The sequence below is a fragment of the Lactuca serriola genome, chromosome 7 (genome assembly GCF_051521515.1).
Source record: "Lactuca serriola cultivar US96UC23 chromosome 7, Lser_US96UC23_V15, whole genome shotgun sequence".
Classification (NCBI taxonomy): Eukaryota; Viridiplantae; Streptophyta; class Magnoliopsida; order Asterales; family Asteraceae; genus Lactuca; species Lactuca serriola.
This window is the reverse complement of record NC_136414.1, coordinates 20,669,404-20,741,492: the sequence shown is the minus strand read 5'-3', so window position 1 is coordinate 20,741,492 and position 72,089 is coordinate 20,669,404.

Sequence of the window (72,089 nt, the reverse complement as noted above, 5' to 3'; positions counted from 1 at the left end):
CCAATTTCCACCAAGACAAACGAAATATATTATTAGGTTTTAATTGGATTTGAAACTCCTAGATCTTTTGAGATTCATTGAACTGTTCAATGGCATGTTTCAATCTCGAGTGTGCCCTTCAGGTTTTGTTACTGGGATGCCGAGGATCACAAAACAAGGTGTGAAGTAACCATGTAAATTATTGGGTACCCTTAAGTGTTTACCCCTCAATCGATGTGCCGGTTAACCACACACGCTCCATCGATACTATGATAAACATTAAGTTACCCTTTGCCTACCATGTTAAATACGAGTTAGTGTGCCGGTTAACCACACACGCTCCACTAACCGACTTAAACAAAGTGCAAAGTGTAATTTCATGGATTAGCACCTTATTCACATTTTCCTAAGTAACTAAGATTGGGTATTAATAAAAGGTTTAATTACTTAGTATTTATCATTAATACTTTTAATGAAGGGAGAATTATAGTCCTATCAAACACGTTCGGCTAACGACCCTCCACCAGTCAAGCAAGCGGTGGGTGAGAGTGGACACCCATTAAGTTGCCATTTTATAGGCAACAACCATATACCCACCTTATAGACCGGCTTCGTGAATGAGGCGTACTAGCGGTAAGACAGACTTTAATCTTATACATATATATAAATATTATTAACTTATAATATTATAAAGTATAAGGGTTAAATTTTAACTTTTAAAATTCTAAGGGCTAACTTGGAATTAAAGTATTCATAAGTGAAAACTTTTCAAATTCCAAAAATTGAGGGCAAGTTTTGAAACTATTCAAAACTAATTAATTCCATAACTTATGTGTTTAAAGTAGTTTTAATCCAAAAACTCTTCAAGTTTCATAACTTGAGGACAAGTTATGGAAGACTTTAAACTAATAAAAGAATTAACTTTATTATAACTTATGGAATTAATTAAGGTTACACTTATTTATTTATTTATGATTTAATGAAGAGACTCTTGGTTCTCCATAACTTGAGGACAAGTTATGGAGTCATAAAACCATTTAATTAGAACTAGACTCTTCATTTTGTAACCTTTGCCAACTTTTATGAGTTTTATGAAACTTAAATGTGACTTTTCATATCACTTGAGGACAAGTTACAAAAACATATTTTAGAATCAAATCTTAGATTAATTTGGATTGAGAACAACTATTTCACTCAACTTTTCTATTAATCTAAGCAACTCACAAGAACAAGATAATTCAAATCAAACTTTTTCATGTAATTAGTCTAAACCTTAAACTAATACAAAACATGAATCTATTGACAATTATCTTTGAAATTGGATTAGAATGAACATTACCACATCAAAAACAAGTTTATAAGTCCAAAAACAACTTAGGGTAATGTTCCTAGTCTATTTCTAGCCAAAAAAGTCGAATATATGCTGTCTGGGGCTCCAACTCGTCGAGTGCACGAACCAACTCAGCGAGTTGGATGCATTTTGCCTTGGACTCGGCGAGTCCCTTCATGGAATCGGCGAGTCCCTATGGTGTACATGCAACCCTATAAACCTTGGATCTATGTTTTCTCTATAATACATGCAAATAAGAACTTTCCAAGGCTTTAATCCTAACTAGCATATTATGATGTTCTTATACTACAAAGTACTAGTTAGATGACATACCTTTTGATGTAGCTTGATGTATTCAAGCTTTAAGAGCCTAGTCCCAATAGCGTGGAAGCCTCAAATGGAATCACAAATCACCAAAACACCTTGGAAGACTTTAGATAATATGGATACTTGGTTCTCTCTAGTGAAATTGGCTAGCCCTTCTTAGTGTACCACACTAGTGCCAATTTCACCAACCAAGGACATCTTTATATAGTGTGGAGGATTAGAGTTAAACCCTAATACCCATGACCTTTCATTTCCTAGGATCCATGGGTTAAACACTCCATGGAATATCCATCAAAGCTTAGCCCAACCTAAATGAACTTGGCTCATTCCATATATATATGTAAGAGTCCATATTTAATTAGTTCCTTTTGATCACTTAATTAATTCTAAATTAAGTCTTGATCAATACTAATTAAATAATATGATTCCATATTAATATATTAGAACTTATAATATATTAATATTAATCATAAATATACTATTCTCAAAAGACTATCCATATAAATTGTGTCGGTGAAATGCAACCCAAATGGACCATGCCGGGTCGGGTCAAGTACATACCAAATATAGTTATGGACTTAGACATTAATCTAACAACAACATGTAAACCCTAATTGACATGGCTTTCAATATTCCATGATCCATGAGTTTATAACCTCCATGGACTATCCATGGAGCTCCTTATGGTTTTTAGCCCATTTCAATAAACGATGGATCATTAGCCCACTATAAAAGAATGGATGATTTGCACATTTAACCCCATATATTTAATTAGTCTCCTTTTGATCACCAAATTAATTATAAATTAATTCTTGATCAAAACTAATTAAATAATATTATTAATATATTTGAACTTATAATATATTAATAAACCATAAGTGTCCTTTCCCTCATTTAGTCTATCCATGTGTTGCAATGCCATGCAACCCAAAATGGACCATGCTAACCGGGTCAAGTACATTCCAGAAATAGTTATGAACTTAGACACCTAATCCAATAGTATTATCCATTATCAAATGCAAGAGATGATTTCCATGGAGGTATCTCAGATTTTGCAAGAAGAATTGTTTGTTGTCGTGAACTAGGACACCTCCAGGGTGATCGCCAAGATCAAGGAGCAAATTGCAACCCTGCAAACTGTGAGAGACGTTTCTATTGGGATGAAAACTGAGGGAGTGCCGGTTGTAGGGTCACAACTGGGAAAGAGGAGGAGGGACTTTTCAGCAGAGGATGAGGAGTTGGAGGCTGCTGACCTGGGTGCTGGAATTCAGGAGAGTCAGGAGGTGTCTGGCAAGTGTGGGGGAACCCCATGAATTTGCTTGTTACAAATTCAGGTGCTCTAAATGCAGAGAGAGAGGGCATGTTACAAATTCACTGTCACAAGCCATGTCATTTCATGTCCGACAATCCTACGTTGGGCGCAGAAGGAATTCGGATTCCAACGGTCATCGTTCCTCAGGAGGTCAAAATCTGGCCACAAGGAATCTATGGTATGTAATTGGACCCCTCATTTTGTAATAATATTATGGTCTAATTGTCCTTCATCGGTGTTTTTCTTTCCTTGGAATCTCGTTGAGTATGGGTGAGCAGCAACTTCAAAATATTTACCCGTTTTGTCTGATCTATGTGTTGCGGAACTTCATGAGTCTTTAGGTCATTAGAGGTGTCAAGACAATTTAATTATCAAAGGATTGTAGGTAGTTAGAGTTCAGGGATTCATTAGAGGATGGGAAGTAGAATGGTTGATTGATGGATTGGAATTTTATCATCTATGGCAAGAGTTATACCCTTTCAGTTTTTCCGAGTTCACCGGAGTGAGCATGCCTGTGACCCCAGGGTCAGGTCATAATTACAGCCCAGGGTCCGTTGGTCGCAAGGGTTGGTGGCAGTATTTTCAGTGCAGGTAAGCGCAGGTGGGTCAATGTGGCATGAGTATCTTGTGAGGCAAGTTAGGTACCATATTCTCGGGTACGTCAGGTGTCGGATTGTCATTTGGATTGCAAATACAGACTAGTTAATGTTACATGGGATCGAAGGGTAGAATTGACAATTCTTAGATAGGACATCAGCTATTGAAGGTTTTGTCTGATGCTATATGGATAACGGTTTCCAGAGAGGTTGGGCGATCAAGCAGGAGGTCAACAGTTTCTCCAAGAACATATATGGAGGCGATCTTTTTCGAGTATATATGCAGGTGTTCAAAGTAGAATTCAGGGTTTGGTTCGACCTATGTGTATGGTTAGGTGGTGATTACAGTCTACGAATTGAATCGAGAGTCCGAACCCCAAGCGGGGGAGAGTTGGTTATTTACGGAAAGGGCACCAGGATGGGTCCAGGATTTTGGCACAACATACCTAGGCCAGTCTGGATAGACTAAAGGCCCCATGGGGCATACCAGTTAGACCAAAGGCCCGGAGAACAGTCCAGACAGGATGAAGGCCCGGAGAGGCGGTCTAGACTTGTTGAAGGTACTGAGAGTGGTCCAGATAGGCTGAAGGCCTGGTGAGGCGGTCCAATCATGCTAGAGACTATGTATGTATTTTTTTTAGGTCTACGTTTTCGTATTGAGCATGCTTCTTTGTGATAATAACATGTGGAATTTTACGTTCCGTACTTGTTGGTTATCACTTATAGAGTACCCTTAGGGACTGCCGATGGTCACGTAGGAGAGCCTGGAAACTCTTCAGTAGAAACCTGTCCCAAGATGGGAATCATGCATGCTAGAGTTTTAGTATTGTGATGCTTATTTGGTGATGTGAGCAATGTTGAATAGGCCTTTTGTACAGCAGAGGAAGGTAGGTACCTTCAGGCGGAAGGAATGGGCCATTGACAAGAAGGCGACAACGTCGATAGGTTATCGGAAGCGTTCTAGTCATAGGTTGTGGGCCAAATGATCTTAAAGATTCATTCCCTCTGCTTGAGGTGTTCTCTGGATTGACGCGTTGATGGGGGCCTAGCAAGTCGTAAGTCCGTTGGTTGGATAAAGGAAGCAGTAAGGACTGAGGGGAGTATCAGTCAAGTATCAAAATGAATCCGGGAAATGTTTGCCCCGTATTCCTGCATGTTCTCAAGTTGTTGTTATGGATCGGATGTAATGTGGATGTTCTTGGTTGATCATTTTCTTTCGTCGCTCCGAATATTGGTAATGGCATGGTAAAGAGTCGATGGTTATACTAAGGTTTTGGTGTATCATATGGATTCAGATTGTAAAATGTTTGCTATTGACCTATTTGAGGGTCTTCTCTGCATGATTTGTGGTATTTTCAGTTAGAAACTTGGCGCGGATTCATGGACGACCATTTGTGGATGGCTTATAGTGGAAACTTGTGTTGGGTAATGCAAGTGTATCCGTGTAAGGCATGTACTCTTGAGTTCAGTGAGGTAAACGGGGGAACCTTTTGGTTGTGGGGTGAATCGCGAGTTACAGGCAAAAGGTATAATGTCATCAATGGGAATTCGAGGGTTGCTAGGTTAAAGCATCCCTGTCTGTGACGTTCTAAGAACCGGGTTAGATCTTTATCCTAATTATATATGGCAACACATCATGTTGGGAGGGTTGAGGCGGTCCTTCTCGATTCAGTAGGCCAAGATACCCGGTGTGGGCCGACAGTAAATCGTAGGCACAGAGACTCAAGAGGCATGGTAGGGTTGAGGTGGTAGGCCAACAAACCCTGAAAATTTCAATCCGGTGGTTGATTGGATTCAACATATTAATATTCCAGCCCTAATGCTGATTGGGCGAGTCATAGGCGTTTGTGTTTATGCGCTAGTAGTTGGTATTATCATGTCAGCGCGACAAGGGTTCATCTCCAAGTTTTCCTCCTATAGTCCGTGTTATCTCGGAAAATTCAGTCATTGAATGAGTTCCCTTGAAAGAATATATGTAATCTCTTTTCCAGCAGAAAATTATCGACACCCATGTATGATCCATGATTGTGTTTTGCCAAGGACTCCACGTTTCCAGGGTGTGATCCACTTCAGGAAGAAGGGAATTTGGGTTCCCGATATATCAGGCCATTTCGGGTTTTTCTAAGGATAGCAAATCAACGTATCGATTGAGTCTCTCGGAGGAGCTTAGTCAGATTCATAGAACTTCCCATGTCTTGTTGTTGCGAAAGTGCATGTCGGGTGAGGATGCCGGGGTATCATTGGGTGATCTTCAGGACGATGAGCGCCTGAACTACATCGAGAGGCTGGTGGCCATCTTGTGATGAAAGGTAAAGGCATTGCATAGCAAGGAGATACATTTAGTAAAGGTACAAGTGGTTGGATCGGAGGGGGTCCACGTAGGTTTGGGAGTCGGAGGCTGGAATGCAAAAGCATTGTCTAGGTTTGTCCACTGTAAAAGGCTTCGAGGACAAAGCCTAGTTCAAGTGGGGGAGAATTTTAACATCCTGATTTCCTAGAATGAGATTTTAGGGATTTCATGCAATTAAAGAAGACTACTCTATAAGTTGGAGGCCCCAACTCGTCATGTGGAAATTAATCATCCTGCGTGATTTGTGAGGTCTACTCGACAATTCGTAGGACCCCAACTCGACAAGTAGGAGCTGGAAAATGAAACCTTAATTTCTAGAGTTTTACACCCTATTTAAAGGGTCACTCGCCTCCCTATACCCCCCTTATCAACCCCCTTGAGCTCAGAAAACCATAATTGCACCTTCTCTCTATTTTTTAGAGTTAATAAGCTTGGAAGGTGGATTTTGTGAAGAGAGCTTGAAGTATAAGGAGCTTGGAGCAAGGAGAAGCTTATGGATCTGATTTCTACTTCATCTTAGCATCACCTTGAAGGTAACAAGTCGTTACCTTGGCTTCTCTCTAGTTAGATCTCTTCATGCAAATGTTTAGGGCTATTTCTAGTTTGTTGTGGGGTTATTTCTAGGTTTGAGGATGATCGAAAGTTGTAACTTCAGATCTGGGCTCCTCTAGCCCCTTATAGTTATAAAGTTCTAGTCTTTAGCAAATTATGGCCTTCTCCCTACATTAAACTTCTTCTTTGGCTTGTTTTTGGCCTTTAAGACCTTGCATGCACATAAAGTTTGCAACTTTATGTGGTAACTATGCCTTGGGAACCTAGATCTACAATTTGGAGATTTGGGGTAGCTTAAAAATGTCTGAATGAGAAATAGACTGAAGGGAGTTGAAAAGTTGCATTGTCAACTCGACGAGTAAGATGAAGATTGGCCATTTTCGCTTTGTGCATGGACTCGGCGAGTCAGTGAGATGAATCGACGAGTCATTTAGGGTTTTCCCAACATTTGGACACTGCATGGACTCAACAAGTTTTCTAGAAACTCGGCGAGTCAACTAGGGTTTTAATGATTTCTCAAGTTCTGGAAGAACTTGGCGAGTCAATGGGCTACATTCGATGACTACTGTCAACATGGACTGCTAACCTTGACCATTAACTTTGACTTTGACCAAGGGTTGACTAGTTTGACTTCTAGGGGTATTTTAGTAATTTGGAAATTTATGAAAGTGGATCATTGGTGGATGTAGGTGATCGAGTTTGGAGATGTATTTGGGGACTTTGAAATTTATCCTCCTGGGCTACTTATGAGGTGAGTTCTCCTCACTATATCAACAGGGTCGAAGGCACCAATGTCGGCCCTTTTTAGATTTATATCCGGGTTTATTGCATGATATGCTTATTGATTTCCATCCTGGTAGTTAGGATGGTGATATGTTTAGTGACCTGGAATGTTGGTATCCTGATATATAGGATGATGATATGTGAGTGACCGATTAGATCGATATCTTGGTTATAGGATGTTGTTATGATTAGTGATCTGTTAGATCGGTTTGACTGTTATATATGCTAGCCAATGATATTTATGTGCACATGATTTTTTGATTTGGGGATTGAGTTGAGGCGGACCTGCTTTGTGCTGAAGGTTAACATACCCAGCGTGGACCAGATAGACTGTAGGTCTGGAAGGGCATACTAGTCAGGCCGAAGGCCGACGAGCAGTCCGAATAGGCTTATGGCCTTGAGAGGCGGTCCAGACATGCTGATGGCTCGAAGAGTGGTCCAGATAGTATGATGTCCCTGTGAGGCGGTCCAGTTAGGTTGATGGCTCATTTTGCATGCTGTTTGTTTATATGATATTGTTATGGTTTGTATGACGTTGGTATTTTGGGGGAACTCACTAAGCTTCGGGCTTAGAGTTGTTGATTTTGTTTTACGTTCCTCTAATGACCGCGGGAAGGCGAAGGTGTGATCGTGCACCTCCTTATATTTTTATGATTAGTTTCTGGAATACTCTGACATCAAACCACTTAGAAAACATTTTTGTAATAATTATTGGTTTTGGAATGATTTAAAAAGTTTTAAATTGGCATGATTTTTATGGGTGTTACAGATTATGACCCTACCTAAGGGTGTTAAGGATTTGTGGCCTATTGTTATGCGTCGATCACGGGTTTGGGTGCAGTTCTGATGTAGAGGGGTCACGTTGTTGCTTACGCGTCAACGCAACTGAAGCCTCATGAGGCAAACTTCCCCACACATGATTTGGAGTCGGTGGTTGTGGTGTTCTCCCTCATGATTTGGTGGCACTATGTCTATGGGGTTCGTTGTACTATCTACATGGATCACAACAATCTGAGGTATTTGATGGATCAACAGAACCTAAACATGAGGCTGCTTAGGTGGTTAGATGTGGTGAAGGATTATGATTATGAGACCCTTTATCACCCAGTGAAGGCCAATATGGTGGTTGATGCTCTCAGTTGCAAGACAATCACAACCCTGATCAAGGATATATGTTTGACGATGATAGTGATTACACCACTCATGGAGCAAATTTTAGAGGCTCAAGTCAAGTCTATAAAGGAAGAGCACCAAAAGAGTGATCGTATTGTGTGTCAGGTGGCTTCCTTTGATTTTGATAGTCGACGGTTTTTGATTCTCCATCGGAGGGTGTGGGTTCCATATTAGGGAGGTGCGTGACAGGTTTTGATGGAGGAGGCATACAATTCAAGATTTTCAATTAATCTCGGGGCGACAAATATGTATAGAGATCAATGTCCCCATTATTGGTGGTCATGTATGAAGCGGGACGTAGCTTGGTATGTATAAAGGAGCTTGATTTGTAGGAAATTCAAGGTCAACATTAGCGGCCGCACGAAAAGTTGCAGCCATCAGACATTCCCGTATGGAAATAGGAAGAGATTACCATGGATTTTATTATGAAGTTTCCACGTATGAAGCACGGAGTGGATTCAATATGGGTCATCGTGGACTGATTGACCAAGAGCGCACATTTCATTCCGATCCAGGGGAGCATTTCGGCATAAAATCTAGCTGATATCTATATCAAGGAGGTCGTGGCACGACATGGGGTGCCGGTTTCTGTAGTATCCTATTTACTTCCAGGTTTTGGAAGAGGATCCCTAAGGAGTTGGGTACTCATCTGAATTTCAACATAGCCTTTCACCCACAGACGGATGGTCAGAGCGAGTAGAACGTCCAGACACTTGGGGCTATGTTGCGGGCATGTGTTATGGATTTCGGTAGTAGTTAGGATATGTATCTTCCATTAGCAGAATTTTCATATAACAATAGTTATCATGCCATCATCGATTGACCTCCTTTTGAGATGCTCTATAGGAGGACATGTAGGACTCCTATATGTTGGGGCGAGATCGGTCAACAGGTCATGGGGAGTATCGAGGTGATATTTAAGACGACCAAGATGATTCAATAGGTTCGGGGTAGACACCAGACAACATAGAGTCGGTAGAAGAGCTATGTCAACAAGCAGATCTAGAGTTTTAGGTGGGAGATATGGTCCTCCTGAAGGTTCCTCCTTGGAAAGGTGTCATCCAATTCAAGAAGAGGGGCAAGTTGGGCCCCATGTATATTTGTCCTTTCAGGGTTTCGGCTCGGATGGGTCAAGTGGCTTATCACTTGGATCTTACGGAGGAGCTTAGTCAGACTCACAGTACTTTTTACGTCTCTCACCTGTGGAATTTTTTGGTTGATGATTCCACAGTGGTTCCATTAGAAGACATTCAGGTTGAAGATCACCTGAATTATATCGAGAGATAGGTAGCGATCCTTGATCGAATGACGAAAACCTTGAGGAACGAGTTTTTTCAGTTGGTAAAAGTGCAATGTCAGCACCTTAAGGGTTCTGAGTGGACATAGGAGCCGTATGAAGAAATGAGGGAGAATTACTCTGAGTTATTTGTGAGAGTAGACTTTCGAGGACGAAGTATGATTCAAGTAGGGGAGAGTTGTAACGCCCGAATCTTCCAGGTAAATTCTTACAAGTATTTCATTTGATTTTTTGGACAATACGAAAGTACGATAGGCATATTCAAGGTACGCATGGCATACTCCCTCTGCATGGGCTGATCGGGATAATCCTTATGTATGTTTGGTGCACCCATGCGTACACAGGGCGTACTCAAGTTTAACATCCCAAAAATTTCAATAAATTTAAACTTTTACATAACCATCGTTTACAAAACATGAATTAATATCAAAGTCTCCTAAGATTCATTTAGTTGTAAAACCAAGGATGTGTACGGTCACACCTTCGCCTTGCCATGTTCCTCTGAAGAACCTGAAACAATAAACTGAAACTGTAAGTATGAAGCTTAGTGAGTTCCCCCAAAGTACCAGCATACAAACAGATAACAATACAAACAAGCGTGCTCAACTACTGATGCATGGCCCAATCAGCCTTGGGCTGGAATACCAGGCATGTCTACGATGGGCCCAGACATCATTGGGATGGAATACCCTCATATCCTAAGCATGTTTGTCCGATCAACCATTGGGTTGGAATACCAAACATGTCGGGTCCAATCAACCAATGGAATGGAATAACCCAAGCCTATTAACTGATGCACAAGCAGCCTAGTCTCACCATATGCTATACAATCATGTCGGGTCCAATCAACCATCGGGTTGGAATACCCTAGGCCCAATCAACCATCAGGTTGGAATGCCAATACACAGTAGGTCTAATCAGCCATCGGGTTGGAATACCCCATGCCCAATCAACCATCGGGTTGGAATGTCAGTATACAACAGGTCATGTTATCCTCGGCCCCATTCAACCATCATGTTGGTATGCCCCCGACATGTTGGCTCATGCATATATTAGTAAATCCTCAAGCACTGACCAACATATAACCATTCAACAAACAATTGGGCAAATCTATAGATCACTAAGCAAAACAACATCCTAAATACCAGGACAACGGTCTAACAGATCACTACCACACTATAGCATACATAACATGATATCAAATCCAAAGGGTCGGCCTTGGTGCCTTCGACACACAAGTACCGCGAGGAAAACTCACCTTGCAAACCGGACAAAAGCTGATGAGGTCCCGACTCTGAATCACAACTCTCAAACCGATACTTACTCCAACCAAAAGACCAAACACAATCAAACTCCTGAAAAATTCCCTCAAGGTCCAACTTGGTCAAAGTCAAAGTCAAATGGCCAAAGTCCAAAAGTCAATATCTCTTCCCAGCGGAGTACAACCTACGTACCAAGAGAGTACGCACAACGTACTATGATGTTTACCAAAAGCATGGCGTTGACTGTGTGCGCGCAACGTACCACCAGGTACGCCCAACATAAGCAACCCAGTCCCAAAACTCCATTAAGATGTTATTCCATTAAGCTTTTACATTTAAATCTTAGATCCAAGCCCAAAATGATGTCCTAAGTCTTAAAGTTTCCAACCTTATAACTTTGCAAGGCTATAAAGTACTTAATGTCAAAAACCCTAAGTTCTTAACCCAAGAAGACATCACAACTCTTGCATGAAAGGGATATAAGGGCCAAAATTACATTTTCATAGTTCATAATAGCTTTATAATGGATAAAATTTCCAACTTTACCATTAGAATGGTCCCAACAAACAAGATCTAGTCTTTAAGTCCCAAAGGGACCAAAAAGTTCATCTTTTTCAACTTAGTTCATTAAGTATAAGTCTCCATCTTTCAAGTATGAATCAAAATGATGTTTAGATGGATAGATTTTCCAACTTTATCTATAACAAGGTCACAAACTTTCATGATCTAAACTTTATGCACTAAAATGACCAAAAGCTAATAACATCCAAAACTAGTTAGATCTAACAAATGCATCATCAAGATTCAAACTTTATATCTCTAGAAGATAGATCAAGGTGAAGAAACTCCAGATCTACAAGATCCAATGAAACCAACACATCTCCAAGAAGTTCCTTCTTCTCCAAGGTGTATCAAGCATACTCCAAAGCACTCAAAAACACCTTCTTTTAGCACAGTGGAAGGGGTGTTGGAGGGGTGAAGGCTGAGAATGGAGTGGGTTTGGGGGAGTTAAGGAGCTTAAATAGGTGTCAAACCATGAAAATAGGGTTTAGGAACTAATTATATACGCCCAACATACTTCTGGTATGCCCAACATACTCACGGTGCCTGAGTATGCCTAGTGTACACTCCTCTGTATGCCCAGCATACTCAACATAACCAAAACTGATAAAATTTCAAACGGGCATAACTTCTTCTTTCTAACTCCTACGTTGACGTACTCTATATCCACGAAAAGGAAACGAGAAGCTCTATGCTTCTATCAACTCATACTTTCCTTAAAACTTCCCGAACTAAAATCCGATTTCCATAAAAACCCGAACTCACACTTTACCGATATACCCTTGGCTCCAAAACACAAACTGAACACCTGGATCATCTAAGTTAGATTACCCATGCCCAAATGGGTCTGAACATCTTTTCCTCAAAGTCCCTGAGCCTGATGATACTCAGTCTTTAGGTCACCACTCTACATTTGGTAACGAATTAGAACAGGGTGTTACATCAAGCTAGGGGAAAACCCTAATTTTTAGGGTTTTCACCCGATTTAAACTCATTAAGTCCTTCAATATCACCACCCTTTCAACCCCCATTGCCTTTTAGTGCTAATCTCGAAAGCCTAGCCATCTCAATACTATTCTTGAGCTTACAAAGAGTTTTTGGGTGTTAATTACTGATTTTGAAGAAGGAGGAGGCTATAGGAGAAGAAAAGGACAGAAAGAAGCTTGTAAATACAAAGTTTGCACATCATTTCTAGCTTATCGGATGTATAAAGGTTTGAAATTGTTCATTCTAAGCTTGGATCTAGGTTTAGGGAAGAAGTTAGCATCTTTTGGTCCCATAACTTGGTCTTTTGGAGTATGGGCTACTCCAGAACATTTGAGCTATCCTTGTAGACTCTTAGGGGTGCATGAAGTCATAAAAATCTTATCTTGAAGGTTAAGTCTCAACCATGCATGATTTGGTGACCAATTAAGAGTGATAGAAAGCTTAATTCATGGTTTGAGTCCCATTAAGTCATGAAAGGGCATAAAGTTTGCAACTTTATGGCTTAAGACATTTTTATGCACTTGGATATGAATTTTAGACGTTAAAGCTTAATAGGTTAAGACATCGAAGCATATTTGGGCTGACTGACCAGTACGTCAGGCGTACTCTTGGGTACACTATGTGTACTGGGCCAGTGCCCCGATTATGGACCGACAGTATACGTCGGGCGTACGAGCCTATACGCCGCACATATGTAGTCTGTGGGGTTTAGGGCATTTTAGGAGCTCTTGGGCCATATTGGGCCTTAGGGCCTTGTAGTTGGGCTTGGAATGCCTTTTTAGGCTAGTTTAGATTTGATCATTCTTGGGGTATTCCCAATGAGGCAAGGGTTAAGCAACCCTTTTTGCTTTTAAAGTTAAGAAATAGGGTTTGGACTCTCAGGTTAGATTATTCGCTTAATTTCTAATTAGGGTTTTATAGTTGTGATTTAAGGAGAGGATTTCACGATTCAGCCGCTTGAGTGTGATTTGATACCTTCAATCTGACGTGTTTTTCCTTCACCGTAGCCGTGGGTCGAAGGCACCAATCCCGACCCTCTAGTTTATGATGTAGTATGATGATTGTCTTTGTGATAATTTTTAGTTATGCATATATTTGCTTAATGACTCTGTGATTATTTTGTTATGCTATTATATGGTAATGGTATGGGGTGAAATAGACCCCGGTACCGATTGAAATATACCGAATGGGATTGCAAGCACCCAGTTATGCTTGGCTGTATCCGGTTAAAATATAACGAAAGGGATTGTAGCACCCAAATATTTTTGACTATATCCGGTTGAAATTGACCAAAGGGGATTGCAAGCACCTAGATGTCCTTGACTCTATGTTTGTATGGTATGGGGTATTTTGGGTGAAATCATTAAGCTTTGTGCTCACGGTTTTGATTTTATGTTTCAGGTACTTCGAGCTTGAAGTGGAAGGGCCCGACCAGATCAAAGTGCATCCACCTATGATTTTCCGCATTATGTGATTTTGGGAATTTGTACTCTGATAAAATGTGTTATGATACACTTTCTACTGTTTTGATATGATTATCGTATGTTTTGAATGAATTTAAAATGAAAATTTTATCTTGATTTTTGGGATGATACACCTTCGGTCTTCTCTAATTTTGTAATGTAGGTGACGTTACCACGCCTCCTCATCTTCAGATCCCCTAATTTTCTAGAATATGTGATGGTACCACAATTGGTGATGTATTCTAGTAGAGGTCGGGAGAAATGGCTTTGAGTTCTTCATCGTGACCTGATCTGATCCATGGTAGAAAGTGGTGGAAATTTGACTTCCGACGGCATCCATCATCCGCGATTTTGTGGCGGTGACAGTGTTGGCAGTGTTCATCACATTAGGGCTCCATTAGTGTAAGTACCACAAATCCATTCAAACGATAAAATCGATATGACTCTGGTAGGATTACCAATATTGAAAACAATGGAAAACGGAGCAAAATCCCTATATTATTTTGGAAACCACCGACTTAAAAATTCTGATGGTGTATAGTGGTAGTACAGAATCCGCGATTCCTTGATTTTGTTCTTTGAAGATGATGATCAACAAAATTTCTGGTTTTTGGGGCTTGTATAAAATATGGGTTTTTTATTCTTTGTACATGTCAACTTAGGAAGCCAGGCACTAAACGAAGCAACAGAAGATGATATATTGGAGTTGTCTTCTTCATTTCTAGGTTCGATTGTGTCTTCATAGATGTCAAAAATATACTAATCCTCCAGATTTTGTTGGTGGTGGTGTTGGACGACTGTGGTTGATCGTGATGGTGGTTGGGAGGTGGTTAAAGGAAGATCAATGGTGGTGGCGATGGTAAGAGGCGGTTATTGGGAGTAAATGGTGATAATGTGTCATTGTTAACAAATAGTAATAATAACTATTAATGAAGAAATATAATTAACTGAAAAAACCATTAACAAATAATAATAATAACCATTAATGAAGAAATATAATTAAGTGAAAAAGTCATGTGGAATCCATGCCTCGGCCATGCGGGCGTGTTTGGTGATGCACATGTGTTATGCCAAGTGAGCAATAAAACTGAAATCGAAAACATTTTATTCAGATAAAAAAAGTGTAATTGATATTGAATATTCAACTTCCGTGACCTAAGAAAAACTTTAATAACGAATTCAGAACAAAAACACAAACTTCTTTGTAGAGCGATGTTATTTTACGATATATAATAAACGTTTAGGGATAACGACTTCAAAGGGTAACATGTTTTATGATTTGTATACATTTGGTCACTGAGTATTTTTTTCGTCCACATTTACCCCTTCAACTTGTTAAACTGCATTCGGTCGTTATGACCGGTTACTCCATGTTAGCCGGGAAAATGACTTAATATGGTAATATATTTCTTATTTTGTACACATTTAGTCCTTAATATGTTTATACATATTTAATCCTTAATATTTTTTTGTTTCAAAATAAGTCATTTTTGTTTTTATACTCATACAATACTTATGAATGATTTCCTTAAAATTTTTCTCACGACATCTTAGGTGGGACAATCCTTGATGAGATGTTTGGGGCTGTTGATGCTTATGTCCATCGTGATCTCGACTGCTTGGTTAAATAGGTCTTGTGGTTTGGGTTAGGTCTTGTATTTTGAACGTCGTAACTTCTTTATACGATATCAAATTTTAACGATCTTTATATTCACGTGTTCGTTTTTTGAGTCAGCTACAACTTTCGTTAAAATTACTCCTGCTAAAATGTAATATATTTTTACGTATGATTTTATAAAAAAAAAACATCCATACATGCATTCATAAAAAAATGTTTGGATATAAGGATCATAAACAAAAGTATATTAATTTTTAACAGGAGTAATCTAAATGAAAGTTGTAGTAGACTAAAATATGAATGCATGGAAATAAAGATTGTTAAAATCCGAGATCATATGAAAAAGTTATGTGTAACACCTCAAATTTCAGGATGAATTTTTTCATTTTTAATTCACAAAATATTACTCATAAATTCAAGTCATCACATATAGTGTACGTTATTATCAATACAGTATCAGAGTATCCCAAAATCCTCAAATCTTCATAAGCTGGCGGATATGTATAATCAAGCCTCCGCCTTCCCGGGATTTATAGAAGTACCTGAAACACATTTAAATTGACATAGTAAGCACGAAGCTTAGTGGGTTCCCTAAAATACTACATACACAAATAATAAGCCTCTCATGGCTATATCTCGATAATGACCCTCTGGTCATGTGTCTGAGTGAAGACCCCTCGGTCCCACATCTCGGTATAGACCCTCCGTTCATCGCTCAACATATATACAGAATAATAAAATAGCACGTGTCACAAAGACATAATGCATAATGACACATAAAGCAGATAAGACACTCTGATTAGTAATACAAATAATACCCTATGGTCAATATTATAAATAAGACCCTCCGGTCAACAACATAAATAAGACCCTCCGGTCAACAAAATAAATAAGACCCTCCGGTCAATAACACAAATAAGACCCTACGGTCACTCATGCATTACCACACAGGTAAGTATAGTGAGAAGACTCACATCAACCGTTACACAAGAAATCCTACAATGTCGCTGCTGTTGCGCACTGGCTCCTAAACTGGGCCAAAACAACCCAACATCATGATCAAAAACTATGCAAGGCAACACCCCAACACTACGCCCCAAAGATGACCCCACCAAAACGGTCCCACAATGACCCAAACCCAATCGGCTCACAAGGCCCAACCAAGAGATCCACAAAAGGGCTACCTAATGTCCCATTTTCCAAATTGTACGCAACTCCCATATAGGCCTTATCCTAAGCCCGATGCTTCTCTTAGCCCAACAATAGTCTCAGAAGGCACAGAGGCCCAAAAAGAAAGTCCAAACAAAATGACCCAAGGATACGAAGCCCAAAAGACAACAAGCCCATAGTGAGACTACACAGGGCGTACCTCCCCTGGTACGCTCAGCATACACCGACTCCTGATCGGGGAAACTAGACCAATACGTGGGGCGTACTACTCAAATCCAAAAACTCTATTTTCGACTTAACGACTTCAGTCCAAAGCATCAAAACCTCAGGGAAGCTTGATTTCAAGCTCCTAACTAACAAAGTTTGTGACTTTATCAGTTTTCATGTCTTAATGGGACCCAAATTCCAAAAATAACCATTAAGAATCTCTTTAATCATCTTAACATATGCATGGAGAGATCTAGATATCCAAGTTCTCATTTTTATGAATCAAAACAGCTCAATACACTTAAAAGGACAATAGATTTGCTCTAGAGTTCACCAAACTCTCAAAGTTCCAATTTTGGTACATAAAACCCTAAAAATCGACCAAAAACAAAAACTAGCATAACAATGAGCAAGTTTTGAACTTGATACCTATGGAAGATGCATCAACTAGAGTAGAATTCAGTTCCAAAAGCTAGAAGCACTAGCTATCCTCCTTCAAGACTCCTTCTTCACCAAGAGCTTCACTAAAAAACACTCAAATGAGCCACCACACTCACACAAGGTAGGGAAACGAGATTAGGGTTTGAGAGGGCTTGGAGACTAGAAATGGTGGCTGAAAATGAGGCCATCATGTTCCTTAAATAGGGTCACCTAAAAATATTAGGGTTTCTTTCTCGACCTAGTATGCCCAACGTACCCCCTAGTACGCCCAACATACTAAGTCGCCTCCAAAATCATGCAAAACGCATGAGTAAGCTACGCGTACATAAGTGTACACCCTACGTACTCAATTTGCCACCCAGTTCTCAGTAAGGACTAAACTTGCCAAAACTTCAAACTATCATAACTTCTTCGGTATAACTCCGTTTCCAACGAACCTTATATCCATGGAAAGGTGGAGAGAAGCCCTACGCTTCTAGCAACACATCACAACCTTAAACTCCACGAACAAAAACCCAAAATTCATAAAAGACCAAGCCAATGCCTTTACCAATACTCTTGGTCTCTAAAGCACAATCTGAACCCTTTTATCACACAACCTACCTTTTCCATATCCAAAAAGGGCGCTAAACCTTTCTCCTTGAAAGAATTAAAACCTTTTCATGCCCGGGTTATGGCCCACGAGCCTTAAATCACAAACGATCCGAAACAGGATGTTACAATTTTCCTTCACTTAAATTTGATTTCGCCCTTGAAATCTCTCCTTAACATTACCCGGATCAAATCAAACAACCCGAGAAGTGCATCTGAAAAAAAAAAAGTCAAAACATAAAATGATCTCTGCAAGACAACCGAAACCAATCAGAACCCTCCATCCCAAAGAAGAACGAACCCTTCGCCGTTGCAGAACCACCTTTGCCTCTCCAAAACCTAGAATCTATAGTGGTCTGTCTCCCCGACAAAACACCCATGCAAAATATCACCATGTCAATCTCTCATCGAATAACAGACCTAATAAAACACTTCCAATTCTAATTATCTTCATGCGACTAATGGAAACAAGTTGGTGTCCATAATCAGTGGCAAAACACTTATGTCTGACATACCAGTCGATCCTGACCAAAAACCAAAGAAACGGAGGGGTCTCCTTGCACCGAAGACCAACCACCGATACTACTACCAATCCCATCTGAAGAATAGACCTCAATACTCTACCCTCAGACATTAAAAGAACACCCTGCCATTTCGCATGGAAGCTCAAACTCTTCTAAGTTTCTGACCTCCCGTTAGACATAACCATTCCTTTTCCAAACCTAGGATGATTTAGCTTCGACCCCAAACTGAATGACCATGCCCGACCGACATTATCAACAGATATCCGAAAACTAAGCCCCAATTACCTTCCAATGCTAAACACTAAATCCGAAAAAACAATCACATTACACACGAAATCACTAAGTTCGACTTACCCTAAACGAATATTATAACAGATTTGTAGTCACACATCACCTCTGACCTCTGGCGTCTACCACTTAATAATTCCATGTGTGCCGTGGTCCTCTCCAAGCCAAACGAACCGATCCACCCAGGTCTAAAACATCAGATGAAAACCATAACCAGTCAAAATGAGATCCATATAAAAATCCAAAATTCCAACATGCCTATCCTTTAAACAGATAGAGCGAAACTCAAACACAAGAGTCTGGCCTGAAAATAAAAATTAAAACCACTAGTATCCAATCTAATACTCAACTCATGACCCGAGATCTGTGAATCTACATGTGCATTACACTCCAATCCTTCCGATTTGCCACAACCCCTCCCTAAATCGAGATATAACGGTTCCCGACCATCGCTGAGACCTCAGTCTCACCCCTGTTCCAGCCACCAGGTCCCCAAAGACTCAAATGGCAAGGTTACCCAAGCCTAAGAACCCATATGTGTCACACATTGACTAGTGAATGTTATGGCTCCCCGCAGTCTTACAACACTCTCTTTCTAACTAGTGAATGCTACGGCTCCCCGCAGTCTTACGACACTCCCTCACTCGCAATGGGCTCACCCCTATGGTATTTTCACCAGTCCTAAGTGATTACCCCTACCCGGATTTGTCCATTCTCTTACAACCTCGCAACAGCTGGATTACCGAACAACCCCACAATCTCATTATCAAACCATCACCATACTGAGTTCACTAAACTCATACTCCATGACCCAACATGAATAGTGTAGGGCTGAAGTTTTATTTAATGTTGCGTCTTTTGGGCTCGTTTGTATTAGCCTTGTATTCTCCGGTTTGGGCCTGTCCAACCGAGAGCCTTTTATGTATAGTATTTAGGTTAATGCTTGCATGCATATTAGGTCAAGATTCTAGAGATTATCGAAATAGCGATTGATCAAGAGTAAAATATTTTTCTGTAATCGTTCTTGTAATCTTCTAATCCTTTACAGTTGATGTTCTTAATCGAGCTCTTCTAAGGATTTTATTTAATCATTCGACACGTTTGATTCAAGCTGTTTGTTCTTATTATTGCATTTTTACTGTTTCATATTCATATACTTGTTCAAGATCTAATCGATCTTCATAGATTAAAAGTTGTTTTAATCTCATCAATTGGTATCAGAGCGGGAGGCTGTGTAATCGATACACATCTTTTCTGTGAAAAAGATTTCCATTAGGGTTTTTCCGCAATCATCGATATTTATTGAGCCGTCATCTTAATTGACGTATCTTAATATTTATTGTTTTGCCCTAATCTGCTTTATTACAAGTCTGATCTTTGAACAGGTTTTTACGATCATAATGGACGCGACGCAATCAAATCCCATTAATATTTCCAACAGCATTGGTTCGACGACAAAGATTCCAATCCTGTACACCCATGACTATGAAGTATGGGCGCATCATTTTGAAGATTACGTGATTGGATCGGAGGACAATGGTTATCTCATCTGGGAAGCCATCATCAATGGACCGTTTTCACACTCTGCAACATCCATAATCATTAAGACGCAAAAAGAGTACAACGATCTGCTTAAGGACGTGACGGATATTGCGCAAGATGAAAAAGACAAATTCCAGTGCAATATTAAGGCGCTAAGGTTGATCAGATTCGCCCTTCAGTCCGACACATTCAGACTGGTCAGCTCATGCACTACGACGAAGGAAGTATGGGATAGACTTCGCGAACTGTATTCCACAGACGAAGATCTTGAACATTCCATCCAAACCTTGCTTCTATCTGAGTTTGGTGAATTCAGGCAAGGGGCCGAAGAAACAGTGACCCAGACGTTTGATCGCTTCAATCATCTTCTCAGCAAGATTATCAAACACGACATTGAAAGGAAGCTCATTGAACAAAAGGTTACTTTCTTGAACGGACTGAGATCTGAATGGAGAGCAGTTGTTTCCACAGTCAAAGCCCATGAACAGTTTAAATCTTACTCTTTGGCGAAACTGGTGGGTATTCTAAAGTCGCAAGAGAAGATTGTGGTTCAAGAGAAGAATGTTGTCTCTAGTCTTGGTTCGTTGGCCCTCCTATCTAAAAGTAAAGCTGTGATGGAGGATGAAGAGCTCAACTTGGAAGAATATGATCTCTCAACTGAGGATTATGCCATGATGGTATCCAATCCTAAGCGGTTCATAAAGAAGAGATTCCCCAGCAACAAAAACCGAAACTGGCAGGGGAGTTACAGCTCGGAAAGAGCGAACAATGAACCGAAAGCTGAGGAGCCCAAGAAGGAACCGAAAGCTGATGGCGATTCCGGAGTAAGCTGTTTCTATTGTGGTGGCAAGAATCACTATGCTAAGGACTGTGTTCTTAAGAAGATGGCTGAAAAGGACGATGGAAATGATGAGGAAGCCGTTCTGCAGAAGAGACTGGATGAGTTGAGAAAGAAGAAGTCTACCGCTAACCCTTCTATTAATGCTCTTATTGTGCAGGGTTCGGTTAATGACGATGAGTTCGGTAGCACAAAAGTTTGGTCTACTGACTCAGAAGACGAAGAAGTGAGGAAGCCTACTCATGGAAATGCTTATGTGGCTAAGGAGGAAAGCAGTGGTGGAAAATGCTTCATGGTGACTGACGTGTCTCAAATAAGGGGATACAATACCGATGGAGGAAGCAATGGACCGAAGGTACAGGAGGATATGTGCTTTACGGCCAAACCACTCAGCCAGCAGTTCAATGAGCTCGATGAACTGATAAAGAAGGTACAATCTGTTTTCATTTCATCCAAAGTACCATCATCCTCATATGAGAAAGAACTAAAAAATGTCAATACAAGAATTTCTCATTTAGATAGTAGCTTAACTCAAACTCGAGTCACCAATTCTAACCTGACTGATCAATTAAGCAGGGTGGCGTCGAAGAGTGAGGAGCGGTGAATGTGGATTGAGTTAAAAGAGTCGGAATTAGTTAAAGTTAAAGACGAAAACATTTATTTGCAGAGAGACAATTTAAAATTGTTAAAACAACGAAATGTTTTTGTTTAATAGCTAAACGTTTATATTCCAATATTACTCAACTTCACTTGGATTGTGAGATAGGCCAAAAGATCCATCGCATGATTTTGCCCTTTCTAGAATTTAAGGAGGATGAAATCGATGCCGAAGCCTACAAATGTGAGAGTGTGATATCGTCTGATGATGTCAATCCGACCTACATGTATGGACTGGACAAAATTGAGTCCTTCATTAAATCCAAAGACCACAAGGACATGCTCAAAAATCTTTTGGACGAACATGACAGACTGAAACTGAGAACCGATACTATGCAAAAATTTGACTCTCTAAACGCCAACGTAAGCTCAGAAAATAAAATCGATGTTGAAAATGCATCTGAGCTTAACGAAGACGATAACATGAGTGAAATTTCTGTAGAGGATACGGTTCACTGCTCAGAATTTGTTAAAAGCGAAACTGAAAACCACAAAAATCTGATTTCTGAAAATTCTGTGGAATTCGCTAGATTGTCCCAACAAAAGTCCCCGAAATTAGTAGAAAAAGCTGTTGTGTATCAAAAGGTCAGGACTACTCCGAATCAGGTATACAAGGTGACTGGAGTAACCGAACATCAAACAGCTGAACTCACAGCTATTGTTAACGAAGACAATGCTGATGGCTGTGATGAGTACTTCTGGGAAGCTCCAATAGATAATGGAAACGAAACCGTTGGGCTATTTGAAAGAACCTCCTGGATGAGAAAAGGGAGATACATACCTGAACCATTGAATAAGCCCGATAATTTCAGTGAGCCAAGCACCAGTGGTACGAAAAATATTCCTCAGGAGGATGGGAGATCAGCAAAAGAAGACATTCCCTCTACTCCAACAGCACAAAGTGAAACCTCTTCAGACATTCCTTCTACTCCCTCAGTGCAAACTGGATCTTCTTCGGATATTCCCTCGGCTCAAAGTGAAACTTCAAAGGAACCAGCCAAGGAGAAACCGAAAACTAAAGCTAATGTTCATCATCAACCTAAGCAGATGAGGGATAGGAAGATTGAAAGGAACCAAAGATACAGGAAAAACCTTTCTGAAAGGAAACAATTCTGGCACTCCCAGAATGCATACTATTCACACAAGGACAAGAATCTGAAGTATGAAAACAATCCTGTAAGAAAGCCTGAAAGTTCCAACAACCGAAAGCCAAGGTTCGGTCCGCAAGAAAATACCAACCGAAAGCAAAGGTTCGGTTCGCAAGAAAACACCAACCGAAAGCAAGGGCTCGGTTCTGAAAAGGACTTCGACCGAAACCAAAGGTTCGGTTCCAAGACCAACTCCAACCGAACACAGAGGTTCGGCTCAGAAATCAAAAGAGAACAAAACTCGAAGGTCAGCCCCTCCAACGATCAAAAGCAAAAGGGTCAACTAGAGTCATCAGCCAGGAAGACATCTCCATCCAAATCCTCTCTTCCTAATTCTTCTCGTTCTTTTACTTCCACCCATTCGTCTCCATCTTTCTCTAAAGCTAATTCCATTGGTTCTCAAAAACCTCGTTCATCAGCTGAACAGAAGGGAAAGCAGAAGGTTGATGAACCCAAACCAGAGTCCAAAACGAACACACCCAATCCTAACAAGATAAAAGTCTATACCATTAAAAAGAAAGATGAAACAACTCTAATAAAACGAACATATCTAGTTGACATCTCTCTTACTATTTCAGTTCCCATGAAAAACTCACATGGACCCAAGAAGCTTTGGGTTCCTAAATCTGCTTAATTTTTGCAGGTTATGAGTGACGAGCAGTTTGACGAAGAATGGTACATCGACAGTGGCTGCTCGCGTCACATGACAGGGAGGAAAGAGGAGCTCAGGGAATACAGATCTCTTGCAAATGGTGGCAACGTTAAGTTTGGAAATAACTCTTTCGGCACCATAAAGGGATATGGGATGATAACGAATGGTGACTTTACAATAAGGAAGGTGGCCTATGTGGAAGGACTCCAACACAACCTCATCAGTGTATCTCAGCTTGTTGGAGGTAGAGGTCTCAAAGTTTCATTCGATGATGAAGGTTCTGAAATCATAGAGAAAAAGACAAAGAAAGTGATTCTGAAATCAGAGCGAAAGGGTGAAATGTTTCCTCTAAACATGAAACCCATCAAAGGAAACCCAGCCATATGTCTGTTATCCAAAGCTCAATCTGACGAAAGCTGGTTGTGGCACAGAAGATTCTCTCATCTCAATTTCAAAGATATCAACCGTCTTGTCACTGGAGGTCATGTTAGGGGTCTTCCATTGCTCAAGTTTGACAGAGAGCATTTGTGTGCTGCATGCGAAATGGGAAAGCAGAGTCGTCAAAGTCACCCATCCGTAATTAACACAAAAGTTGTTGAACCACTCGAATTGCTTCATATCGATTTGTGTGGTCCTTCATCTATCGAAAGCATCGGTGGTAGCAAGTATATTCTTGTTATCCTTGATGACTTCTCACGTTTTACATGGGTGTTCTTTCTAAAGCTCAAATCTGAAGCGACTCAAAAGCTGAAAGCGTTCATTAAGCAGATTGAAGTCCAGCTCAAGAAGGTCGTTCGAAACATCAGGAGCGATAATGGTCTCGAATTCAAAAACAAGGAGTTTGAAGAGTTTCTTGCAGAAAAGGGAATTAGTCATAATTTCTCAGCTCCCTACACACCACAACAGAACGGAATAGTCGAAAGACGAAACCGATCCTTGTGTGAAGCTGCCCGAACCATGTTAAGTTTCGCTTCCTTACCTCTTTATTTTTGGGCTGACGCTATTTCTGCTGCTTGTTATACACAGAACAGGTCCTATCTCAATAAGCGATTCAAGCTCACACCATATGAGATAGTAAATAACAGAAAACCCAATGTGAAATTTTTCCATGTGTTTGGCTCAAGGTGTTTCATCTTTAACTCTAAAGAACACCGCAACAAGTTTGATGTCAAAGCTGACGAGGGAATCTTTCTGGGTTACTCACTCACATCCAAGGCGTACAGGGTCCTAAACAAACGATCAAGAAGGATTGAAGAGACATGCTATGTGACCTTCGACGATAACTATGTCAAGAAGCTACAGGCCATAGATGACGCTACCGGGGAAATCTTTCCTCAAACTGGCCAAGTCACAGTCTCGATTGCCAATTTGTACGAGAATTTTCTGGAACTCTTTGACGAACCGGAAAAAGCTTCTCTCTCAGAAGCAGGTGCAGCTGACAACAAAATTGATCATATGAAGCAAATTGTCGAAGATGCTGCAAAAAGAATGCATGAAGGAGAATCGCCCACTGATGAATCTCCAACCAACAATGCTTCAGTCGAGGGGGAGCCAAGCTCACAAGTCCAGGGGGAGCCAAGCTCTACTACTTCAACCGAAGGTCCTTCACCAACCGAAGGTGCCTTTCCAACCGAAGATGCCCCTCCAAAAGAAGGTGCTTCAACGCCTGATAATCCAGCACCACAAGAAACCCAAGAACATCATGTTTCTCAAGACTCATCAATTGAGGGGGAGCATGATGATATGACGCCTGATTACGATAGCCAATCTGAGCCCGAAGAGATGATCAACGCTGAACTAGATCCAACCTTCGATCCGAATTACCCTCCTCTCACCAAATGGACCAGAGATCATCCTATCTCTCAAGTAGTTGGTGATGTATCTGAGAAAGTTTTGACCCGATCTCAACTGAAGGCAAAACAGACATCCTTATTTTCAAAGGTAGGGTTTTGTAAGTTTAACTCATTTGTATCAAAAGTTGAACCGAAGACAGTGAACACTGCCCTCGATCACTCTGATTGGGTTCAAGCAATGCAAGACGAACTGAACGAGTTTGAAAGGAACAAAGTCTGGCGCCTCATTCCAACTCCTCCAGACGCTTCGGTTGTTGGTCTTAAATGGGTTTTTAGAAACAAAATGGACAAGGAAGGTAATGTCATAAGGAACAAGGCTCGTCTGGTAGTCAAGGGATATTGTCAGGAGGAAGGAATAGATTACGAAGAGACGTTCGCTCCAGTAGCTAGGCTAGAATCTGTTAGAATATTTCTGGCCTATGCTGCTCACAAAAACTTTGAGGTTTTCCAAATGGACGTCAAGTGTGCTTTTCTCAATGGAGAACTCGAAGAAACTGTGTATGTGGAGCAACCTCCTGGGTTCGTGAACGAAAAGTATCCAAATCATTGCTATATTCTGGATAAAGCTGTGTACGGCCTCAAACAAGCTCCGAGAGCCTGGTATGAAACGCTTACAAAATTTTTAAAGATGTCTAAATTTAAACAAGGTTCGGTTGACCCAACCTTCTTTCGCAAAAAGGAAGGTAACCACCTTATGATAGTTCAAATTTATGTCGATGACATCATCTTTGGCTCCACGAATCCAAGCTTAACAGCTGAATTCAGAAAGTTGATGGAGACTAAGTTCGAAATGAGCTCAATGGGTCCTATTAATTTTTTCCTTGGTTTAAATATAAGACAGGGACCCGAAGGCATCTTTATCAATCAGGAAGCTTACACGAAAACTCTCATAGCGAAGTTTGGAATGATGGGAGAATCAAAAGTCAAAGTTCCAATGGCATTCGGCACCAAGCTTACCCCATCTCTAGACAAACCGGCTGTCGACATCACGCTCTATCGTCAAATGATAGGCTCACTGATGTATCTAACTGCTAGCAGGCCTGATATCATGTTTTCTGTGTGTTATTGTGCTCGATTTCAGGCTAACCCTCGAGAACCTCACATGCTGGCAGTAAAGAACATCTTACGCTATCTTAAGCGAACCACCTCCTTAGGTCTATGGTATCCATCCAATTCAGGCTTCTTCGTTCAAGCCTATTCTGATGCTGACCTTGGAGGATGTGGACTCGACCGTAAAAGCACAACTGGTGGCTGTCAATTTCTTGATGGGAAATTAGTCAGCTGGCAATCCAAGAAACAAACATGTGTGTCGTTGTCTACTGCTAAAGCGGAATACATTGCTGCTGCATCATGCACATCACAAGTGATTTGGATCCAGAGTCAACTTCGAGACTATGGACTCAATATGAAGAAGATCCCACTATATTGCGACTCTGAAAGTGCAATTAGGATCTGTCATAACCCAGTGCAACACTCTAAAACCAAACACATAGCACTAAGGTATCACTTCATCAAAGATCATGTGGAAGATGGAAACGTCGAAGTTTACTTAGTAAGAACCACTGATCAACTGGCTGATGTCTTTACCAAAGCTCTTCCAGAAGCATCATTTAATAAAATATTGCAAGGGCTAGGAATGATGGAATCAGAGTCAGTACCTCACACTACCTCTCAACCTCAAACGTAAGAAGCGAAACCAACCGAACGTTCGGGCTCGGTTCAACCATCTGACTCGCTCATTACTTCAAAGGTAGTTTTTCTGTGTTGTATATTTCTTGCACTGTTTTGTTTTTCTTTATGTTAAAAGAATTTATTTCTTGTATATCTAAATTCCTTAGTTTCTCAAAATTTTCCAAAACCGAAACCTACCGAAGGTTCGGGTTCGGTTTTTCAAAAATTTTGTGGAACTGAAACCAACCGAACGTTCGGGTTCGGTTTTTCATTTTTTTTAAGAGTTTTTTTTTTGTTGTTGTTTAGGTCTTAATTTTATTTTAACTCTTATGTTTTTATTTTTTTTTATTCTTTTCTTTTTATTATAAATTTCAAAAACTCCAAAAATATTTTATTTTTCTTTGTGTGCTCATTCGTTTATGGGGATATATTTGATGACTTACTTAAGTGTCCCTAGAAGCATGCTGCTGTATGTGTCCCAAGCCTCATAAGATTTTGAATAATGGCCTTCATGACCTGGTATACACAAACCTTGTCTTCCCAATAAGGCTAACTCATTTATTCTAATCGTGAGCTACCTCACTCTCTTCTCACATGAGTTCAGAGTCTCCTGCTTGGTCCTTATTTTTTTTTGCAACAGAGGTACTATGTTTTCTTTCACCATCCCCACTACACTTCTCCATTACATTTGTTTCATCACTGTAACCCTTGAGACTCTCAGAAACTACCACTGAGGTTTATGGTTACACAACATCTGTGTTTATGATCTTAGTTTCGTGCCACTACGAGCTGAGTGAAACCCCAAATTCAACACCAACGAATTGACGGTGACCAATTAACTTGATCAAGTTTTCACCAATGAATTGTCGAATGTACCTTCATGGAATCTCAATTTTGTTTCTTTTTGCATGATTCCAATGAAATTGTTACATACCATAACATTTCTTCCCAAGGGATCTAGTTTTAAAATTTTATCTGAGATTTCATATTATTCCAAGCCACTACAAAATCACCTCAAACCTACTTGTTCAACAGACTACACTAGTCTCACAAGTACTTTGTCCACATTTGTTCTTATATCAAGAATTGAATTGTTGAATCAAAGCGAAACCACCCTTAATTAGCCTAATTAAAAAAAAAGCCTTTCGACATTTATTAATAAATGTTTGATCGTAATTCAACGGGATTCCACACTAACACTTTGAGGTCTCTCTTGATCTTGAAGGAAGAGATTCGTGCCCGGGATCATCAGTTTCGTGTCGTTATTGACATCACAGATTATCCTAAAAAGAGTTGCTTTATTTCTTTTTCTTTTACACTCTTTGCACGAAAATCCAAGATTTTCCAAAATTCCGTTACTAATTAATTTACAGGCTGGATTATTACTGGATGGTTACTAATGAAGTTGTGGTCAAAAATCAGCCATGTGGGACATTAATTGAAAACAGAAGGGGAAAAGACAAAAAGTTGCTGACTCAGCGGGAGTTAAATGGATAGAAATTCAAACGACGGTAAAAAGGAGGGCGCGTGAATTTGAATCGGCCGCGCTTTTTCTGACACTTATGGACGCGTGTGCGATATTGAAGCGTCATCAATCTGGCATTAAAGGCGCGTGTCGAAATGGAAACGGTTCTTCTCTCTGAACCGGCGCTTATTGGGCGGCGTAATCCTAGGAAACTGACACTCTCTCTCCTACATGATCATCGCACGCCCCAACTGTCACCAATCAGTCACTCCAAAAACCCGTTTCGTATTTCCATAAGAGATTTGAAACGATTTTTCTCTCTTCTATCACCCACTATAAAAGGCCTTCAACACCACCTTTTACCTCTTTACTGCCTCCATAATTCCCAAAGCAAAAATACTCCCAAACACTCTCACGTTCTTCTTCTTCTCCAAACCTGCAACAATGGCTGAATCTTCATCTGTTCATGCTACTTCTTAGATCCTCCCCATCCGTCCTCAGCAATGCCTGGTCATCGATCTGAACCCACTGGCGTATGATTCCTATATGTCGCCGGTCATTGAATGCCTCAAGTACTCCCAGCTTGCTCCTGCATTGTCAAGAATTGAAACGGTGCCAATGGTGGCCTTATCTCAGGTCTATGCGACGGCTTACTATGACAAGGCCGTCGACAGGGTATTCTTTGAAGTGGCAGAACACAAGACTTCGATTTCTCGCCCCCGTTTCTGCACTTTGTTAGGGTTTGCAGCTGATTCATCGCGAGTTCACCCGGACACGATTCCGGTTGGGATGTTGTACAGCATGTTTTACAACATGGGCTACACAGAGGTTCTCACCTCTGTCGCCAGGTTTAAGAAGTCCTGCCTACCGCCCCAGTGGAATGGGTTATTTACAGTTCTCTTCAAGGGACTGTCAGAGAGGAGCTCAGGTTCTGACGGTGCAAGTCGTCTTTTCCTTTCGATAATGTATGGGGTGTACAACGGGATAAACCTAGACTATGGGTTTGTCCTCTGGCAACAGCTGATTCAGAGCCTCTCTTCCTCTTCCCGACACTCCGAGGTGTCGTTGGCCTGGTTCTGGATCCTGATCACATGATGGGCCATGGACAAGTTCGATGTTTCAACAGCCGATGGTGCATCGATGTCTTCTATTGGTACATTTCATACCAAGAAGATCATCGTATCTGATGCATCAAAATTTTCTTTTATTGGCTCTATTCCGGAGTCGATGTATGGGAATGTGCCCTCCGACAGCAGACTGATCAGAACGATCAAGGAGTTTAGGCCAACTGGTCCGAGGGAACTGACACCGGACATGCTGCGATCGATTCATGATGCCGACAAACCGGTGGCCAGGGGCAAAAAGGCTGAGAAAGGGAAGCAAGTGTCCAAAGCTCCAAAGGGACCTTCTCCCAAAAAGCGCAAACAAACGAAGGCTGCTTCACCCCCACAACCGAAACGAAGGAAGACCCAACCGAAGCGAAAGCTCGTTATTTCCTCTTCTTCAAGCGAATCCGAAGGTGGGAGTTCGGACTCTGAAGGATCACAAGGAGACGATTCTCCTCAACGAGGCAACACACCTCCTCGTTCCCCAACCCCAGACATGGAACTTCATCAATCCCCAGTTCCTTCACCTCCACCCACAATTCCTATTTCCATTCCCACCATAAACCCCACAATTCCCCCAACCTCTATCCCTATACCTCCACCCATATTCACCACATCAACCGAAACACCACCTGTCACCGAAACCCCTCCAGTAACCGAACCTCCTCAAACCGAAACACAACAACCACCCGAAACTAACCCCCCACCCACTCAACCTGAACCAACCAAACCCATAACACCCCCAGCTTCACCACCACCTCAATCTCCAGAAGACGCCTCCGATGGCGGTGATCAATACCTTGGTGGTGATCACATGAATTTTGATTCGGTCTACTATAGTCCGTTTCAAGTTCAGAGTGATGAGGAGGATGATGCTCCAGTGACACGGAAGCATCTTCGCGAGCTTAACGAGAAGGTTGATCAACTTCTCGCCTCCTCTTCCAACCAGCAGTCATCTTTGTCTGAAGCTGCCCTTCAGAAGATCGTTGACGCCTTCTCCAGAGCTCAACATGATTATGTCGCCTCAGCAACTGCTGCCATAGACGCCTCCACCCGAGCCTGTGAGGCTGCGACCGCAAAAGTCGATAAACTATTCAATGACGCTTCTATACTGCTGCAGTCTTTGCAGGAGAATGCCGAAGCCACTAAGACAACTCTGGAACCAGTTGTTCAGCAATTGGACCAGTTTGTCTCGACGGAGTTATCTTCGTTTGCTACCCTCAGACAAAATCTTAGCGACGACAACTCGGCACTTCGTGCCTCCATCGATGCCCGCTTGGCAAAACTACAAGAGGATCTTGCGGCAGAAAATTCTCTGATGGACGTCTTGGCAAGTAAGACTACCGCCCTGAAGGTCAAGAGCACGCAGCTTTCCAACTCCCAGCAACAATTGGAAGCTCTTCGATCCAAGAGGGAGGTCATAAAGACGTGTGTTTCGGATGTCCACGCAGCTCTCTCAAACATCCTGGAAGCACACGACCCCATACTTAACCACTCAGTGAGGCGTACCCTCGCTGAAAAACTATCTCCGACCATGGACCTTTTAAGTAAAATTGAAGGCCTACCAAGTTTCGTGTCCATTCCGAAACAAGGGGGAGATATGAAGCAAGGATCGAAACCACCTCCTTCCTCCAAAGCGACTCACACAACCGAACCACCCCCAACTGGTCATGCCTCGGGTTTGGGTGTGAAGAACAAGGGCAAAAATATAGATGAGGGAGGAGATGAAGATGAAGATGAAGATGAAGACAGGGAGACTATTGCGGACATGTTAAAAAGAAAGAACAGTCGCAATGCTGAAGACGATGCCAGTCATGTGGCGCGTGAGGCTAAAGAAGTCGAACGAAAGCAAAAAGAAGCCCACGATCTCCTTGAGAGCCGAAAGTTGCTCTTCCCTGCCTGGACCAGGGATCGCATGATAAAAGAGGCCATAGAGACTCCAAGCATACTATGGCTCGATCCGGTGATATCATTCGACTGCATCAACTCTATCGATTCGCAGTTTGATATGCCGCTGACTCGAAAGGCGTTCATCTTCCACGCCTTCTCTAACATTTTCGAAGTCCCGCATCCGAACGATGAGCTTGACAGGGAGCTTATTGACTTCTACCTAGAAGCCGCTCGCCCTCAATACCTCACATGGAGCGCCCAGAAGATTGTTAATGTTCGGGTGCTGAAGCCTTTTGCCGTGGGGAGATTCACGAATGTAAAGTTCAACCTTATTCGTGGATCTGCGAGAACTGCTCACATCATCACCCTGGCGGATCTACCGAATCTGAATCCCCATGACTGGATAGTCCTGTACAATATCCTGCTGACAAATGAATCTGAATATGGTCCCATTATAGACCATGTCAAAAGGATGTTGGCCTGCTACATCATGGAGGTTGCCCAAATGGATCAGGAGGTCGCCACTATTTTCAAAAAGAAACCGAAAGTAGCACTAGTGGGATCGGCCAGTGATCTAAACACAATGCAAATGGGTAAGATAGATCCAAGGCAAAACTCAGTGATGTTCAACAGAGTCGAAGGACAGAAGTGTCTCTTCGCTTTAGCTGACAAGCACCTTTACACCATAGCTTGCTTGGAACACATCTTGTCAATCATCAAGCGGTGTAAGGACAATTCGGCTGATGACATCAAGTACTTCAATGATATGATCAATTGGTACATCCGGTTTAGACAGACCATTCTCTCCATAACTAAGTGTCTGTTTAGCACCGTGAAGAAGAAAGTACCAGCTTCAGCTGCCGGCCCAAGTAAGAAGTGAAGGTCTCGCTCCAAATTGACGCAAAGGGGGAGATTGTAGGGCTGAAGTTTTATTTAATGTTGCGTCTTTTGGGCTCGTTTGTATTAGCCTTGTATTCTCCGGTTTGGGCCTGTCCAACCGAGAGCCTTTTATGTATAGTATTTAGGTTAATGCTTACATGCATATTAGGTCAAGATTCTAGAGATTATCGAAATAGCGATTGATCAAGAGTAAAATATTTTTCTGTAATCGTTCTTGTAATCTTCTAATCCTTTACAGTTGATGTTCTTAATCGAGCTCTTCTAAGGATTTTATTTAATCATTCGACACGTTTGATTCAAGCTGTTTGTTCTTATTATTGCGTTTTTACTGTTTCATATTCATATACTTGTTCAAGATCTAATCGATCTTCATAGATTAAAAGTTGTTTTAATCTCATCAAATAGGTGCACACACCCACCCAGATTATACATTACTGCTCCTGACAAAGATTGTCGCATACAAAGCACATTCCCTCAATACAAATCTACATCCTTGGACAACCCCATCTAGCGAAAAATAACTAATAGGCCCACAACTGAGATAGATATATAGTCGTTCGATGTCCCACTTGCCATCAAAACAAACCTGAACCTTATAATAATCCTACAATCCAACAATTTTGGACATCATACTCGGAAACCATGACTCACCATCACATAATCTCACGATAGCATGTCACGCCCACTGATCTTCATCTTGCGCAACTTAAACCCTTTGAAGTACTCTAACTTATTAATGAAGCATGGAAAAATCATCAATGATAGAGAACGCGTTGAACACAATCCAAAACCCCAACATGTACTGATCAAAACCTATGCGAAACTACACATACCGACTCTGAAGTTGATTGAAAATTCAACTGTTGCCCCTCCTGGAGTATAGATAGCAATTTATATGCCGAACTAACGAAACTCTCAATAATCGAAACCTGACCTCAACGAACCAACCACCTTTAAACTCAAACATTGGCGAACCCGAAAGAAGGACTGACCACCATAAGACCCTTGACCAATGACTACCTGCCGTAAAGACACATATTCATTCCTGAGCACATACGACATGAATCATCTCGCTCCGCACCTTGCCTTGACTACCTCTAGACCCAATTTTCATATACTCGGACCGCAGATCCTTATAACCCAATCTTCTGAACTACAACTTAATAGACTGATGATCCTCCTAACAGAATACCCAATGCCCCTTCCCCCTACTTAGGGTTTGAACCATCGCCAACTGGCATACCAAACAGGCCACACTACAAACTGGCTCACCGGATATACCATACCCGACTCTTGGAATGTACCACACAACACTCGATGACCTTCCAGAGAAAGATCAATCAACTCCAAGTATTCTGAATCTCAGATGGAAACCTCGGAAACCTCTCAATATGACTGGCTCTAGTCATCCAGAATCTCATTCGGCTACACAGGAAAATATTTCGAGAGTCCTAAAATAGAACTGACTCTTTATCCAGAAATAATGGACTATCGCACACTTCATTCTCTAAATCCTGGACCAACACCCCATCGCAAGAATCAACATACAAATAGGAGACCTCACTCTCACAGTTGACTCGCAGCATAGACAACGAAGGTCGTCGTCCCAAGATACTCCCCCTAGTTACCTCGAATTGTTGCTAGAATACGCCTTACCATACTCATTGTAGGCACATCCTTGATCTCGTCTGTTACAGTCCCCACCGATGACTCCCTCCCAACATAGGAAATAACTCAAGGCACTAACACCATAAAAATCCTTTTGGTGCTAATACCGCAACTATCTAGTAGCCCACATGGTTTACCTCAAAATCCAGAAATTAGAAGTTCAGCCACCCTTCCTTCCAAAATAGAAAAGTGGAAATAATATAATCCTCGCCATCGGCCGATCACTCAACTCAGACTGCAATCCTCCAAAACGCATCATCTCCACTTCATTTTTTAGTCCTGTGACTCCAACTGGCACCTCACCAGTCAAATTCCTCGAGACTTAAGCTCGATTTTTCCTCGCAAGGTATACTCCATTTAAGCTAGACCGACATGGCCCTCTGGCCCCACAATTTACCATACCTATTCTTAATCTGAACAACCCAAGCCTGACAACCGGTAAAGACAGAAACATACTCTGCCATGAATCACGGTACCCAAACCTTGTTATCTCCCCTCAATATGCTACTTAGAACCTCTAGAATTCTCCTCATTTCGAGTATGGGTCCTCTGCTTTCAATAGTATGGGCCCAATACTTCCTTCTACATCTACCCATAATTTCCTCAAGGATCGCCCCAGATTTCCTAAGTAGCTGCTCAACTTTCCCTATCGACCAATCTCGTTCAACATGATCACTCCTTAGCGAATACTGACTGCTAAACAGCACACTCATCGAACTGAAATTACTCCCTATGCTCTCCTTGGTTCCCACACTTTTCTACCATCAGCTGCTGAAGAACTCCTCACAATGTCAAATAGTTATTTCAGGAATACAATCACATGCAACAAATCTCAAATAATCCTTCGAAGAAGAGACTCATCCCTACAACGGTTGGACTCAAACGAGAGCTGCGCAGTAGGGTCAAATTCGTCACTCTGAGATAATCCAACCTTTTAACGTGTGACTTGACATATTCAATTGATAGTTAACTCATATCACTCATGACTTCCACAAAGCACAAAGCAATCAGCATTTGGGCATCGAGCAACCTCTACCAGCACATAAAGCCACTATAGCATACAACCCTAATTCCTCTATCCACAACACAAAAGGCATCACCAAACTCAAGAAATCCTCCCTCAAAACTCCTCGAGATCTCTAATCATACATATGCAACACTACCAGCTCACATAACACCCATAGAGGCATCTCTCCTAGCATGCAATACTGAGCAGATTCCTAGCCCTAAACTAGCATACAGTTCTATCAACTCATAATAACAACATAAAATCAAGTAAGGGTATTCTGGGAAATCACTGCTCGAGCTCTGGCTGATTGTACATATCGCTTCGGATCCACTTTAAAAACTCTTTAATTCCCTTGGAAATTTGTGTGATGAAAAATCATTTCTTTTGAAAAATTATCAACTCCTCAGTTTGAGTCCAGACATACCCGAAGGTGTGCCCGAATCCCTCAAACCAAGGCTTTGATACCAAATTGTAACACCTCAAATTTCAAGAAAAAAATTTTCATTTTTCATTCTCAAAATACTACTCATAAATTCAAGTCATCACATAAATTGTAAGTTATTATCAAAACAATATCCGAGTATCCCAAAATCCTCAAATCTTCATAAGCCGACGGATGTGTACAATCATGCATCTGCCTTCCTGGATCTACAAAATTAACTGAAACACATTTCACTCGACATGGTAAGCACGAAGGTTAGTGAGTTCCCCAAAATACCGCATACATAAATAATAAGCCTCTAATGGCTATATCTCGATAAGGACCCTCTGGTCATGTGTCTTAGTGAACACCCTCCAGTCGCACGTCTCAATATAGACCCTATGGTCATAGCTCAACATATATACAAAATAATATAACAGCATAAGTCATAAAGACATAATGCATAATAACATATAAAGCAGATAAGACCCACTGGTAATTAATACAAATAAGACCCTCCGATCAATAATATAAATAAGACCCTCCGGTCAACAACATAAAGAAGTCCCTACAGTCAATAACAATAATAAGACCCTCCGGTCACTCATGCATCACCATACAGGTAAGTAAAGTGAGAAGACTCACATCAACCGCTACACGAGAAATCCTTCATTGTCGTTGTTTCTACACAATGGCTCCTGAATTAGGCCAAAACAACCCAACACCATAATCAAAAACTATGCAAGGCTACACCCCCAACACTACACCCAAAAGATGGCCCCATCTAAACAGGCCCACAATGACCCAAACCCAATGGGCCCACCAAGGCCAACCAAGAGATCCACAAAAGGCCCACTGATGGCCCATTTTCCAAATTGGGCCCAACCACCATATAGGCCTTATCCTAAGCCCAAAGCTTCTCTTAGCCCAAAAATAATCTCAGATGGCCTAAAGGCCAAAACCGAAAGTCCTAACAAAACGGCCCAAGGATATGAAGCTCAAAACGCAACAAGCCCACTGCGAGACTACACGAGGTGTACCTCCCCTGGCACGCTCAACATACACGTGACTCCTGATCGGGGACACTAGACCAATATGCAGGGCGTACTGGGACTTAAGCGGGGTGTACTGCTCAGATCCAAAAACTCTATATTCGACTTAACCACTTCAGTCCAAAGCATCCAAACCTCAGCAATTCTTCATTTCAAGCTCCTAAATAATAAAGTTTGCAACTTTATCAGTTTTTCATGTCTTAATGACCGAACTTCCAAAAATAACCATTAAGACTCTCTTTCATCATCTTAACATATGCATGGAGAGATGTAGATGACCAAGTTCTCATTTTTATGAATCAAGACAGCTAAATACACTAAAAAGGACAACAGATTTGCTCTGGAGTTCACCAAACTTCATAAAGTTCTAATCTTGGGACAAAAAAACCCAAAAAATGGACCCAAAACAAGAAATAGCACAACAATGAACAAGTTTCAAACTTCATACCTCTGGAAAATGCATCAATTAGAGTAGAACTCAGTCTAAAAGCTAGAAGCACTTGCTATCCTCCTACAAGACTCCTTCTTCACCAAGAGCTTCATCAACAATACTCAAATGAGCCACCAAACTCACATAAGCTAGGCGAAACGACATTAGGGTTAGAGAGGGCTTGGAGACTGGAAATGGTGGCTAAAAATGAGGCCATCATGTTCCTTAAATAGGGTCACCTAAAAATATTAGGGTTTCTTTCTGGACCTTTTATGCCCAACGTACCCCCTGGTACGCCCAATGTACTAGGTCGCCTCCGCGATCATGCAAAGCACAAGTGTACGCCCCGCGTACCAAATTTGCCACCCATTTCTCAATAAGGACTAAACTTGCCAAAACTTCAAACTATCATAACTTCTTTGGTATAAGTCTGTTTCCAACGAACCTTATATCCACGGAAAGGTGGCGAGAAGCCCTACACTTCTAGTGACACATCACAGCCTTAAACTCCACGAACAAAAACCCAAAATTCATAAAAGATCGAGCCAACGTGTTTACCGATATTCTTGGGCTCTAAAGCACAACTCGAACGCTTTTATTACACAACCTACCTTTTCCATATCCAAAAAGGGCCTAAGCATTTGTCCTTCAAAGCCTAAAAACCTTCTCATGCCCGGGTTATGGCCCACGAGCCTTAAATCACAAGTGATCCGAAACAGGATGATACATTATAACATTCTGAACACATGACCTAAGCAACCAAGTAGTCGAGATTGTGATGGGCATAAGCAGCAAAAGCCGCAAACACCTCATTAGTACATATCTCATGTAAGATGTCTTGAGAAAAACCCAAAGAGATCATTTATAAGTACTGAATGAGTACAAAACTAAAAATAACTTATTTTGCAACAAAAAAAAATTAAAGACTAAATGTATAAAAAAATGTTAACGACTAAATGTGTACGAAGTGAAAAATATATTACCTTATTAAGTCACTAGGTTTAAACCCTTGGAAACCACGGTTGATACAGAAGAACATTACTAAAAATTTGAAATCATAATAACTAATCAAAAATTTGGAAAAAAATATATTAATTTAAAAAAATAGAAGTTACGTTAGTAATTTTATAATTTTGGTTTAAAATAAATATATAAATCGTTATGAATATATAATTTATGTTTTGTAAATTCAAATATTTGATAAAATCGTGAGTTTGTACGATGCAATATACAATAGTGTATAATGGAAAAAACACAATAAATCATGAAAATTGCATTAATATATTTCAAATTAAACATAAAAATGATGTACTAAACGTACATAAACCCTACACTATAAACTATAAATTAATATGACGAATGAAATGTGATTTATGTGGCAAAATAATATGTATTTTCATAGTACGAATAATCTTATAAATATTTTTTTGGCAAAATTTTTTTGTTAGAATAATCAAAATAATAATTGGGAATATCATTTGACATTGCATCTTAGGTATTTTGGGAATATCCTTAAAATAAAACTTGATAACAGTGGTCACATGGCTCTAGCTCTAGTTCACCCATTTGGATTTAGTAAAATAATAATAATAATAAATTTTCTAAATTTAATTCAAATTTCAATTAAATAATGACACATGACATGATTTTCCAATGTATACAAATCATATAATGTTGCTGAATCCATAAAGGAGTGGCATGTATCATTATTGGGCTTTGCATTGGCAACTTGACTCTCAAATCTGAATTACTTCAATCTTATACTTAATATTCATTTATTTTAGCCCTTTCTTTATCATATTTTATTTCTTTGCAGAACTAAAATTATAGTAGCTTTAACCTGCTATATTTCTGATTTATAAAATATATTCACGCGTTACTATTTATTTGAAAAAAAATTAAATAACACATTAAAATGACATTGATTTTTAAAATATTTTGCAAAATAACCCTAAAATAAGAATTAACTTCAAAGTAAATTGCTAAAAGTAACATAATTAGTTTGTGTTCTAATTAAGCAACCTAAATAGTTCATGTTTGTTTTTAGTAATTGCGTTAAATCAACGCTCTTTCATGGTATGTGTGTGTTCTTCTATAAATTACATTGTTATTAATGTAAATTTTCTCTTCTTTTATCTTTTACTCAATAAATTACATATTACCATTATGCGTGTTGTTTGTGTTTGTGCTGGAATTAAAATACAAAAAGGGTCTATGCGATAAGAAGTTAGATAAATAATCCATGTTTTGAAATAAATTACACAAACTTTTTGTTTTGAAATAAATTACACAAACATAATAGTTCCCGTATTATAAAAAAAAAAGCAAGTATGGTCACTAATTTTTAAAACAACATAATGAGTGTAGCTTTCTTTTTGCATATACATATATGACAATCGTCAACTGGGCATCCATTATTGCAAAAAGAATAACAAAATCTAAGTAAAAAAACCTAAAACAATTAACGAACACTTTTTCAATGTGAAGACATCATTCTGGTTCGTCCCAATTCAAAATTTAATTCAAAAATCTGCAATTAAAAAAACATCAGAAACAACTAATAAAACAAATAAACAACTTACAGTCTAAATAATTATTCCAGCTCCAAGTTTGGAAGATTCAATCCCACATCTCAATAAGCAAACTACAGTCCGGTAACATATTAGTACACTTTTAATATAGGCAATGTGCAACACTCAATCCACTATCATCAATTGAATGTGAGTCTTATTAGTTACTACCACCTCTACTTAAAAGTAATGATCTAACAGGACCAACTAAAACCATAAAGAGAAGAAAATCTCATAAATTGGATGCAAGTACTAATCATAGTAGCCTCACATACAGATACCCTTCAAAACCAATCTACCCAATCTAACGCCATCATTCGCAACATGGCTTAGCTTAAGCTTATTCTCAATGGTTACCAAATTAGATGCATTGAGTTTGACATTAAAAGTAAAAAAGAAACAAAATTAGAAATTTTAGTCTATCGCAACAACTAAAAAGAGGGCACAAAAACGATTTGGACAAAAACCTTAATAAATCATTCCTAAGGTGTTTATTTTATCACCTCGATGCTGACTCTTTAGGCCTTTACCTAATAAAAATGAATGTTTCAGTAGATAGTCTACGCTTGCTCAAATAAAAATAAGGTTTTTTTAAGAAAAAGACTTACAATCCGTACATTTTGACAAATTTGACTACATGTGTATATTGTTGTCATCATCCACATCTACAACCCTAATACAATCAATCAACTAAAGAAATTTTACATAAAGCGAATATATAACCCCTACTATAACTAAGTAAAAAAACTTTTGTTTAAATGACGTATAAAAAATCTAGCTTTGCTTCATGACTCAAAGGAAAATCCACAGTTGAAAACTTTCAACTGTGACATTTAAGCATTCATAGTACATAAAGGATTAAGAGTTAAATAATCGTACAAGTTCATAAGTTTTAGAGACGAACTCGAGTGTTACTTCCTCCAATCCCTCCTATTTATCTAACCCTTCATCCAAGATACTAAATTGACATCATCCATTATTTTGAGTCGAACCTGATATGTCTTAAATTAACCTTCAAAACATAAAATTAAACAACTTACAAGATCAAGTATACCATCAAAAGTTGAAATCAAAGAACGCAAAATTCGTATAAGTGTGAATCAAGGTTGCACATAAACGGGTGCAAAAACGGGAAACAGATATGGAACAGAAACGGGAAACAGCAAAACTCAAAATTTTAAAATACAGATACGGCACAGATACTAAAATATAAAAATATGAAAAAACGTATATAGATTAAAGAAATTCCAAAATATGTAAAGTTTAAATTCCAAAAATACTAAATATTTCAAAAGTAACTAATTATCAATAATCAAATCATTTTCAAAATCCAGTTCATCAAGTGAGAGATCTGCAACCTCCAAAAACCCGATATCTTCCATTGAATAAAAAGCATCTCCTGTTGGTGTGAGCTATCATTAGAGTATTTTAGGAATCAATTCTTTTATGTAAAATCCTTGATTATAGGAGTAGATTAGTCCCCAAATTAGCTTCTGTCCTTTTTTAGCATCTTATACTCTTGTATAAAGTATTTCCTTCCTGTTATGAATTTAGATTGATATGAAATACAGAAATACACTTCTTATCATGGTATCAGAGCACAGTTTGATCCAAATACTCTTTTATACCTCTTGAAAATCAACTCATTTTACCATATCATTCTTCCTCTTCATACAGATCAAGCACCATGGGAGATGGTTCTTCTTTTTCTTCTTCTGAAACCTTAAATGGCACAAATGCCGCTCAGATGCAGACATACCACCCCTTATAGTTGAACCTTCCACTGCCCCGATTGGTATAAAACTAAATGATACCTATTATGCTATTTGGTCTCAAGTGGTTGAGATGTATATCTCAGGAAAAGACAAATTGGGATATATTAATGGTGATTTCCCACAGACAATGCCATTGTGAAAGGATGGTTGATCAACTTGATGAACCCATCACTGATCAGCAACTTTATACGGTTTCCAACAACAAAATCTGTATGGGATGTTGTTGCTACTACATATTTTGATAACCGTGATACCTCCCAAGTTTGTGCACTTCGACAACGGGTGACCCGCCAGAAGCAAAATGGTGGCTCGTTGGAAAGATACTACAAAGATTTACAAGGAATTTGGCACGAAATAGATTTCCATCGCCCTAATCCCATGGAATGTTCTAATGATATACAAAAATATAATATGTTGATTCAAGAAAACAGGGTGTATGCTTTTCTAGATTGACTTTATGATCGGCTTGACAGTATTCGAAGCAACATACTATAGCTACAACCATTCCCCACTGTTGAACAAGCCTATGCTCATGTCCGTCGTGAAGCAGTTTTCCAGATAGTTATGAATAATGATGAAGCTGAGAACATTTATGGAGTAGTCTTGGCATCAAAAGGACTTAAGCTAGACAGCCCTCAAAACCCGGCTCATCAGGTAATGGGAAATATGGTGCATCTATGGGTAGAACCTTTAGAGATGCCAAATGTACTCATTGTGGCAATCAGAAACATACTCGTGAAACTTGCTTTAAGCTTCATAGGTATCCTGACTAGTGGAATGACTTCCAAGTAAAGAAAAAAAGTGAAGGAAATTAGGTAGATGGTAGTGCGACCATTGGCATGGCAGCAATTGTTGAAGGAATGTCACACTTTTCTCTCATTCCAGATGCAAAGATTCAAAATAAACAATCGACAAGTGACGATTCAGGTATTGCACTTTTTAATTCATCTGAGGATGCTAAAAAAATACATGGATCATTGATTCTGGAGCCACAGACCCCTTGACCTTTGATTCTACTAGTTTCTTAAAGACTTCCATATCACGAAGGACAAGCATTTGTAATGCTAATGGAGGTGTATCCACAGTTAAAGGAGCTGGAACATTCATGTTATCCCCAACACTACCATTATTTAATACACTTCATGTACCTTCTCTTTCACAAAAAAATTTATCTATTGGGCAAGTTGCTACAGAACTGAACTGTGTAGTATAATTTATTCTCACTTTTGCTTATTTCAGGATATTCTCACCAAGGAGATAATTGAGTGTGGTGCTAAAAGAGGGGGTTTGTGTTACGTTGATGACTTCAATATAGGGCAGTCACATCTGGTTCATCATCCGAATGGAAACAAAGAACGTGAAATATGGATTTGGCATACATGGTCAGGACATCCATCTTTTGGTTACATGAAACACTTGTTTCCCGAGTTATTGTTGAATGTATCAGATTGCAACCTTAGATGTAGCACATGCATTTTGGCTAAAAGCCATTGAGTTCCATATCTGTTAAGTACTAATAAAAGTCATGTTCCCTTTGCTTTAATACATTCAGATGTGTGGGGGCCTTCTCCTATCTCTACTATGTCAAACACACGATGGTATGTGACCTTTATAGATGATTGTACATGTATGACTTGGTTGTATTTTCTCAAACATAAAGATGAAGTCTTAGACATGTTTAAGTCATTCCATACCATGGTTCACACCCAATTTTCGAAAAAAATGTAGATTCTTCGATCAGATAATGGTGGGGAATATGTTAATCATAGATTTGTGATTATTGTAAACAACATGGGATTATCCATGAAACATCTTTCCCTTGAACACCACAAAAAAATGGTGTTTCTGAGCAAAAAAATAGACATATCCTTGAAACTACTCGGGTGTTGTTATTTGGGGCACATATTCCTCATCATTTTTGGGTTGATGTAGTTGATATAGCGGTGCATCTCCTTAACAAGATGCCTTCCAAAGCCTTGGGCTTTAAAGCTCCACTTCAGGTTCTATCCTCATATGTATCCATACCTACCATGATGATGCTTCCACCTCGGGTCTTAGGGTGTGTCGCTTATGTTCATTTACATAAGGATCAACGTACAAAACTTGATCCATGTGTCGTTAGATGCATTTTCCTAGGTTATGGCTCCCATCAAAAAGGCTATCGATGTTACGATCCAGTTCATAAATGTAATTATGTGACTATGGACGTGACCTTCCTAGAGTCAAACACCTTTTTTCAAAAAATCCAACTCTATACTTCAGGGGGAAACTCAAGATGAAGTACCAAATTGGTTACAGTTTGATTGGGGTCATGAAAGTGAGCAAATACCGACTAGTCCTACATCAGATACAAGTAAAAGTAACAAAAATATTGAGCCGTCGAACTCATCAGTGTCACATGACCACTACATCGAGCATATTCTTGAGGAAGAAAATGAACCCCCTATCTCTCATGTACCATGCATCCAGTCTCCTGAGAATATTCCTGAGGTAAGTTCTCCAATTGTATCTTCAAGTTCTAATGATATAGATGTAACCATGGGCTATACTCTACCTTTTAGGTATAATCGAGGAAAACTGCCCAACAGGTATTCTCTAGACCATGAAAGTCGAAAATCGAAGTACCAGATTGAAAATTATGCCTCCACAGAGAAATTCTCGAAACCTCTCAAGGACTTTTCTCATACTCTTTCATCATGTTATGTACCTACTAATGTTCATGAAGCACTTTTTGACCCTAAATGGACCCAGACAATCAAAGAAGAGATGGGTGCATTAATCAAAAGAGAAACATGGATCTTAAGCCCTCTTCCTGATGGAAAGAAAGTGGTGGGATGCAGATGGGTATTCTCTATCAAACACAAGGCAGATGGATCTGTCACATATATAAAGCGAGGTTGGTAGCAAAAGGCTACACACAAACATATGGGATAGACTACAAAGAAACCTTCTCGCCAGTAGCTAAATTGAATACTATTAGAGTATTATTGTCCCTTGCAGCTAACCTTGATTGGCCATTGCATCAATTTGATGTAAAAAAATGCATTTCTCCATGGGGACTTGGAAGAAGAAGTTTACATGGACATCCCACCAGGATACACTATAACCTCAAAGAAAAAAGTGGCGTGTAAATTACAACGAGCTTTGTATGGTCTAAAACAATCACCTAGAGCATGGTTTGGAAGATTGAGCTTGGCAATGAAGAAGTATGGCTTTCATCAAAGCAACACAAATAATACTCTTTCTTGAAACACCAAGGAGGAAAGATAACAACGTTAATTGTTTATGTTGACGATATGATAATTACAAGAGATGATAAAGAAGAAATATCAAGACTCCAAAAACAATTAGGAATAGAGTTTGAAATGAAAAATCTAGGAGGACTTAAATATTTCTTGGGAATTGAAGTCGCAAGATCAAAGAAAGGTTTATTCCTTTCTCAACAAAAATATATTCTAGATTTATTATCAGAGGTTGGGGTACTTGACTGCAAGCCAACAGATACACCAATCGTTCAAAATCATAAACTTGGAGAATACCTGGATCAAGTCCCGAAAAATAAAGAATGATATCAGAGATTGGTTGGGAAATTGATATATCTTTCTCACACACGCTCGGATATTGCATTTGATGTGAGTGTTGTAAGTCAATTTATGCATCGTCCAAGTAAAGATCATATGAATACTGCAATTCGGATTCTTCGATACTTGAAATCTTCTCCTGGAAAGGGAATATATTTCTCAAAGAATAACCAAACAAGGATAGAAGGATATATAGATACAGATTGAGCAGGAAAAACTTCTGGCAGAAAGTCTACCTCTGGTTACTTCGCATTTGTTGGTGTAAATCTTGTTACATGGAGAAGTAAAAAACAAAAGGTTGTGGCATTGTCAAGTGCAGAAGCAGAATTTAGTGGGATGGCTAAAGGGTTATGTGAACTGTTATGGCTCAAAAGATTGTTAAGTGAACTCGGATTTGCTCCTACATATGATATGGACTTATTTTGTGATAATAAAGCTGCTATTAGTATTGTACATAATCTAGTACAACATGACAGAACAAAACATGTGGAGGTGGATCACCACTTTATTAAACATAATCCTGACGATAGAGTAATATGATTTCCTTTTGTTAAATTTTAAGATCAGTTGGTAGACATTCTCACAAAAGCTATATGCAGCAAACGTTTTTACAACTCACTTGACAAATTGGGTGTCCGTGAATTTCACACACCAATTTGAGGGGGAATGTTTGTATGAGCTATCATTAGAGTATTTTAGAAATCAATTCTTTTATGTAAAACCCTTGATTATAGGAGTAGATTAGTCCCGAAATTAGCTTCTGTCCTTTTTTAGCTTGTTATGTTCCTCTATAAATTCTTTCCTTCCTGTTATGAATTTAAATTCATAGGAAATACAGAAATACACTTCTTATCATCTCCACCTACATCCCACATCTTTACATCATCTTTCGGAGTCCTTGACAAAAGTCAGAGATTATTGTGGATGTAAACCAAGTCTAGAGCACGACTTGTAGTCAACTTGTTCCTTTTAAGCGAGTGAATAAATGCATAAGTACTCCAATTACGCTCAACACAAGAAGAAGAAGAAGTAGGTTGTCCAAGTAATCTAAAATCCAAAGTCTGGAGAAAAGGAGTTTTAGCACCAAACTTAACCCACCAATTCTTGGGTTCCATGGTAGCTATCTTTGAAATGCTTGTTAAATCTTCAAAAGGACCATTCTTCATTGAAAACATTTCATACTCATCAAGAACTCTTCTATACTCATCATCATTAGGAAACAACCTTTGAAAACATTTCATTCTTTTCTTGTGAAATTTCTCCATCCCTATGTGCAGCACATCTTGTAGAATCCTCCATTAACCATACGTCAATATAATATCTAAAACATCCAAAAGTTAAAACATAAATATATAATAGAAATCAAGTGTATAATTTAAAATCTTATACCTTAGATGTAAAGAGTGAGCCAAACAATGTAGGGGTGTATTATTCTTTACCCATTGAGCCACTAAAATACGATGCACAACGTCATAAAAACAACTTATTTGAGATGTTGAACGTTTTTCTTTCTTTTAGATCTCAATCTTCACTTTCTCAATCATAGAATCCCACATCTCATACACCAAGTGTAAACATGGCTTGTTAGTGTCACAAGCTCTAATCATCTCATATATATAGGTCCAGTGAAACTAAGAATATATGCTAATTTGTCCCACAAATCATCATTCAAAATATATTCTTTCACAGAGTTTGCTTTCTCAATGTCATCTAATCTATAAGAAAAGCATTCTTCGCTTATGACCATAGCTTGAAGACCCCTTTTGATAAGTTTCAATCTCTTAAGCATCACAATGGTGGAGGCAAAGCGAGTGTCAACAACAGAAAGCGGCCTAAGAGGAGTAAACTTGGTGAAAATGGAGAATCTCATGTTATGGTTCATGATGAAATTATTTATTGCAAATGCCTCTTCATGAACATCTTTTATCCAGCTGCACTATTCATGTGTTAGTTCATTTGTTTCCACATTCCTTGATGAACAAATGTTCTTCAAAGCAAGATTAAGTGTATGAACAACACATGGTGTCCAATAGATGTGAGGAAACTGACTCTCTATAATCTCTCCAACCGCCTTACAATTTGCTGCATTGTTAGTAATGATTTGCAAAGCATTTTCACGACCAATTTCATTGATAAGTTCTTTCATCAACTCAGCAATAAAAAATCTATCTTTTGCTTCCCCAAAACAATTAACTGCTTTTAGAAACAAAGGACCGTTTCCTGAGGTAGGCATTAAATTGATTAGAGGCTTTCTTGTTGGATCACTCCAGCCATCACTCATAATAGTCACACCTTTTTCTTTCCATGTAGACCTAAGTGGCTCCAATAGCTTGTGAACATTATCTTTTTCTTTTTGCAGTAATGCTGTTCTTTGCTTATTATAACCAGGAGGTACATAACCATCAATTTTGTTGTTAGCAGCAAACTGAAAAGCCCTGACATAGTGTGGATTTCTTGCATGATTAAACGATAAACCTTTGATATATAACATCCTAGCCATTTCTTGACCCTTTTGGGTTTTTAGCATTCTAACACTCCTATGGTGTACATGCAACCCTATAAACCTTCGATCTATGTTTTCTCTATTATACATGCAAATATTAAATATTCCAAGGTTTCATCCTAACTAGCAAATTATGAAGCACCTATACTACAAAGTTCTAGTTAGATGACATACCTTTTGATGTAGCTTGATGTCTTTAAGCTTTAAGAACTTAGCCCCAATAATGTGGAAGCCTCAAGTGGGATCACAAATCACCAAAACACCTTGGAAGAACTTGAGAGAATATGTATGCACACTAGAATCGGTCCACTCTTATGTCCTCACACACTAGTGCCATTTCTTGTGCCGACGACCTCTTTATATAGTATGGAGGATTAGGGTTACACTCACGTAAATCCTAATACCCATGACCTTTCATTTCATAGGATCCATGGGTTAAAACTCCATGGACTATCCATGATAGCCTAGCCCAACCTAAATGAACTTGGCCCATTCCATATATATATATATATATATATATATATATATATATATATATATATATATATATATATATATATATATATATATATATAATTCCATATTTAATTAGTTCCTTTTGATCACTTAATTAATTCTAAATTTATTCTTGATCAATACTAATTAAATAATATGATTCCATATTAATATATTAGAACTTATAATATATTAATATAAATCATAAATATACTATTCTCAAAAGACTATCCATATAAATTGTGCCGGTGAAGTGCAACCCAAATGGACCATGCCGGGTCGGGTCAAGTACATACCAAATATAGTTATGGACTTAGACATTAATCCAAGAGTCTCCCACTTGGATAAGTCTAAAACTATTATTGAGTATGACTTCAAAACCTAACTGGCAATCGTAGCTCTTAAAGCCATTGTCGAACTCTGACCTTGTCAACGAACTCTGACCTTTGTCAATGACTTGTCCATTAGATAATGGATCATATATTCCTCCATTCTAGATATCATATGGATTGAGACATGGATTATAAATCATTCTCTCTGTCCATTTGTTGTTTCCCGATTTCCGATTTATGACGACTGACTGATTGAACAAAACAAATCAGTCCTGGCTTGGCTAAGCACTCACATGTGTCATCATTAAATCATCGAGGGGCCCATAGATATCGCTTTTATCCCGAAGGTAAAAGTAATTGATAAACTTCGAGTCATATGTCTTGTTCTACTACTTGTTGAATCATACACAAAGGCACATTTTATAACATCGAGTTACCGAATGCGTTTTCGTGCAATCAATGTACAACCAACTCATAGTAACAACTCATATCTCTAGGTATGAAGAATATAAGATATTATCGTCTCATGATCACTCGTGATAAAATCCATGAAGTGATTTAAATGAGTGCGGGTTGAATCCAATACTCAGAACTTATGAGCACTCATGAGTGTTGTAGCACAACTTTGTCCACCAACTTGGACCTCTACAATCCAACCCATGACAGTCTTGATTCATATCTACTTCCAACATATGACCGAATGTGGATGGTTTGAATAACTTAATTATTCCAGAAGAATAACCTAGTTATTATGGAAGTTAAAACATGCAAAGTGAAACACAAGAATAAATGAATCTAATATGGCATCAAATCCTATGAATATAAATAAAACACTTTCTATGTATCACCATACTGGTTACTCATTATTCATTGTTTCGGTTTTATCATACTTGAATTAAAAAACACTAGCTGTCCCATGCTCCAAGCATGTACACTATGTTTTTCTAAACAATAACTTTGCCATACACCAAGTATGCACTCTATGTTTATCTATGATTCTTACTTTGTGAACTAGATCGATTGAACATAATTTCAATGATTCTCTTTTCACACTTCCAAACCCTTGTCATAAATGTAAGAATTCCTAACATTTATCGAAATTTGTTTAGATTTTCAACTTATATGCATTGTTCCTCATGTAATGATTATGCACAAAGCGACAAAGACTTGGCAACAATCATTATAGAGTAGTCCAATGGAGAGTAATTCCATGTAAACGATGTCTCAAATTCAAAGCGCATTGCTTTGAACATGCTTCTTGCATTATGTTTCTTTAACCTTACACATATTGCTTCCACATATGAAGACAGCTCTATATTCCCATTTTGACTACCACTTCTGAACAAGAGTTGCCTCTTTTCAGACTATGTCAATATGGTCTTTCCAATATTAACAATATACTTCCAACTGTCCTTGAGCAACCAATCTTTGGTAAACCTTAGATTGTCCTCGACAATTGCTTAATCACTTTTGTCATATCCAATTCTAGACATTGTTCCCCTTAATGCTCCAAGGCATTTGGAAAATTCAGAAGGATAAATATTATAGCACACATAATCGATCTTGTACCCAAAGTAAATGGGACATGATTCATGATGTTTCACATAAAGACATGGTTCTAGACCAGTCTTTTGCCATAATAATTTTTGTTTGCCATATTCTCAAAATTTTCCTATGAAAAGGGATGTTGTAATCATAATCGAATTTTGAGAATGCAATATATAGAATTTTCTTAAGTTGAACCAATCCAACATGAAATATATATATATATATATATATATATATATATATATATACATATATATATATATATATATATATATATATATATATATATATATTCTTGACTAAAGGTGATTAAAATCTCGATATAAGCTCTTTAGAATGATTATAAAGTCAATCTAAGCTTTTTAGAATTGAAATGAAGTACAATTTCCTCTCTCTTAATTATAGCAAAACAACTTATCAATCCCTGCAACCTAACGAATTGAAACATTTGTTTTCTATAATTAACATTGCTAACTTGCAATACTTATCATAATTATCATGCTCCCACTAACATGATGATTATTAGCATAACACTTATGCTCCCACTAGCTTTGACATGTATCTAGAAAACAGCTGGACCTCTAGAAGTCAATACTTTATTGACATTCTTACCAAAGTTCAGATTTCTTATACTAGATTGCTTTGATAATGCTTTATCAAAATTATACACCTTATATTAGATAGCTCACAGGTGTGTCTAAACAATTTTAGAACTATGAAAAGGGATGTCGTAATCATAGTCACAAATGTTTAGACCTATGCCATCTCTCATAAGTCCAAGTTAGTGTGCTGGTTAACCACGCACACTCCACTAACGACTTTGAGAATTTTAAATATCACAATTGCTATCTACTTAAAATCTACTTAGTGAAAGAATTTCCTCACCATCATTTTCATGCATCGGAGAGAAACCTTATGACACTTAGATTTTATGTTGTATGTGTTCTTATCCATGTGAATTTGTCAAACCAGAGTCACAAGACTAGGTTATTGACAAATCCTAACTCATATGGATTGAACTTGTGTAATCTTAACTTCTAGCCACCTGGCAGCTCAAGGGCCTGCCATTGCTTCCAAGTAGCTATGCAAACAATTGAGAACATGTAGAACTCAAATGTATAGCCAACTTAACTGGAATGGGCACAGAAATGTCAGCATGATAGGTTATAAACCTCTAGTTGTATGTTAGTGATGAAATACAGGTTTTATTTTTTATTACTTCTTGAAACCCTTTCAGGATCTTTTAGACTCCTGCTGTCTCCTTAACCTATAAGACTTTCTTGCCAAATATTCAAGAGATAGTGTGGATTCTAATCAAGACAGACACTTAACATAATTGGCCTTAGTTGGTCTTTGTTTTATCCAAAACATCACAAATTACCAATTTCAAATGTATAAGAGTAGAAAACTTTTACTCTTACATTTGACAAGTGTTTTAAACCTTCTTTAAGACATGTCACTCAAGTTACAATCTTAGAGTATAACTCTAAGAATTGTTTTTGGAACGAAGTATGAATCATCTTCTTGATTTAACCACTTCAACAATTCATAACTCCTCTTCTTAACTATCAGAATGCACTTAGAGGATGAATTGTGATAAGGTCTCCAAATCATTAAGATAATCTTGAAACATGATACTAAAGTACTCTCCCATCTTTTTAGATTTGAGAAACTTTTATCCTTCTGCCTAATTTCATTCTTCTTATTCGTTCTGTCATACATTGAAACATTTCCAATGTCTTCGAATTATACTTAAGCTTGTAAGTATAACCATATTTACTAAACTTTAGTAAATCTTGATGAATAGTCTGAACGATCATTTGTGGTGGGCTTGATGACTGCACAAGAGTGTGTACTTGATCCCTTAGTCCTTTACTTGACTCACACATCCATATGAACATGTAATTAGTCTTACTTTTCCAATGCTTGAAAGTTCTCATTCATCATACTATACAACTTGCTTGATTCCAAGTTTCGGTCCAATTGAAACTTCGGTGATGAGAAACTTTCCTTATTTGGTAAATTTAGACACTACCACAAATGAAAGAATCAAAACCAATTTCCTATATTACTAGCAATGGAATCATATAAAGAACAATTTTTCACAAATGTCATTGTAAGGATACTTAAAATATATATAAAATCAAAAATTTCCTTTTATTTTAAAACTTTGCGGAAATATTTATCCTTACTGTCCATATGAAAACCGTGTTGTTATCTATTCCTGAGCAATGTATCATAACTCCTAAGTAACAGCTTCAAAATTCTGATGCGATCGAGATCCATCTTCGAGATTAGAAGCAGCATATACTTCCTTTAAGCTTTCTCCCTTTTCTATGATTATTATAAGATCACCATGTAACTCAGTCACATTATGTAATAAGAATCTCCAAATAGGAGCTTAACAGAGTCAGACAGTGGACATTACCTAAAGTAGAGTCAAACTTATTGAGTTTAACATCCTTAGGTAAATTTCGCAACTTCGCAAGCAGTGCCCCTTCCTTTGGTAATTTTAACAAATGGACCCTTTAGTAATGGTACATGGGACTATCACAGACTTAGTTTTTCTCTTTACCATTTGGTCAACCGAGTTGACTATGGCCGATCCCTTTCCATTGGGAAGAGAATTCTTTTTCTGGATTTCCAGTGTCATCATTTTCAATGTCCATAAAGTTTTGGGAAGTCGATCTTCTAATCAAATTTTCTTTACTAGCCTTCCAAATCATTGCTGATTCAGCAGTACCAAGCAAATTGATAAGATCATTAAGGGTCTTGTCAAATTCTGTTTCATAGGAGTCCCATAGGAACTCACTATGCGACTTAGAAAGTGATTGAACCACCAACTTTCTCAAGACTTTGACACCCAACTCTCCTAGCTTGTCAATATGTGACTTCATCTCCAAGATGCAACCACACATTGACCTTGCTTGCCAATAGGGCTTTAGTGACCTTGAACTTGTGGGTAAAGGAGAATAATTGGAGGAGGTGTAGGAGGTGAAGTTTCAAGAGACTTGGGAAGATCATAGATGTTTGAACCAGATATCTTTATGGGAGATATTAAAGATAGTTGATTTAAAGTCCTTAATATAACACCGAATATGAAATATTAAGGCTAGGACCCAACACAATATTTTATAACTTGGAAGAGGGATATCGTAATCCAAGCTATAGAATATTTGAAGGTAGGTGAATGACGATTCACCACTTTCCACCATGAAAAATGAAATAAATTATTAGGTTTTTAATTAGATTTGAAACTCCTAGATCTTTTGAGATTCATTGAACTATTCAATGGCATGTTTCACTCTTGAGTGTGCCCTTCAGGTTTTGTGACTGGGATGCTAAGGATCACAAAACAAGGTGTGTAGTAACCATGCAAATTACTTGGTACCCTTAAGTGTTTACCCCTCAATCGATGTGTCGGTTAACCACACACGCTCCATCGATACTATAATAAACATTAAGCTACCCTTTGCCTACCTTGTTAAATATGAGTTAGTGTGACGGTTAACCACACACGCTCCACCAACCGACTTAAACAAAGTGCAAAGTGTAATTTCATGGATTAGCACCTTATTCACATTTTCCTAAAGTAACCAAGACTGGGAATTATAAAAAAAAAAATTAGTTACTTTATATTTATCATTAATAATTTTAATGAAGGGAGAATTATAGTCCTTGTCCTACCCGTTCGGCTAACGACCCTCCACCGGTCAAGGAAGCGGTGGGTGTCTAACAACCCGAAATTTCATATCACTTCTTGTTACTCAAATTGTAATCCAATTCGATCAACCAAAAGCTGTTTCCAAATCCGTTTCCGATTTCGCCATTTAATTAAGTCATTAACTTGTATTGATCTAAAATGACTTAATGGGTGTCTTAATGCCATTTGAAATCATTCTAACTCCCCATAATAGTCATCAGAATAATTCTAGAATCGACCATATCGGGTTACGGAAACTTGGTCGGGTGTGACCAAAAGCCCCGCCTAACGCCGTTATCGGGTAGAATTCCGCCGTGTCCAATTTCCGAGCACTACATAAATGATTCAAAGCTTCCATTTGAAGCTTTTGGCCATCTTTCCTTAATCACTCTCCAACCTCTCTCCTCATCCATAATCAAAGGTCCAAAAACAAAGATTTAAGGCTCCAAATCAAAGAGGTAACATCCTTAACTTGTTATCTAGCCTCTTTAGCCTTCAAATTGATGTTTAATTTGAGTTTTAGGACCTGGAACATGTGTTTACGGCCAAGGATCAAGCTTGGGCCGTAAACACTTAAAAATGGGGTTTTTAAGCCAATTAACCCTTCCAAATCATTGTTGGGACTTAGATACGACCCTGAGGCTTTCAATCTTGGACTTGTAACACCTTAAACATGAATTTTGTGGGACAAAAGAGAGTTTACGGCCAAGGCATGTGCTTGGGCCGTAAACTTCTCAAACATGGGGAGTAAACACATTTTTACATGTTAGTTTGCCTTGAAACTCAACCAAAACCCTTGTGGTAAATCCTAGAACCATCTAAAATTAGTTTGGGGACCTTAAACATAACAAAATGCATCATACAAGAGTTTACGGCCATGGCACATATTCTTGGGCCGTAAACTCCTAAAATTGTGTCAAATGATGCCCTTAAATCAACCCAATGCATGGAAAAACTACTAGAATCACATGTGATTGCTTTAAGTGCCTCAAATCAATTTCTCTTGACCATAGGAGAGTTTATGGCCATAAAATCCAAGTTTACAGTTGTGAACTCCCTTTTAAGTGGTATAAATTCATTTAATCTATTCCAAGGCATTTTAGTAATTTATTCCAACAATCCCCAAGTCCAAACAAGCCATTAAACACCCAAAATCACACCCACATGAGTTCACGGCCGTGAACTCATGTATGTGTGTGTTATATGGCCTTAAACTCCATAAAATATTCACTCTTGGGGAGTAAACTCAAATCCCAAGTCCCTAGTGCCATTATACGTCCGTAGATGTCACCTGGGTCACTCCAAACGCTCGTTTTGAGGTGTTTAACCTCGTGGGAGTGTAATGTTCCATATAATTAGTGAATGTAAATCTAATTAAACATATATGGGCATTATTTCATTTTACTTAGGGACATCGCGAGGAATCAAGCCCCGAACCAACGTCTAGAGTCCGAAACCGTCGCATTCCCGAGTCTGGTGAGTTCATACCCCTACCCTTTTTCACTGTTTTTCACTGTTTTCAGGGGGAGAACACAAGCAAAGTACAAGGGATTTCTTGTACTCAAAACTTATTTTCATGTGTGCGTTTCACATTTTATATGCTTTTAACACTGATTGATACAACTGATAACCGTTTGAACATGCAGATCACGTAAACATATTATTTATGAAATGGATTAATAAACTGTTATGTTTTATATATTTCACAAATGATTTTCCACATTTTATCAGTTAAAAGCATGACATTAGAATATATGAACATGAAACTTGTACACTGTTTGTCCTCGATAACACTCCACAGAGATACGCGAGTGGAGGACTATCATATTATTACTAGTAAATTTGTTATTCATGTATGATTGGAGACACGTCCTCGGCGAACACTCCACAGAGATACGCGAGTGGTGGACTACACCCGTAACCAGAATCTCTGGGATTTAGAGAGCGTGACTTGAGTGTATAGATCTATACGGGGCTGACTACCCCACACCTGGATGCTAGCTACTGCCGAACCGAAATGGTTCAAGGGTGACAAAAGTCATAAGGATGTGGACTACTTATTGCCACAGATTCAGTCTATAGTATGGTTATGGAACTCGCAATTAGGATAACAGAGTTTTACTTATAGTAATAATGAATAACTTTATACATTTCACAAGATAACCAGGTTTTGGAATACATCTTTTACATTGATATCCAACATTCAGGAAAGTATGGGACTTTCCTGGGAAACCTTGTACATAACCAGATCTAAGCAGAATACATCTTTTACATCTTTTACAAATGGTAACCAACATTCATGAAAGCATGGGGCTTTCCTGGGGAAAACATTTACATAACTAGAAAAGTGTAACAAACTGGATAACCTTACATCTTTTACAATTGGTAATATACAATCAGGAAAGTATGGGACTTTCCTGGGAATCCATTGGTACATAACCATAACAGAATTACAAAACAGATAACCAAATTTACATTTTCACAAGGGTAAACATGTTTTCAGTGTACAACTTTACTTTACATAATGTGAATCAACCAACCAACCTTTTTAAGAAAATGTGGGATTTTCTTGGCGTGTGTTACATTTTCAAAAACAGAAAGGAAACATGAACATTTTCACAAAACAAAAACCACTTATGAAGTCACCAGCGTTATGCTGATTTTCAAGCCGCTTGTGTTCTCAGGTCAACGTTAGAACAGGTACTGAAGATCCTTTTACCCAAAGTCGGAGTGCTCAGAAGATCCGTTTCATTTTGTTCTATATATATACTATGTATCACAATTGTACAACTTTACTTTTGAAACAGTTGTAAAACTTTTTATATGTAATGTAATGGTTGTTCTACTTTACTTACTATGTACATTGGATTTGATACTCAACGTGGAGTCAACCCCGTAAATGTTTCCGCCTTCGGTTTTCGGGGTGTGAAAGATTGGTATCAGAGCCCTTGTTTATAGTGAATAAAGTATACCAAACCTTACATGGTATAAAACTATAAACACTAAAGGGCCTAAGTGCTCTGAAATAAAAGTATCTTCAAACTATAAGTATTTTCAAAAAGTATATAAGTATACCGAGCCGTAGAGATCCGTAACTACAAGTAGAACAATACATAAGTAAATGGGTGTTGTGTACTGTGGTTAAACCTGGGCAGTTATGTAGTCGTGTCTAGGGTCAATATAGCTTGGCCAACTATATTCATTCGAGACACGGCCAACATGTGCTTGGGAGTGGCTGTGGTATGCGGCATGCCTAAAAACTTACCCTAATACCATAAACATCGCGCCAGTGTAGTATCGAATCATGAAATACTATGGGAGTATTTCTCGAGTCAATTCTTCGTAAGAATCCTCGTTCACGTATAGATCCTTGATCATTCCATTAGCGATAGTTTACCCGCTTTGATAACTCTTTCCTACTTTATCGCTTATTTGGAATAAATATCTGTCATATCTTTCGATTCAATTCAGAGGACTTATCATCCTCTCTTTCTTGATCTTATTAGATCAAGATGCCTCCCAGAAAGAGACCCAACTCAAAGACCAACAACCCTCCGCCACCACCTCCTCCTGAAATTGATCCCGTGTTATTCCAAACAGCTGTTACCGCCACGGTGGCAGCTGCCATGTCCCAATTCAACACCGGTGGTTCCGGTGGTTCGGGAGGTGGTACTCAAGATCAAGAAAGTAATCAGGAACACCGAAAGGAGGGTTCCTACAAGGACTTCATGAATTCGAAGCCTTCATCATACGATGGCACTGGTGGTGTCATTTCCTTGTGCCGATGGTTCGAGAAAATCGACTCCAGTTTCGAAATCTGTGCCTGTGCTGAGTTCAATAAGGTCAAATTTGCAGCCTGTACCTTCAGTCATAAAGCCTTGTCTTGGTGGAATGGCTGAGTCAAATCCTTGACCCTACCCGTAGCCAATGCCATGGGCTGGGACGCCATGAAAGAACTCCTCCTTGCCGAATACTGTCCCCGTGGTGAAATGCAGAAACTAGAGCACAAGCTCTGGAACCTGAAGATGAAAGGTTCCAACATTGCTGCATACACTTCCCGATTCGATGACTTCGCACTTCTCTGCCCTAGACTAGTCACTCCTGAAAGTAAAAAGATCGAGAGGTTTATTTGGGGACTAACCAATCCAACAAAAGGTCATGTCTTAGCTGCTCTCCCGGACACATATGATAGTGCTAAGACTTTAGCCCAAGCCATAATCGACCACAGTGATGATGTCGAGGAAATCACTGCCGCTCCTGAATCGACCAAAAGGAGTGGTGAGAAAAGAAAATTCTGGAAGAAAAAGAAGGGTCAACCTTCCCAAGGATCCTCCAAAAAACAGCAAACAGTAGCAGTTCATGCTGCTACTACCCCCGTTGCTGCTGCCTCTATTGTGGGATCCACAGCTCCAACTCCTACCAGCCGGTATGCTGGTAATCTCCCTCTCTGTGACAAGTGCAAGTATCACCACAACCCTGGCCCCTGTCGAGAACTTTCCTGTACCAATTGTTGTAAGAAGGGGCACACAATCCGATTCTGCAAAGCTACGGCCCAATCGGCCAATCAATCTTCTGGATCAGGCGTTGGTCAAGCCTGTTACAACTGTGGTGAAGCTGGTCACTTTAAAAGGAACTGCCCTAAGAAGTCTACAGCTGACAACACCGGAAGGGTCCTCGCCATGGGACGGGAGGAAGCGGTCGCCGATCCCACTGTTGTATCGGGTACGTTCCTTCTCGACAACTCATATGCTAATATTCTTTTTGACTCGGGTGCTGAGAGGAGCTTTATTAGTCAGGCATTCAAACATAACCTAAAACATAATTCCCGACCTTTAACCGAAACGTTTACCGTCGACATTGCGAATGGTGAGAAAGAAAGTGCGAGCGAAGTATTCGTAGGTTGTACCCTTACCCTGAACGACCATTCGTTTCCTATCAATCTCATTCCGGTATCCATAAAGAGCTTTGATGTCATCATTGGCATGGATTGGTTGAGTCCCAATCATGCGGACATCCTTTGTTTCGAAAAAGCAATCCGTCTCAACCTTCCTTCGGGTCAAACTCTAGTAATCTATGGCGATAAACTCAGTTCCAATCTTCATATCATTTCCTGCATCAAAGCTCAGAAGCTCCTGCGAAAGGAGTGTATTGCATTCTTGGCCCATGTAATCAATGAGAAGAAGGAAGTTAAAGACCTCGCGAGCATCCCCGAAGTCTGTAAATTTCCTGATGTATTTCCCGAAGATCTTCCAGGAATTCCTCCTGAGCGTCAGGTCGAGTTCCGTATTGACCTAATTCCTGGAGCTACTCCTGTAGCGAAGTCTCCGTATCGCTTAGCTCCAGCAGAAATGCAGGAGTTATCCAGTCAACTCAACGAGTTGCTCAGTAAAGGATTCATTAGACCAAGTTCCTCACCCTGGGGAGCTCCAGTATTGTTTGTGAAGAAGAAAGATGGATCCTTTCAGATGTGTATCGATTATCGCGAACTGAACAAGTTGTCTGTCAAAAACCGATATCCTCTTCCGCGAATAGATGACCTCTTCGATCAACTCCAGGGAGCCAGTTACTTCTCCAAGATAGACCTTCGGTCAGGGTACCATCAGCTACGAGTTCATGAAAGTGAGGTGTCCAAAACAGCTTTCAGGACTCGATATGGACACTACGAGTTCGTAGTGATGCCCTTTGGTCTAACCAACGCACCGGCGGTGTTCATGGACCTGATGAACCGGGTGTGTCGTCCTTATCTGGACAAGTTTGTCATTGTGTTCATTGATGACATACTCGTCTATTCCCGAAGCGAAAAAGACCACAAACAACACTTGAGGCTAGTATTGGAAACCCTGCGATCCGAGAAGTTTTACGCAAAATTTTCCAAATGCGAGTTCTGGATTCGGAAGGTAACTTTCCTCGGTCATGTAGTAAGTGAGGAGGGTATTCATGTCGATCCTTCCAAGATAAAGGCGATAGAGAATTGGTCAGCACCGAAGACACCCACAGAAATCCGGCAATTCTTGGGTCTCGCTGACTATTATCGAAGATTCATCCAGAACTTTTCTAGAATCGCCAAACCCTTAACCACTCTAACACAGAAAGGTGTACCATTTTGTTGGAGTGATAAGCAAGAAATCGCATTCCAGACGTTGAAGAAAGCCTTGTGCAGCACACCTGTTCTGTCCCTACCCGAAGGGACAGAGGACTTTGTTGTCTACTACGATGCATCTAATCAAGGCTTAGGCTGTGTGCTTATGCAAAGGGGAAAAGTAATTGCCTATGCCTCTAGACAGCTGAAAGCACACGAGGTTAACTATACCACACACGACTTGGAGCTAGGAGCCGTAGTCTTTGCGTTGAAGATTTGGAGACATTACCTCTACGGAACCAAGTGCACGATCTTCACCGATCACAAGAGCCTGCAACACATCTTTGACCAGAAAGACTTAAACATGAGATAAAGGCGATGGGTAGAACTACTCAGTGATTATGAGTGTGAAATCCGTTTCCATCCCGGCAAGGCCAATGTGGTAGCAGATGCCCTTAGCTGAAAGGAAAGTGCAGGCCATAAAGTGAAGAACCAGACAATGACCATCCATTCCAACTTACCCATGCAAATCCGAGAAGCCAGTTAGAAGCCCTCAAACCCGAGAATGTGTCGACCGAAGCCTTTAGAGGAATGGAAAAGAAACTTGAGATCAGAGGTGACGGAGTCCATTGTTTCATGGATCGGATCTGGATTCCCAAGTTCGGAGGATTTAGAGAGATAGTTATGGAGGAAGCGCACAAAACCAGATACTCTGTTCACCCGGGCTCTGACAAGATGTACTTAGATCTCAAGAAACAATACTGGTGGCCAAACATGAAGGCTGAGATAGCTACGTTCGTGGGCGAGTGTCTGACTTGCGCCAAAGTAAAAGTTGAGCACCAGAAACCCTCGGGTCTGCTCCAACAACCCGAGATACCCGAATGGAAATGGGAGATGATTACCATGGATTTCATCACCAAACTGCCCAAGTGTCCGAGTGGGTATGATACCATTTGGGTAATTTTCGATCGTTTAACAAAGTCCGCTCACTTCATTCCAATCAAAGAATCATTCAAGATGGAAAGACTCGCGCAGATTTACATCCAAGAGGTAGTCCGACTGCACGGTGTACCTACATCCATCATCTCTGATCGAGATAGCCGGTTTACCTCCCGATTTTGGCAGTCTCTTCAGAAAGCTCTTGGAACCAAACTTGATATGAGCACGACATATCATCCTCAGACCGGTGGATAAAGTGAGAGAACAATCCAAACCTTGGAGGACATGCTTAGCGCATGTTTCATTGACTTTGGAAAGTCGTGGGACACATATTTACCTTTGATCCAATTCTCGTACAACAACAGTTACCACACCAGCATTAGGGCTGCCCCGTTTGAAGCTCTATATGGTCGCAAGTGCAGATCCCCTCTATGTTGGGCCAAGGTGGGAGATACACAGTTAGCCAAGAGTTGAGTCCCCGACAGTGCTCTCACTGGACCTGAAATCATCCGTGAAACCACCGAGAAGATCATCCAAATCCGAGAACGACTGGAAGCTTCACGTGATCGCCAGAAGAGTTACGCTGATAACCGTCGGAAAACATTGGAATTCCAAGTTGGAGACCATGTCCTGTTGAAGGTCTCGCCCTGGAAAGGCACTGTATGCTTTGGTAAGCGTGCGAAACTTAATCCGAGGTACATTGGACCTTTTGAGATCCTCGCTAGGATTGGTCCGGTGGCCTATAAACTTTGTTTACCTCTCGAGCTCAGTAACATCCACCCCGTCTTCCATGTTTCAAATCTCAAGAAGTGCCTATCCGATGAAACCCTAGTGATTCCTTTAGATGAGATCGAGATCGATGAAAACCTCAACTTCGTGGAGGAACCGATCGAAATCATGGATCGAGAATTAAAACGTACGAAAAAAAAGATGCATCTCGTTAGTGAAGGTTCGCTGGAATGCCAAGCGGGGACCGGAGTTCACTTGGGAGCAGGAAGACTCGATGAGACAGAAGTATCCGCAAGTCTTTCTAGATCCATGATTTGTATTTTGTCTTATATCCTGTCTTGAATTTCGGGACGAAATTCCCTCTAACGGGGGGATAATGTAACAACCCGAAATTTCATATCACTTGTTGTAACTCAAATTGTAATCCAATTCGATCAACCAAACGCCGTTTCCAAATCTGTTTCTGATTTCGCAATTTAATTAAGTCATTAACTTGTATTGATCTAAAATGACTTAATGGGTGTCTTAATGCCATTTGAAATCATTCTAACTCCCCATAATAGTCATCGGAATAATTCTAGAATCGACCATATCGGGTTACGGAAACTTGGTCGGGTGCGACCAACAGCCCCGCCTAACGCCGGTATCGGGTAGAATTCTGCCGTGTCCAATTTCCGAGCACTATATAAATGATTCAAAGCTTCCATTTGAAGCTTTTGGCCATCTTTGCTTAATCACTCTCCAACCTCTCTCCTCATCCATAATCAAAGGTCCAAAAACAAAGATTTAAGGCTCCAAATCAAAGAGGTAACATCCTTAACTTGTTATCTAGCCTCTTTAGCCTTCAAATTGATGTTTAATTTGAGTTTTAGGACCTGGAACATGTGTTTACGGCCAAGGATCAAGCTTGGGCCGTAAACACTTAAAAATGGGGTTTTTAAGCCAATTAACCCTTCCAAATCATTGTTGGGACTTAGATACGACTTTGAGGCTTTCAATCTTGGACTTGTAACACCTTAAACATGAATTTTGTGGGAAAAAAGAGAGTTTACGGCCAAGGCATGTGCTTGGGCCGTAAACTCCTCAACCAAAACACTTGTGGTAAATCCTAGAACCATCTAAAATTAGTTTGGGGGCCTTAAACATAACAAAATGCATCATACAAGAGTTTACGGCCATGGCACATATTCTTGGGCCGTAAACTCCTAAAATTGTGTCAAATGATGCCCTTAAATCACCCCAATGCATGGAAAAACTACTAGAATCACATGTGATTGCTCTAAGTGCCTCAAATCAATTTCTCTTGACCATAGGAGAGTTTACGGCCGTAAACTCCAAGTTTACAGCCGTGAACTCCCTTTTAAGTGGTATAAATTCATTTAATCTATTCCAAGGCATTTTAGTAATTTATTCCAACAATCCCCAAGTCCAAACAAAGCCATTAAACACTCAAAATCACACCCACATGAGTTCACGGCCGTGAACTCATGTATGTGTGTGTTATATGGCCGTAAACTCCATAAAATGTTTACTCTTGGGGAGTAAACTCAAATACCAAGTCCCTAGTGCCATTATACATCCGTAGATGTCACCCGGGTCACTCCAAACGCTCGTTTTGAGGTGTTTAACCTCGTTGGAGTGTAATGTTCCATATAATTAGTGAATGTAAATCTAATTAAACATATATGGACATAATTTCATTTTACTTAGGGACATCGCGAGTAATCAAGCCCCGAACCAACGTCTAGAGTCCGAAACTGTCGCATTCCCGAGTCTGGTGAGTCCATACCCCTACCCTTTTTCACTATTTTTCACTGTTTTCAGGGGGTGAACACAAGCAAAGTACAAGGGATTTCTTGTACTCAAAACTTATTTTCGTGTGTGTGTTTCACATTTTATATGCTTTTAACACTGATTGATACAACTGATAACCGTTTGAACATGCAGATCACGTAAACATATTATTTGTGAAATGGATTAATAAACTGTTATGTTTTATATATTTCACAAATGTTTTTCCACATTTTATCAGTTAAAAGCATGACATTAGAATATATGAACACGAAACTTGTACACTGTTTGTCCTCGGTAACACTCCATAGAGATACGCGAGTGGAGGACTATCATATTATTACTAGTAAATTTGTTATTCCTGTATGATTGGAGACACGTCCTCGGCGAACACTCCACAGAGATACGCGAGGGGAGGACTACACCCGTAACCAGAATCTCTGGGATTTAGAAAGCGTGAATTGAGTGTATAGATCTATACGGGGCTGACTACCCCACACCTGACTGCTAGCTACAACCGAACTGAAATGGTTCAAGGGTGACGAAAGTCATAAGGATGTGGACTACTTATTGCCACAGGTTCAGTCTATAGTATGGTTATGGAACTCACAATTAGGATAACAGAGATTTACTTATAGTAATAATGAATAACTTTATACATTTCACAAGATAACCAGGTTTTGGAATACATCTTTTACATTGATAACCAACATTCAGGAAAGTATGGGACTTTCCTGGGAAACCGTGTACATAACCAGATCTAAGAAGAATACATCTTTTACATCTTTTACAAATGGTAACCAACATTCATGAAATCATGGGGCTTTCCTGGGGAAAACATTTACATAAGTAAAAAAGTGTAACAAACTGGATAACCTTACATCTTTTACAATTGGTAATATACAATCAGGAAAGTATGGGACTTTCCTGGGAATCCATTGGTACATAACCAGAACATAATTACAAAACAGATAACCAAATGTACATTTTCACAAGGGTAAACATGTTTTCAGTGTACAACTTTACTTTACATAATTTGAATCAACCAACCAACCTTTTTAAGAAAATGTGGGATTTTCTTGGCGTGTGTTACATTTTCAGAAACAGAAAGGAAACATGAACATTTTCACAAAACAAAAACCACTTATGAACTCACCAGCGTTATGTTGATTTTCAAACCGCTTGTGTTCTCAAGTCAACGTTAGAACAGGTACTGAAGATCCTTTTACCCAAAGTCGGAGTGCTCAAAAGATCCGTTTCATTTTGTTCTATATATATACTATGTATCACAATTGTACAACTTTACTTTTGAAACGATTGTAAAACTTTTTATATGTAATGTAATGGTTGTTCTACTTTACTTACTATGTACATTGGATTTGATACTCAACGTGGAGTCAACCCTGGAAATGTTTCCGCCTTCGGTTTTCGGGGTGTGATAGGGTAGGAGTGGACACCCATTAGACTTCCATTTTATAGGCAGTAACCTTATATCCCCTTATAGACGAGCTTTGTGAATGAGGCCTACTAACGGTAAGACTTACTTACTCTTATATATATATATATATATATATATATATATATATATATATATATATATAAACTTATAATATTTTAAAGTATAAGGGTTGAATTTTAACTTTTAAAATTCTAAGGGCTAAACTTGGAACTAAAGTATTCATGGGAAAACTTTACAAATTCCAAAACTTGAGGGCAAGTTTTGAGACTATTCAAAACTCTTGGATTTTCATAACTTATGAGATTAATTAAAGCTTTAAAACTTTTAATGAAGCGACTCTTGAACATCCCTAACTTGAGTACAAGTTATGGAGCCATAAAAACTATTTATAAGAAAAGACTCTTCATTTTTTTTGTAACCTAATACATTTTTATGAGTTTTAAGATTCAGAAATGTGACTTTTCATATAACTTGAGGACAAGTTACAAAAAACACATTTTATGAACAACTTTTAGATTAATTTTGATTGAAAACAACTAATACATATTTTTTTCATTAATCTAAAATAACTCATAAAACAAGGTAACACAAAAAAAACTTTTGGTAATCCATAACTTGAGGACAAATTATGGACTCCATTAAAATACATTTTGATCAAGAATTAACTAACAAACACTTTTTAAATAATTCCTATGATCTATCAAACTCATAAGCATGAACAATCCATATCAACAATTTCAAGAATTACATCAACATAAATATAACTTGAAAATTTGATTTTAACCTTTAAATTGGTTTACAATAATCATTACCACTTTAAAAAGAGATTGTATAAGTCCAAAACAGCTTAAGGTAACGATTCTAGACCAATTCATGCTTTAAAACTCAAAGATATGTTGTTAGGGGGTACAACTCGTCGAGTGCATGAACCAACTCGGCGAGTTGGATGAGTTTGCACTTGGACTCGTCAAGTCCCCTTCCCAAATAGCACAAATCTTTCATTTTTCAGCAATTTAAGCAAATATAAAAGAAAAAAAGCCTAGGCTCTGATACCACTGTTGGGTTTTGAGCCTTCTAACACTCCTATGGTGTGCATGCAACCCTATAAACCTTGGATCTATGTTTTCTCTATTATATATGCAAATATTAAATATTCCAAAGTTTCATCCTAACTAGCATATTATGAAGCACCTATACTACAAAGTTCTAGTTAGATGACATACCTTTTAATGTAGCTTGATGTCTTCAAGCTTTAAGAGCTTAGCCCCAAAACTGTAGAAACCTGAAGTGGAATCACAAATCACCAAAACACCTTGGAAGAACTTGAGAGAATATGTATGCACACTAGAATCGGCCCACTCTTATGTACATACACACTAGTGCCATTTCTTGTGCCAAAGACCTCTTTATATAGTATGGAGGATTAGGGTTACATCCATGTAAACCCTAATACCCATGAGCTTTCATTTCATAGGATCCATGGGTTAAAACTCCATGGACTATCCATGATAGCTTAGCCCAACCTAAATGAACTTAGCCCATTCCATATATATATATATATATATATATATATATATATATATATATATATATATATATATGTATATATATAAGAGTCCATATTTAATTAGTTCCGTTTGATCACTTAATTAATTCTAAATTAATTCTTGATCAATACTAATTAAATAATATGATTCCATATTAATATATTAGAACTTATATTATATTCATATAAATCATAAATATATTATTGTCAAAAGACTATCCATATAAATTGTGTCGGGGAAGTGCAACTCAAATGGACCTTGCCGGCTCGGGTCAAGTACATACCGAATATAGTTATGGACTTAGACATTAATCCAACAGATCCAGCTAGTCCCTAATTTCAACAGCATAAGCTCTTTCAATAGGTGTTGAAATACCTTTTCTTTTCTTAAATCCAACATCGGCTTTACGTAGCAATTGAACTTCTTTCGTTTGTGAATCAGCTTTCTTCTTTTCATATGTATCTTCTAATTGGTTCATCTTAAGTGTAGCACCTGGTTCCTGGTATGTGAAACTTATCTAAGTGTTTTGCATTTTTAGCCTTGGACTCGGCGAGTTGTAGGCCCGACTCGCCGAGTAGAGACGGGATTTGGAACACGTTTAAGTTGGCGACTCGGTGAGTCCATATTCTGGACTCGGCGAGTCCCCGCTGTCTGATGAAACCCTAATTTCAAGGGTTTGCACCCTATTTAAATCATCTTATGCGCCTTAAGCTCGCCCCCTTCATCCTCAGAGCTCCCTATATTGTCCAAACCTTGTTCCTTGTGAGATTGAAGTGCTTCGGTGTGTTTTCTTGAAGATTTTGAGAGAAAAAGAAGAGTAGATCAAGAAGAGAAGAAGGAAGCCAGACATCTTGGTGTTATTTCAGTGATTCTTTGAGGTATAACTCAGTTTCCCTCTGTTTTCATGCTTATAGTCCCTTAAAGCTCCATTAAAGTCCTTCTTGAGCCATTTCCCAAGCTTGGATATGAATTAGGGTCTGTGATAAGCTGATTAACCTTTAGATCTAGGCATGATTGAGCTCCAGGAGCTCGGATCCACTGTCTTTATGAAGCCATATTGCATGAAAGCCCTAGATCTTCTCTTTTAGTTCATTTTGAGCCCTAAAACCTTCATTGGTGTTTATTTACACGTAAAGTTGGAAACTTTACGTGTTAATCAAGCCCTAAGAACCCAGATCTACGTATGGAATGAGCTGGATCCAAGCAAAATCGAGTATATAGTAGTTGTATGTGGTAGACTCGGCGAGTTTTTCATCGGACTCGGCGATTCGAGTCGCGAGTCCCCGAGCTTTCTCCCTTTTCGTGTTTGCTGAGTGGAGTAGTGAGTCATGGGGTGTGACTCAGTGGGTTGGAAGCCAGACTCACTCATGAAGAAACTCAGCGAATAAATGCCTAGACTCGGCGAGTTCAAGGCAATCTTCTTGTCCCAAGAACAGACTCGGCGAGTTGTGCATAGAATGTTCTTCGGATGAAGATGAACTCGACGAGTTGTTCATACAACTCGGCAAGTAGGATGAAGGACTATTGGACTTTGGTTTAGAAGGAAAACTCGTCGAGTCAATGCCTAACTCGACGAGTAGAGACGGGATTATGGTCAATCAAATGGATAGGGACTCGGCGAGTTGGCAAGCCAAATCGGCGAGTCGGGTCAACTGGAAGTTGACTTTGACTTTGAATCTTGGCTTGCTTAGGGGTAAATGGTCATTTTACCCTGAGGTCGGTTAGCAGTATTTGACTGAGTGTTTTGTGGGAATTATAGCCGGAGGATTTCGAGGCAGCAGCAGCAGCAGTAAAAGACAGTCAGTTCCCATGCAGATCAGCAGCTACTTTGTGGTGAGTTACCTTCCAGTAGCGGTGGGTCTACGGCCACAATGCCGGCCCACCAGTAGGAGTTGTATGATAGATGATTGTCTCTGTGATATTCATCTAAGGTTGCTACTACCTGTGATATGTTTATGTGCTAGTATGATATGATGCTATGTGCTAGTGATAGTAGGGGGAGATAGTCCCCAGATTACCGGTCGATAGGGCCGAAGGGGCGGTCGTTCCCAACCATGCTAGATAGATTATGTGATATGTGTTATGTGGTAGTAGTAGGGGGTGAAATAGTCCCCAGTATCTGGTCGAGAGGACCGAAGGGGAGACCAGCACCCAGATATGCTAGCCAGTATCCGGTCGAGAGTACCAAAGGGGAGACCAGCACCCAGATATGCTAGTCGGTATCCGGTCGAGAGGACCGAAGGGGAGGCCAGCACCCACATATGCTAGCCAGTATCCGGTCGAGAGGACCGAAGGGGTAGGTCGGGCACCCAGATATGCCTGACAATATATGTTTGTTATGTGGTTATATGGTATGTAGTACAGTGGGGGAACTCACTAAGCTTCGTGCTTACAGTTTTAAGTTTTGGTTTCAGGTACCTCTTCTTCGAAGAGGAAGGAGCTGGCGCGGTAGCGGCACATCACATACATGTTTTGTATTCCGCACTATGAGATCTTCCTGGGGATTTGTACTCTGACATTATTATGTTTTATAAAATGTTTTTCCAGACACACGATATCTTTTATGAAAGGACATGCTCGGTGAATGTTTTATTTCTAATGTTTTGCTAAGTATATGTTTTAAAAATGAAATCTTTGGCTCGTATTTTTTGGACGTTACAAGTTGGTATCAGAGCCCTCGTTTGAGGGATTCGGACGCACCTTCAGGGGTGTCTAAACTCAAATCGAGGGATTAAAAGATTTTAAAGAAGAAAATGTTTTCTAAAAATCTAAGTAAAGAGTTTTAAGAAGGAATGAAGTGTGTGATGTGCGCGACCGACCGAGCTCAAGTAAGTATTCCCCAAAGTACCCATACAAGCTTATGTTATGTTTATGAATTTCAGTAGAAAAGCATGCAAGAATAGGACAAAGGATCTAGGAGTGATGCCTTATGTGCCTGCTTTTTGTGCTTCAGTGCATGAAAAACTGCATGCTAGAATTGAGTAGACAGCAGTAGGATAGCATGTTTAGGTTATGCCTGGTAGTATGGGTTTAGCATTGTATGCTAGTTCAGTTTCTCTCTATGAGGACGGATTTACTTGAGATTGTTTCCTGCTGTCTGAATGCTTCTTGCTTTGTGCTTCGTAGGACTCTGAGTGATGGGAGTTAGACATTAGGTGAATACGTGACGTCACATGTGATCAGGGTTGAATAATCCTTGAGTGTTGGATTTGGCCCTATTGCGCAACTCTTGTCTAAGTCTAACCGTTGTAGAGCCGAGTCTGATACTCGAAGGATTATCTAAGCCTCACCACATGTGATGGTATTCAGGTAATGGCTAATTGGCATTACGAGGAGGCCTTCAGCAGCTGAGGACCGGGTAGGGTGGAGTTAGAGATTTTTTCTAAGGCAAGCCTAGCATGAGTATAGCAGTGATCAGCGGTAGTGAAAGGTACCTAGTGGAGACAAGGCTGTTGAATCATAAAAGTGACCCTCTTGAACTCAACTACCGCAACCTTCTCTTTACTACCGCAACGGTTCAGCTCCCGCAACCAATCCAGCACCCGGAGTCAATTTCTACAACTGTAACTGCAACCATTCTCCATCAGCAACCATCTCAGCATTCGGAGTCATCATGTCTTCAGCATCCGCAGTCTTAGTTATTTCTTTTACTTATCCTATGTAATGTACTCTATTGTCCAGCATGCCTTACATGGCTGCTTATAGAGTAGTTTGTTTTAGAGTCTTTATAAATAGACGCATTCTCTTATATCAAACTTACACTTCTTACTTCTTACGAATGTGTGAACTTCTTAACTTCTCAATACACAAGATTTCTCCTTCAATCATCTCTCTTATCTTCTTCATTTCTCTATCTTATTACTCTTCACACTCAAACTGCTACTGGAACTAACTCGGAGTGAATGCATTCCTTGTTATGAATCAGTTTAAGTGTATTCTTGATATAACAACTGTTGTCATTTACATTTCTTTACTTTCCGTAGCTAACTATCTAACTATCTAACTATATTATTGTTGAGCTTTTAGATCCTTTGAGGTTAACTCTATTCCGCAATATACTTGTACTAACGTTTGTTCAAGTGTGTCTCCAAGTTTTTCTCTCAAAAATTGGTATCAGAGCCAAAGTGGTTGCTTTTTGAATATCGAAACTCTGATTTTTCATTAAGCCTTCTATACCACTAAAGCTCATTTCTCAAAAAAAAAACAAAAAAAAAAAAGAAAATGGCACAGTCGTTATCTCTGAATTTTTCCAATAGTGTTGGTGGTTCTAACCGAGCTCCAATACTGGTAGCAAATGAATATCATCACTGGTCACAAAGAATGGAGAGGTACTTAAGAAGACTGGGTAGAGATGTATGGCGATCCGTAGAAGAAGGACCACATGTTCTAATCCTCACACCAGTTCAAACTGAAGGCGCGGCAACCAGATTAGGAGGAGGTCAACCAACTATGAGCCGTCCTACCAAGGATGATCTCGATAAAATGGAGGTCATACGAAGCAGATTCTGAGTATGATGATGAAGAAGAATTTCAGAAGTCTATTGCTCTAGTTAGCCAACAGTTCAACGGCATACCACCTTCCTCTTTCCGCAAGAATCAACAATTCAACAAACCTCCATTCAACTGTAACTTCGGTCCTCAGAACGACAACTCTCGGTATCCTAAAGTCTCTCAAAACAATCAACCCAAGGAAGTACCGCAGTCTCCTCAGAACAATGACTCCGGTACTCAATCAGAAGACAAGACTGATGTTGTGATTTCTCACAAATGCAACAAAGAAAATCACTTCGCCAAAGACTGTAAGGCCAATGTAGTCAAGGACAGAGCATTCTATCTTAGAATGACTCAAGAGTTGGAAGAAAAAGAAAAGGCAAGGGCATATGTGGCTCAAGTTAAAAGAGACCATCAAGTTTGGTCATCAGGAGATGAAGAAGAGACCATCAGCAGTGTTAAGGGAAAAGGGAAAATCTGCATGCTGGCCACTGCGGATGATGATGGGTCAGCAATGTTGAACAAAAACTACTGCTGCATGGCGAAAGATGGGACTCTAAGCATCGTTGAACAGGTAAAACTCATGATCCAAACTTTAAATTATAACATGCATGACTGTCAACCCTACATAGATGATCTTAATGACACTTGTGTTGCCGTCCTTACAGACTATAACAAAGCCCTAGATGAGAAGAAAATTGCGTCCCAAGAGATGTTCCATGTGAGAGGAAGACTGGATAACAAGAGACTTAAGATGGTAAAGTTAGAGATGGATCTAGAGTTAGAGAAAGATGCTAGAATGTTAAGTGAAACCCAATTAGAAGTACCCTTGAATCAAAGAGATTTAGCTCAGAGAGAAATTGTACGTTTAAATCTTTTAATTGAAAAACTATTTAATGAAAGTGAGGCTATTGAAAATTTGGTAAATAATGGAACCGTGGACAATACATATAATTGGGGTTGGTCAAATGGATATCCTACCGTAATGGATTCCTCACCTCGGTTCAACAAAGACAGAGTGTATGTCCCTCCTGATAGAGAATTTCATTTCCCTGTCAATGACAAGACTTTCCCGAAGATATCCAAACTCACTTCGGTAGATTGCACAATTTGAGCAATAATTGTGTCATTGAGGAAATTGTGCCCGAGGATTCTAGTCACACATGTGATCAAACTCCCATCAGTGGCACCACTCACTCAAATTCTCAAACTTCATCCGAAGTTGATGAAGAAATTGTTGTTGAAGGCCCCGAAGTCTCAAAGGACTTTCCATCCTTGTCCTCAGACCGTAGTGTTTCACACTATAGTCAATTGTCCTAGAAGTGTCCCACCGCAGTCTCATCTAAACCTACTCTGCGGTAGTTAAATCATCTTCACCGCAGTTGAATAACAATGACTGCAACTCTTCAGTTCAAGGAACTACAACTCTTCAAC